The 72,089-nt window shown below is 45.8% G+C and overlaps 1 protein-coding gene across 1 annotated transcript; it reads right to left on the reverse strand.

Annotated features, from left to right (window-relative positions):
• Positions 1 to 2,896: 2,896 nt before the first annotated feature.
• Positions 2,897 to 56,161, reverse strand: SLC5A5 (solute carrier family 5 member 5). The gene is made up of 14 exons (XM_056844674.1): positions 55,790 to 56,161; positions 37,862 to 37,927; positions 30,084 to 30,135; positions 28,060 to 28,127; positions 27,300 to 27,454; positions 25,509 to 25,649; positions 17,679 to 17,808; positions 16,327 to 16,415; positions 14,369 to 14,481; positions 8,052 to 8,122; positions 6,649 to 6,735; positions 5,443 to 5,648; positions 3,911 to 4,014; positions 2,897 to 3,021 (listed from the first exon to the last, which is right to left on the reverse strand). The coding sequence occupies exons 1-14, from the start codon at positions 56,159 to 56,161 to the stop codon at positions 2,897 to 2,899; spliced, it is 1,779 nt and encodes a 592-aa protein (XP_056700652.1).
• Between the last annotated feature and the right edge of the window lie 15,928 nt (positions 56,162 to 72,089).

Here is a 72,089-nt window from a genome sequence, read left to right on the forward strand (position 1 = left end):
GAAGAAGAAGAAGAAGAAGAAGAAGAAGTTGGTTTTTATATGCCAGCTTTCTCCACCACTTAAGGAAGAATCAAGCTGGCTTACAATCACCTTCCCTTCCCCTCCCCACAACAGACTCCCTGTGGGGTAGGTGGGACTGAGAGAGCTCAAAGAGAGCTGTGACTAGCCCAAGGTCATGAGTGTAGGAGCGGGGAAACCAACCCGGTTGACCAGATTAGCATCCGCCGCTCATGTGGAGGAGCAGGGACTCAAACCTGGTTCTCCAGATCAGAGTCCACCGCTCCAAACCACCACTCTTGACCACTACACCACGCTGGCTCTCTTAACAGGAGGGTTCAAATAACTTGGCCAAATCTTGATTTAAAAAAACCACTATCCTCCCCCTCTGTTAAAAAAACCACCCTTCTTCAGAGGTGGTAGCTTGGTTTGGCTGAAGGTACCCCCTTGTCCACATCTCTTGCTTGAAGAAGGGTCTTCTCCAGTGCACAGGGTCCAGGGTGGCCTCTCTCCACCAGAAGCTTTAGCCACCTACACATCAGTCTCTCTAAGCAGGTGCAAACAGCCATGTTCCAGGGAGCTGCACAGACAGAGGGACTCCTCAGAGCTCTTCGAAGATGCATGCTCCACCTTGGCCGTCGGAGCCTTTTCGTCAGCCAAAAACCCAGTCGCCAGGGAAGCTTTCTTTTGCGGACTGGGAGAACCCCCAGAAACCTGTGCAGCAAGTGAGAAATGCCAAGAATAAGACAACCAGTCACCTTCATACCACCCACCAGCAAGGCAATCTCTATGGTAGGATTCTGTGCTCACAGTACACGAGCACAGAATATTGCGTTGGCTAGAGACATTAGCATTTTGTGGGTGTACACAAATGTTTCTTAAGACAGCAGCTGCTATGAACTGGAAGAACATTTCCCATGATCTGGCCAGACCCCTCTCCAGGATTCAGCTTAGGGGAAACAACTCCTGCAGATTTACAGAAACAGTTGACGGTACACTGCACTGATTGGTCAGTAGCCGCGATGTCAAAGGCCATTTATGCAGGGTCGATTTTGATGCTCACTCAAAGCTGCTTTTTAAAATGATGGTTCACGGACCCAGTGCAAGAGGAGAAAGTCAAACAAATTCCACTTCCCCACTCACTTGCTTCTTCGTTCCTTCGTTTGCATAGCCATTAGCAATCGTCGTTTGCATAGCTAAGCCGCGACGGTGATTTTTCATGGTTCCTTCAGTAAATGCTTCCATGCAGGGGCGGAGCAAATACAAAAAGTCGCATTAAAAGGGCTCTTAAGAAATGTAAAGCAGGTATGCGCCGGCTTTGCAATTATGGCTGGAATGACAGTTCAGCGTAAAGAATTCAAAAAAATATGCGGGGCACTTCAGCCTGGAACACGCTGCTAATTACCAAGCATAAACGGCCAAAATCTCTATCCTGACAAATGCTGGATTTAAACGTTTTGCAGTCTTTTTTAAAATGATCCATTTCTTTCCAAGGCTGAGCTCAAGACAAGTTCGTCAGTTCTGTCTGTTAGCACCAGAAGCTGGCTAGGCACGGCAGCTGGGGCAGAATGCCGCAGTTCGGCTATTATCAGGAGCTGGATGGAGCACACATATTACTCCCATCCTGCAGGAACTTCAGTCACAGTTCTCTCAGAACTTTCTCAGCCCCACCCACCTCCCAAGGTGACTGTTGTGGGAAAAGGAAAGGAAGGAGATTGTAAGTTGGTTTGATTCTCCTTAAAAGGTTGAGAAAGTCGGCATATAAAAACCAACTCTTCTTCTTGAACACATGAAGCTGCCTTATACTGAATTAGATCCTTGGTCCATCGAAGTCAGTATTGTCTACTCAGACCAGCAGCGGCTCTCCAAGGTATCATGCAGGGGTCTTTCACATCACCTACCTGCCTAGTCCCTTTAACTAGAGATGCAGGGGATTGAACCGCGGACCTTCAGCATGCCAAGCAGATGCTCTAGCGCTGAGCCACAGTCCCTCCGTCTCCTGCTGCTCACCTGGATGGATTTATGGAGCCTTTATTTTCATTTACACAGTTGTATCCTGCTTTTCTTTACAGAGGTTATTCTTTAACTGGGGCTCCAACCTCTGGAGGCAGTCTCTCTCTCTGGAGTGGCTGAAGGAGGGAGGCTAAGCTGGGGGCACCGGCTCTCTTCGTACCCAAGGTTTCCCCCCACCCTCTTGCCCACCTCCGGCAATGCGGGGGCCAAGAAAAATTCTTCTTCTTCTTCTTCTTCTTCTTCTTCTTCTTCTTCTTCTTCTTCTTCTTCTTCTTCTTCTTCTTCTTCTTCTTCCTAACCCTATTGCATTATGTATTGAATGTCCCATTCATCGATTGTATTGACTCACTCTGTGTAATCCGCTTCGAGTCCCAGTGAGAAAGGCAGACTATAAGTAACGTAAATAAATAAATAAGTAAATAGGCACAAGATCGATCAGCTGGTGACTGTGCCATTGTGAATACACCACTCTGAATTTTTAAAAATCTTTTAATTTTTTTAAAAATGCACCGTCAATTTGTAAAACTTCCAAACGATCTTCATATTGTCTAGGATATACATATGGCGCTGTATGTAGGGTTGCCATGTCCCCCCAATTGGTGAGAAGTTTTTTGGGCAGAGCCTGAAAAGGGTGGGGTTTGGGGAGGGGAGGGACTTCAATGCCATAGAGTCCAATTGCCAAAGTGGCCATTTTATCCAGTTGAACTGATCTCTATCAGCTGGAGAACAGTTGGAGTAGCAGGAGATCTCCAACTAATACCTGGAGGTTGGCAACCCTAGCTGTATGAAATCTTTTAAAAGCCCGCTCAAAGAGAGAGGTCTGTGTTCAAATCACTTGTTGGAACCTTCCCCGACTACTTGTCTCCCCTCACAATATGCCCACACCTTACTTTCCCCCTCCGTTCACCTTGGCAAAAGGTTTCCTTGGCTCCTCTGGTGAGATGGAGGAGGTCTGCTTCATGACATCCCACCACAGGACGCCGGGCAGCTTGGTGCTTCTTTTTGAAGGGCCTGGAATAAAACCGGAGATGTTGAGGGAAGATGTCCACGCAGACCACAAACGGTTGACCTGCCAGAGTTTGAGCTTTGACAGCTGCCCCGCCAGTGGCCTTTCTAACTTGCAAAATGGCTCCATAGCTTCAGCTGTGAAGTTCTTTCAAGCACTCTGTCTCAGCCTGTCCATTTTCATGGGTGTCTCTGATGCAGTAACAGAGAATACAAGATGAGGCTATAGTGGGTGTCAAACATACTGCCTGTGAGCCGGACCCTTGAGAGCTCTTATCCAGCCCACAAGCCATATGAGGCAGCCGCCTCTTCCCCCTCCCGATCTGGGCTGGTGAGGCATGGCCCGGCCCAACCAAGTGACATTTATGCCATATCCAGCTAAGGTTGCCAGCTCTGGGTTGGGAAATACCTGGAGATTTGGGGGGTAGAGCCTGAGGAAGGCAGAGTTTGGAGAGGAGAGGGACTTCAGTGCTATAGAGTCCACTTGCCAAAGTGGCCATTTTCTCCAGGGGAACTGATAGGGTTGACGGTAGGGTTGCCAAGTCCCTTTTCGCCACTGGTGGGGGGCTTCTGGGGCAGAGTCTGAGGAGGGCGGGGTTTGGGGAGGGGAAGGACTTCAATGCCTAAGAGTCCAATTGCCAAAGCGGCCATTTTCTCCTGGTGAACTGATCTCTATCGGCTGGAGATCAGTTGTAATAGCAGATCTCCAGCCACCACCTGGAGGTTAGCAACCCTATATCTGGCCCTCGTAACGAATTAGTTCGACACCCCTGTTATAGATGTTTCCAAAGAGGGGGAAGGGATACTATACAGTTGAAATACGACCTTCTCCTTGAAATTCATTTCTAGCCGTGTTTTTTTTAGAGAAGTCTAACGCCCACACACCACCCAGTACCTGTTAGGCAGCTTGTCAGAATCCCTATGATGACCGTGCTCAGGGTTCCCAAGGCACCATAGTATAGGTATGATATGGCATAGAAGTCATCTGCAATGGCTAGCCTGAAAAGGAAGTGACATCATAAAGCACATGGGAAGTGGCCCAACAAAAGGGTTCCTAAAATTACAGCTGAGACGCTGTGAAGATGATCTCATCAAAAGCCATAATATGTATGAACAACAACAATCAATTATGCATATAGCACCATTTATTTATCAACTGGGCCCAATGGCTCCTCAGGGCTAGAGCAGATCACTGCGGCTTTTGGAAAGGCTGCCATGATGGATAGGGTTGCCAACCTCCAGATACTAGCAGGAGATCTCCTGCTATTACAACAGTTCACCTGGAGAAAATGGCCGCTTTGGCAATTGGACTCTATGGCACTGAAGTCCCTCCCCTCCCCAAACCCCGCTCTCCATGGGCTCCATGCCCAAAAAAACCTCCCGCCGGTGGTGAAGAGGGACCTGGCAACCCTAATGATGGATGCTTCTCTTTCGTTCACCAGGAAATCTACCCACAACCCTAGAAGAGAAAATGACTAAACTGAGGCTAAAATCTACCCACAACAATCTAGAGCCATACTGGTGTTGCTTCTGCCTTTCCCCAAGATCAATCTGTTTAATAGTACATTTCGCTCCCTCCACCCCAGTTTACCCTCACTTTTGGCTAAGAGTGACTGGCCGAAGGTCACCCAGCAAACCTCTATGGCAGACTACAGATTTCAACCTGGGTCTCCCAGATGCTGATAGCTGATAGGAAGAAAGTAAATTCCTTTGAAATGTGGTGTTGGAGGAGAGTGTTACGGGTACCGTGGGCTGCCAAAAAAACAAATCAGTGGGTTATAGATCAAATCAAGCCTGAACTGACCCTAGAAGCTAAAATGACTAAACTGAGGCTGTCATATTTTGGTCACATTATGAGAAGACAAGAGTCACTGGAAAAGACAGTCATGCTAGGAAAAGTTGAAGGCAGCAAGAAAAGAAGAAGACCCAACAAGAGATGGATTGATTCAATAAAGGAAGCCACAGCCCTCAATTTGCAAGATCTGAGCAAGGCTATCAAAGATAGGACATTTTGGAGGACTTTGATTCATAGGGTTGCCATAAGCGTTTAGTCATTTTAGCCTCAGTTTAGTCATCTTCACTTCTAGGGTCAGTTCAGGCTTGATTTGATCTATGACCCACTGATTTGTGTGTGTGTTTTTTTTTTTTTGGCCATCCATGGTATCCGTAACGCTCTCCTCCAACACCACATTTCAAAGGAATCCACTTCCTTCCTATCAGCTTTCTTCAATATCCAGCTTTCACACCCATACATAGGAATAGGATGGCATGAATTAACTTGATCTTGGTTGCCAGTGACACATCCTTACACTTCAGAATCTTTTCTAGCTCCTTCATGGCTGCCCTTCCCAGTCTCAATATTACCACTACCATTTAATAATAACTGAAAGAAATGTCACTTCCATCTCCCCCTTCCCCGTGTCTCACCTTTCCAAGGGTTCTGAGGTGTTTTGCGGGGGCAGCGGCCCAAACCCAATGGTGCCATTCAATCCCTCAGAAGCATTGTAGAGCGGGCAAAAGTCTCCATAGGATGGGAGAACACCCATAGTGGCAGGACTCGGTGGGTAGATGGTGCCCCCCACAGCTACCCAGAAGGAGATCACAAAGCCAACCCCTAGACCAGAGAAAACCCCCTAGAAGGACAAAAGAAACCACAGTTCACAGAGGATTAGAGCAGGGGTACCCAACCTTTTAGAGCCTGTGGGCATCTTTGGAATTCTGACACAGCATGGTGGGCAGAGGCAAAAAAATCGGTGCCACAAAATTGCTGCCACAGGAGGAAGACCCAGGCACAAAACGGCTGCTGCAGCTTATCTTGAGTCAAACAGTGAAGATCCTGCCCCCAAAGCAACATTTTTAAAAATCTGCACAGCCAAATCAAACTCCAATGGCCGATCAGAAGCCTTGCTGGGAAAAAGCCCCATCTAGCTCCACCCACTTACTAAAAACTCTTGGTGGATATCAGGAAAGATGTCAGCAGGTGCCATGGTTCAAAAGGGCACCCTGTTAGGAACCCCTGAATTAGAGAGTACAGCACTGGCTACCACCAATCTGCAGAGGTGTAAATTCATAGTTGCTAAACAACCTCAATTATCATCCACAATCCCAATTGTCCGCTCCATGTCAAATCTCTATCTTTGGATTTGAATGGTACCTAGGGGTCATTTTTTGGTATAAATTTAGGGCCTGATGCCTAAAAAAATACTTTGCAAATGTCTGAGCAGGTTGCTATGGGCACAGGGAGGCCCCAAGTGTCTCCACGGTGCATCCTCTTTAGGTTTGCCAACTTCCAGGTGGTGGCTGGAGATCTCCTGCTATTACAACTGATCTCCAGCTGCTAGAGATCAGTTCCCCTGGAGAAAATGGCCGCTTTGGCAACTGGACTCTATGGCATTGAAGTCCCTCCCCTCTGCAAACCCTCCTCAGGCTCCACCCCCCAAAATCTCCAGATATTTCCCAATCTGGAGCTGGCAGCCCTAATCCTCCTCCTTCCATAGGATTGCCAACCTCCAGGTACTAGCTGGAGAGCTCCTGCTATTACAACTAAGATCAGTTCACCTGGAAATCCTTCCAATACCCTTTTGTTGGACAACGAAGAAGATCATTCAACACACTCAAGTTGCAGGAACTCACCAATGTGTTGCAAGCTGGTATGAACATCCCCAAGATGAACGCTCCAAGCAGAGGGCCACTAATAACTCCCATGACAGTGAAGGAACCCTGTGGAGCAATAGAAAACAAGGCTGTCACCAGGGGTTGCCAACTCTGGGTTGGGAAATTCCTGGAGATTTGGGGGCGGAGCGCGGGGAGGGGATGGTTTGCAGAGGGGAGGGGCCTCGGTGGGGGTACAATGTAGAGTTGCCAACCTCCAGGTACTCTCAACAAATACAGTACCTATGCTGAAAATAACGAGGTTGTGAAAACAGCAGCACGAAGGCTCACAATAATGTAAATATTGTATTAATTGCTAATGAAAACAGTTGCTGAAGAACTTGGCAGTATAATTTTGGCAATATAATTATGAACAAAAAAGAAAAAGCATTACTTCATGCATATAATCAATTCAACACAAGTTAAGTACACCCAAAGCAAAATACATGTAAACGGGCAAGCTGCCCTCAAACAAAGTAAGAAAAATGTTCCACTAACAAGTGGTAAAGAGTTTCTGTGGTGCACTTGATATATCAAGGAAAGGATGAAGGAAGCCGAGACGACACCTCCGGTTTGGTATTCGTTTCGCATGTGCTTCTTCAGTCGGATGTTGCCATCATGTGAAAACTCTCATATGTCTTACAATTGACCCAGAGGGTTCATAGACCACAGGTTCTCATGTCCTTCAGCGAGGTTACCCCGTCCTCTGTCATAACCTTAGCATTCTTAGGGTTGCCAGTTCCAGGTTATGAAATACCTCGAGATTTTGGGGGTGGGGCTTGAGGAGAGCAGGGTTTGGAGCAGGGAGAGGCTTCATTGCCATAAAGTCAAATTGCCAAAGCAGCCATTTTCTCCAGGGGAACTGATCTCTGTCACCTAGAGATCAGTTGTAATAACGGGAGATCTCCATCCAACACCTGGAGGTTGGCAACCCTAAACAATCAGAACCACCCAATGAGAGGGAGTATATTCAAAGGGGAGTATATTCTTCATGCAGTAACTTATCAATTTATGGGATTTTCTGTGACCAGATGCATTCATGGCTACTGGCTTAATGGTGTTAAAAGGGGAGGATAGACCTGTAAAGTGTCTGTGATATAGAGCGGCAAACTCTAATCTGGAGAACCGGGTTCGATCCCCCACTCCTCCACAAGAAGCCTGCTGGGTGACCTTGGGCCAGTCACAGCTCTCTCTGAACTCTCTCAGCCCCACCTCCCTCCCAACATCTCTTGCCTTGAAAACCCTACAGGGCGCCCACAAGTCAGCTGTGACTTGACGGCACACACACACACACACATGCGAACAGGGCACGGTAATGCTTTCCAAAAATAGAAGGCTACCGACAGTGTTAGTGCATTTGCTACCTTTGCATGGGTAATGATTACCTGGAGCACACCACCTCCTAGTAACGAGGACAGCGCGGCGACGGTGATACATGACGTACCATAGATCAGGGCTAGAAATACAGAAGAATAAGAAGAGGTGGTTTTTAGACGCTGCTTTTCTCTACCTTTAAGGAGTCTGAAAGTGGCTTACAATCGCCTTCCCTTCCCCACCCCACAACAGACACCTTGTCAGATAGGTGGGGCTGAGAGAGTTCAGAGAGAACTGTGACTGGCCCAAGGTCATCCAGCAGGCTGCATGTGGAAGAGTGGGAAATCAAACCCAATTCGCCAGATTAGAGTCCACTACTCTTAACCACTACACCATGCTGGCTCTCTGCACCGTTCTACACTGGTTTTGAAACCTACCTTGTGAGGTAGGTGGGTAAGGTTGCCAGCTCCGGGTTGTGAAATACCTGGAGATTTTGGGGGCGAAGCCTGAGGGTGGGTTTTGAAGAGAGGAGGGACTTCAATGCCATGGAGTCCAATTGCCAAAGCGGCCATTTTCTCCAGGTGAACTGATCTCTATCGACTGGAGATCAGTTGTAATAGCAGGTTGAGAAACCTGGAGGCTAAGAAACCTATGCTGAAATAGTGACAACTGTATGAAAAAGGCAGCACGTGGCTCAAAAGATTAAAAAAATCATAAATAATAATAATAAAGATAACTGCAATTTTAATATAGAATTTGTATTAATTAGAATTAATACAAATTCTATATTAAAATTGCAGTTATCATTATCATTATTATTTATGATTTTTTTATCTTTTGAGCCACGTGCTGCCTTTTTCATACAGTTACCACCTGGAGGTTGGCAACCCTATAGGTGGGGCTGAGAGAGTTCGAAAAGAACCATGACTGGCCCAAGGTCACCCAGCAGGCTTCATGTGGAAGGGTGGGGAATCAAACCCAGTTCTCCAGATTAGAGTCCGCCACTCTTAAACACTACACCACGATGGCTATCATAACATAATTTCTTCCATCAAAAATGTGAAAAAAGCTGTGGGAGGGTTTTCATTGCAAAAAAGCCTGAACACTTTCTCCTATCCCCATACAACTGGAACAGTGGGAGGAGCAAATCCAGTGGAACTACATCCGTACCATTCCTGTAATCTCAGAACTGGCCCAGAAAATGTTTCCCGTGGTTATGCTAAGGGTCATAACAAGCCCTTTCGGCTCTGATGTCTGGAGCCACAGAGACATCCCACGGCAAAGAAGCCCAGCCTTAAACCCCCTTAATCAATTCACTCTAGGGTTGCCAGGTCCCTCTTTGCCACTGGCGGGAGGTTTTTGGGGTGATGCCTGAGGAGGGCGGGGTTTGGGGTGGGGAGGGACTTCAATGCCATAGAATCCAATTGCCAAAGCAGCCATTTTCTCCAGGTGAACCTATCTCTATCAGCAGGAGATCTCCAGCTACTACCTGGAGGTTGAGCAACCAAAATAAACACCACTGTACTGTTACCAAAAGTTAGGAAATAAGCACAGAGTATGGCTGAAGAAACTTACAATCACTATATGAAGCAAAGTGTATTAAAGTGCATGAGGTGACTATAAATAAATAAATAAATAAATGCATATATACAATTTCACTAAACAGTCCTTATATGTAGGAAATGGGGCTGAGGAAGAAATGAAACGATTGTCCCCCTGCAACAACAAATAGACATGAAGACATCGTTCCAGCTTCTACTTAAGAACTTTGATACTTGTACCTTTTGGACTGTTTAGTGAAATTGTATGTATGCATTTATTTATTTATTTATAGTCACCTCATGCACTTTAATACACTTTGCTTCATATAGTGCAGGGGTCCTCAAACTTTTTAAACAGGGGGCCAGTTCACTGTCCCTCAAACACTGTTGGGGGCCAGACTATAGTTTGAAAAAAATATGAACAAATTCCTATTCACACTACACATACTTTATTTGTAGTGCACAAAAATAAGAGAAACAATGCAATATTTAAAACGAAGAACAATTTTAATCAACATAAACTTATAATATTTCAATTGGAAGTATGGGCCTTCAAGCAGGGGATTATGCCTGCAATACTGACAAGCCAAAGAGGGCAGCACTCTTTTCTCATAAACGCTCCTGAAGTTGCCTTTACTGAACGAGACCCTTGGTCCATCAAAGTCAGTATTGTCTACTCTGACTGGCAGCAGCTTCTCTTTTACATCACCCACTACCTGACCCTTTTAGCTGGAGATGCGGGGAAATGAACCTGGGTCTTCTGCTTGTCAAGCAGGTGCTCTACCATGGAGCCCCCAAACAGGCTTGTGGACATTTCCCTGCTCAAGTTTGCTACAGTTTTTCCCCGGGATGAAGCCTGCCCCGTTTTAGCCTATCAAGACCCGAAGGCTCCGCTCCGTTGGGGAAACCTCGCCTGGCTGTTGAGCTACTGAGGGGGTGGGAAGGCAACCCCTGGCGGCTTGAGAGCAGGGCCAGACTCGCTCCGGGGCCAGCTCGGTTTCAATCCTGCGCAGGCTTCAATTCGGAAGAAAGTTCCACTGCAAAGTTCGGGGCTTCGCTTTCCAGTGAGGGTTGGCTGGGATCCCGAGGGGTCGTGTGGTGTTCCCTATTCCAACCCCTTCCCATCCAGGCTTTGCTTTCACGTAGGCACGCCTCGGCTCAGCCTCGAAACGGTGGTCCCTTCCATAGCCCAAAGTGTTGCGGTTGTTGGCATTTGCAAATGGGCGCCCCTCAGCTCTCGGGAATGCCTCCGCGCCAGTTTCCTCTCACACTCCCACCCTACCCGGGGCGCAGGCAGGAAGCCCGAACCGGCTGCCTGCGTGTCCTCCGGAGTTGCTGCCTGCTTTGGAGATCGTGCGCCAAGCGAGCCGCGCAGCGCCGGTGGGAGGTTGGACGGGGAGGGCAGCGACCCTCCCGGCCCTCTTCCTCCTCCTCCTCCCCCCCTGCTCCGGGGGGAGGTGGGTGCAGGGCGTCCGAGCTGGGAGCGCTTCGCCGGTCGCCGCCGCCTGCCTGCCCGCCCCCTCCAGCCGACAGCTGCCTGCCTGCCTGCCTGCCTGGCTCCCCCCCCCCCCCGCACCATGCCGGGGCTGCTGCTTGGGTGGCCCTCAGCCACTGCGCTCGGTGCAGCGCTCGGTGGGCTCCTCGGTGCAGCCGGCCGATGCCTGTTCTTCGCGCCCGCTCCGCAGCGATGAGGAGGCAGGGCAAGTGGCTGGAGTGCGGCACCACGGCCGCCCCGGGAGAGGGGCCCTCCCGTGTGTAGGGAGCTGGGAGGAAGTGACCGGTCGTCACTTCCTCCCAGCATTACCTTGCGGCTGCAATTTTTTTAAGGGGCCGGGTTCAGGACCCTGACGGGCCGGATCCGGCCCGCGGGCCGTAGTTTGAGGACCCCTGATATAGTGATTGTAAGTTTCTTCAGCCTTACTCTGTGCTTACTACCTGGAGGTTGGCAACCCTAATTCACTCCATATGGTCAGGTGACTCCCAGCAAGTTTCTGATTGGTCCTTCCCTCTATACATTTTGACATTTGCTTAGTCGGAAGTACCACTCAAAAGCTAGCTGCTGCACACTCCGTTGTAACGACGTTGCTCTTTATTCTGACCTGAACCAATCATTTCAATCATTTATTGATTACAGCCAAAGGCCAGCATAAAATATAAAATATACATCCTATGATAAAATTATACAGCTCCCGCTTATAGCATCTAATCCATCCTAATTAATCTGAAGGTTTGCCCATAAGGTCTTTGTTCTTCATAAATGGCTTCCATTTTCAGAAAACATAAGAGCAAATTTTTGCTACGGTATATGAAATATAAGTCACCCTGTCTTCCAATAGATATTCTACAAGGAGGCCTCAGAGGTGTAAGAGTATACAAATCAATTTGGCAAAGAAGCTCCTATTAGGAGAAGACCCTCAGCTTACGCTCCAAACTGCCAAGTTCTGCGCTGTTGCTATTAAAAAACGCAGAGCTTTATTAGAGAATGATAGTTAGAATATTTTACAATTTTATCAATTTTAATATGATAATTTTAACCAGGGGTTGCTTTTATTGACCTTACACTTTTATATGTACGGGCAGTCTGCAGGGCAAAACTATTGTGTCTGGAAACTTTGATGTGTTGGCACGTGATTGGTCAGTTAACAGTATTAATAAACTTGACTTGATATTCATAGAATCATAGAGTTGGAAGGTACCATCAGGGTCATCAAGTCCAACCCCCTGCACAATGCAGGAAATTCACAACTACCTCCCCCACCCACACCCCTAGTGACCAGAAGATGGTCAAGATGCCCTCCCTCTCATCATCTGCCTAAGGTCACAGAATCAGCATTGCTGACAGATGGCCATCTAACCTCTTCTTAAAAACCTCCAGGGAAGGAGAGCTTACCACCTCCCGAGGAAGCCTGTTCCACTGAGGAACCGCTCTAACTGTTAGAAAATTCTTCCTAATATCTAGATGGAAACTCTTTTGATTTACTTTCAACCCATTGGTTCTGGTCCGACCTTCTTGGGCAACAGAAAACAACTCGGCACTACCCTCTATATGGCACCCCCTCAAGTACTTGAACATGCTTATCACATCCCCTCTCAGTCTTCTCCTCTTCAGGCTAAACATACCCAGCTCCTTCAACCTTTCCTCAGGACTTGGTCTCCAGACCCCTCACCATCTTTGTTACCCTCCTCTGGACACGTTCCAGCTTGTCTACATCTTTCTTAAATTGTGGTGGCCAAAACTGAACACAGTACTCTAGTTGAGGTCTAACCAGAGCAGAGTAAAGCGATACCATCACTTTGCGTGATCTGGACACTATACTTCTGTTGATGCAGCCCAAGACTGCATTTGCCTTTTTAGTTACCGCATCACATTGCTGACTCATGTTCAGTGTTTGGTCTACTAAGACCCCAAAATCCTTTTCTCACACACTACTGCTCAGACAAGTCTCCCCCATCCTATAATTATGCATTTGATTTTTCCTACCTAAATGCAGAACTTTACATTTGTCTTTGTTGAAGCGTATTTTATTAGTTCTAGCCCACTTCTCCAGCCTGTCAAGATCATCCTGCATCTTGGCTCTGTCTTCTACCGTATTTGCTACCCCTCCCAATTTAGTATCATCTGCAAATTTAATAAGCATCCCCTCTATTCCTTCATCCAAATCATTTATAAAGATGTGGAACAACACAGGGCCAAGGAGGCCTCAGAGGTGTAAGAGTGTACAAATTGAGATAGGAGGGGAGTAATTAAACGATTTCTGGCATCATCATAATGTTCACAATGGAGCAAAATATGTGCTAGCGTCTCCACCATATCCATGGAACAAAAGCATTTGCTTGTCTCTCTTGAGCAATGAAGAAACCTTCCTGAAAGCACAGCAGACGGAAGGGCATTCTGACCTTAACAGCGTGCTGATCTACATTGCCTGCTGTTGGAGAAGGCAGGATGAGGAGAAAGAGCTGGGACTTGTAAAACCCAAAAGGGACCACCTGGTGCCAGGATCACTGATGCAAACGTCCCCACAGCGATTGCAATACCAGCTGGCACCAGCGTGTGGTGCAAAATGCACGGTTCACTTGCAAATCGGTGCACAGCCAATCGCATACCAAGTCTTGTGCATTTCATGTTCTATGGCACAGAGCTTTACAGAGACACCACCCTGGACAAAAGACTTCTCTACAAAGCTCGATGCACTGACTGATCCTCTACTAGTGTGCAAATTCTATTGTGCAACACTTTCCACATAGGGTTGCCAGGTCCCTCTGAGCCACCGGCAGGAGGTTGGGGGGAGGAGCCTGAATAGGGCGGGGTTTGGGGAGGGGAGGGACTTCAATTCCCTAGAGTCCAACTGTCAAAATGGCCATTTTCTCCAGGGGAACTGATCTCTATCAGCTGGAGGTCAGTTGTAACAGCAGGAGATCTCCAGCTAGTACCTGGAGGTTGGCAACCGTAGACACTGCCTGTGCCCCCACAAGAGGAGACAATGGTTTTTCTAGTCATTTTGTTAATGGAAAAGCCAAGGATGCATTCAGTGGATACTAATGAGTAGGTGATTTCTTTATGTCTGTGTGTGTGTGGGGGGGGGGGGGTAGGGTTGCCAAAGCAGCCATTTTCTCCAGGCGAACTGATCTCTGGTGATCAGTTGTAATAGCAGGAGATCTCCAGCTAGCACCTGGAGATTGGCAATCCTACTTCCCACCTTTCACATCATCTCGGTTACGTGTTTCATTCGTACAGGTTGTGTCCTGGCACGTCTACACAGAGAGAACAAAGGACAATCCTCAACCTTCCCAAACCCTGCTCCATTTCCAAGGGAAAGGATGACCCCTGCACTCCCGTCTTCACTCACAGAGCCCTTTGGAGATTCGGGTGAGTTTCCGCGGTGACAAGTTTGGCATAGAAGGCTTGATAAGGTCCTCCACGGTAACTGCAGCCATGGCATTGATGCTGGTCGAAGCCGTGCTGCGGGGAGGGGGGGAATCAGGCATGACAACCATCACTTATACTTTAAAGGGCATTTCAGCACCAATTGAGACACACACAACTCCCCTTCCAAGCATCAAATTTGTATCAGATAAGAAAAAGAAGAAGAAGAAGAGTTGGTTTTTATATGCCGACTTTCCCTACCACTTAAGGGAGACTCAAACCAGCTTACAATCACCTTCCCTTCCCCTCCCCACAACAGACACCCTGTGAGGTAGGTGGGGGATTCATGTGGAGGAGTGGGGAAACAAATCCAGTTCACCAGATTAGCCTCCACCGGTCATGTGGAGGAGTGGGGAATCAAACCCGGTTCTCCAGATCAGAGTCCACTGCTCCAAACCACTGCTCTTAACCACTACACCATGCTGGCTCACCATTAGTGGTTAGGGTTGCCAGCTCCGAGGTGGGAAATACCTGGAGAATTTGGAGGTGGAGCCTGAGGAGGACAGGGTTTAGAGAGGGCAAAGACTTCAATGCCATTGACTTCAATTGCCAAAGTGTCCATTTTCTCCAGGGCAACTGATCTCTATTGGTTGGACATCAGTTGTAATAGAGGAAGATCTCCAGCCACCACCTGGAGGTTGGCAACCCTATTAGTGGTGGTGGAAAGTGCCGTTAAATCACAGCCAATATGGCCACCTGGTACAGTTTTCAAGGCAAGAGACCTTCAGAGGTGGTTTGTCTGCCTCTGAATAGCGACCCTGGACTCCCTTGGTGGTCTCCCATCCAAGTACTAACCAGGGATGACCCTGCTTAGTTTCTGAGGTCTGACTAGCACAGGCTAGTCTGGGGGCATCCAGTTTGTCAGCAGAGTCAGAAAGATAAAAAGCTTTTCATCGTGAGCACGCAGAGCCCATATGGGAAACTGGAAAGTTTGGATTGGAAATCCACAGCCCCAAAATTTGATAAAATCCCAAGTGGACGTCCACACAGCCACTAGTGTTTCTGTATGGGGTGCTTTAAACACAACCTGGTTGCATTGCAAGCCTTTCTCCACCTGGAGCTTGCTGAAGATGAAAGTACAGGTTGAGCTTCCCTTATCCGGACTGCTTGGGGCCAGAAGTGGTCCACGTTTCGGATCTTTCCGTATATGGGAATATTTTGGAATTTTTGCATATACGTAATGAGATATCTTGGGGGTAGGACCCAAATCCATTTATGTTTTATGTACACTTTATACACATAGCCTGAATGTAATTTTAAACATTATTCTTAATAAATTTGTGTACATGGAACTATCAGAAAGCAAAGGTGTTAACAATCTCACCAGAATACCTGTATCACCTGTTAAACAAGAGCTACAACAAACAAACAACAAACTAACAACAAACTAACAACATCAGGCTTCCAGTCTCCACCTACAATGTAGTGGACACTGTATTTTATTAGATGAGAGGAAACACTGAAAGCAGGCAGCACGGCTCTGCCCGCATGCCGGTTCGAAGGGTCCAGTTTTCGAATCAGTCCAGCTATGGAACGTCTGGATAAGGGATACTCAATCTGTACAAAATAAGCTCCCAACCTCAGCTTTCTAAAGAAAATATTGTGTCAATTGACCCTGAGTCTTTAAAAAACAACACTCAGTTCGGATGAAGCCACCTTATACTGAGTCAGTCCATCATCCCATTAACGTCAGTATTGTCTTCTCAGACTGGCAGTGGCTGTCCAGGGTCTCAGGCTGAGGTCTTTCACATCACCTACTATCTGATCCTCTCTAACTGGAGATGCAGGGGATTGAACCTGGGACCTTCTGCATGCGAAGCAGAAGCTCTGTCACTGAGCCACAGCCCTTCCCCTTTCATTCCCTTGTTAATCCTGACTTACCTCAACGTCCCACTGTATGCACAGGCCAGGAAAAGGCCAGGAACCCCTGGGTATTTCTCAAAGATGTCCAAGACCAAATAAGGCATGTACTGAAAGAGAAGGAGAAGACAAGTGAATTTTAGAGAAAGGCCAAGATAAAGGAGGAAGGGAGGGTCCTAGAGAAGAAGAGGAGGAGGAGGAGGAGGAGGAGGATTTGGTATTTATATACCAACTTTTTCTCCCTTTCAAGGAGAATCAAACCGGCTTACAATCCTCCTTCCCTTCTCCCCACAACAGACACCTTGTGAGGTAGATGGGGCTCAGAGAGTTCTGAGAGAGAACTGTGACTAGCCCAAGGTCACCCAGCTGGCTTCCTGTGGAGGAGTGGGGAAACCAACTCGGTTCACCAGATTAGCGTCCACTACTCATGTGGAGGAGTGCAGAATCAAACCTGGTTCTCCAGACTAGAGTCCCCCACACTTAACCACGATGCCACACTGGTCATGTGGACAAGTTAATCAGCAGCACCATGCCAATGTAAAATACTACTTGGAATTTGTGCCTAGGAAAAGTATCTAGAGGAATGTCAGGATATGTTTGCATAACCAGGCTGCACATCTGGATATTGCATATCCATTGCGCTACAGCAGTTTATGCACAACTGGATTCTCCTGTGTGGACAAGCCAATCAAGTCACAAATGGGTGCTATTGTGTAAATGCTGCAATGTCGAACGATGGGCGGACCCACCCCTGGTTTGCTCCGTAGAACAGAATGCTGCCAGGTGCACCCCCGACCTTGGGCAAATGTCCACACATCAGGAGTCGCAGGGCTAGGTTCATTGGTGCACGGCACAAATTTAATGGCTTGTTTCTCCAATGGCCAGCTGGAAAGAGTTGATCTTGAAACATAACATCCATCTTGCCACTCTGCCCAACCTCCTTCTAACTTCAGTGGCTCTTCTGGAGCTAGGGTTGCCAACCTCCAGGTGGTGGCTGGTCCTGCTATTACAACTGATCTCCAGGCGACAGAGATCAGTGCTCCTGGAGAAAATGGCCGCTTTGGCAACTGGACTCTATGGCATTGAAATCCCTCCCCTCTCTAAACCCCGCCCTTCTCAGGCTCCGCCCCCAAAATCTCTAGGTATTTTCCGACCTGGAGCTGGCAACCCTATCTGCCATGCTGGCGGAAGGGCAACTTAAGTTGCAGGGATGCTCTTTGGCCTTCAAACTTTGCTGAGCACAATGGCAAGATACATGCTGATGTTTTCCCCCCATACTGCTTTGCAAGCCCTTCTCCACAGTAAGCAGTTTCTTTGGACGCTTCGAACCCCCTGCCCCTATCCCAGGCAGGTTAAACCAACCTGGAGAGTACCTGATCAGGTGCAGAGATGTGTCCTGCCAAGAGAGGATCGCAGTCCTTGTAAAGAGCAAACATCACAATGCCACAGGCCACGGCACTGGAGACTATGAAGAAGAGGCCTATTTGATTGACCAGGAGAGCTCTAGGGGTGGGGAGAGAAAGGGGAAAGAGGCAAAGAGAAGGAGAACGGAAAGGGGAGAGGGATTAATGCAAGGCAAGAAAATATTTTCCCCTTGGCAAACCTGCTCAATATTCTTTACAAGTGGCCTTAAGGTCAGGCCTGAAACACACACAGTAAAAAAAAAGCAAGAGTCCAGAAGCACCTTAAAGAGTAACAAAATTTCTGGCAGGGTATGAGCTTTTGTGAGCCACAGCTCACTTCTTCAAATACACACACACAACACATACTCAGCCACTGAGAGCCAGTGTGGTGTGGTGGTTAAGAGCAGTGGATTCTAATCTGGAGAACCAGGTTTGATTTCCCGTTCCTCCACATGAAGCCTCCTGGATGACCTAGTCACAGGTCTCTCTGAACTCTCTCAGCCTCACCTACCTCACAAGGTGTCTGTTGTGAGGAGGCGAAGGGAAGGTGATTGGAAGAAGAAAAAGAAGAAGACTTGGTTTTTATATGCCAACTTTATTACTTAAGGGAAAATCAAACTGGCTTACTATCCCCTTACCTACCCCTCCCCATGACAGACACCCTGGGAGGTAGGTAGGGCTGAGAAAGTGCTTAATAGAACTGTGACTAGCCCAAGGTCACCCAGCTGGCTTGTGTTGAGGAGTGGGGAAACCAACCCAGTTCACCAGATTAGCAACCCCAAGTAGAGGAGTGGGGAATCAAACCCGGTCCACCGCCCCAAACCACCGCTCTTAACCCAATTGTAAGCCGCTTTGAGACGCCTTCAAGGTAGAGAAAAGCAGCATATAAAAACCAACTCTTCTCCTTCTTCTTCTTCACTGCCTTGTCCCCAAAACACTCTTAGCGGAATCTGAATTCTGCAGTGTGTATTTTTATAAAGTGGTCTTCCCCTTCCCTAAACTACTTTGAATAAAATGGCAGGCAAGTAGTGTGCTGGGGGGAGGGGGGAAAAGAGTGTATAGAGTGTGAAATTTTAAAGTAGGGGTTACTTCCATATAAGAATGATTATGGAAACCCGCAGGGAACGAATTCATTTGTACGCTCTTCATGCGCAACCACATGTAGGTTGCAGATTCATTTCTAGGACAGGAGGTCTTCCAAGATTCCAGACTCCTCATCGGGCCCGTCCTTGCAGCTGGCGGCCCCAGATTACCTTCAACCCGCTTCACGAGGGGGCCTGGACCAGGACCAGCCTAGCCTGCTGCGCTGAGAGCTGAGTGCATGCTCTGGAGCTGGGCGGAGCGCCAGAAAAAACACTGGAGGGAGCTCGAGAGTTATCTGGTTTGGCGAGAAGCACAACCTGAGTGCACGGATTTGTCTAGGGTGGAAAGGCAAAGGAACACATGCGCTGCGGTGTCTGTGGCACGCAGCCCGGAGATGCTACTGTCGTGCCTGCATGAATCACCTTCAGACATACCAGCATCTGACACGCTTACACGTCTGCTGTAAGCAGAAGTGTCACGGTCTCTGACATAATTATGGTATTTTGTGTACATGTGCAGAATTAATTCCATATAGAGCTTGAACATAACATACAAACTGAACCACAAAACTGCAGTAATGAAAAGACTGGCATCAGCTTATAAAATGCAAATGTGTTTAAAATAAGCTGACTGAATCCTTTCAGGAAATAATTATTTTACCCTGGTCTTATCCTTAAAGGGAAAAGAACAGAGTTACCTTTTACCATCTACTAGAAAGATGTATCTGGAATTTCCCTTCCTAACTCAGCTACCAGCTGTCAGCTGTTTATATCTTAAGAACAGAAAAATCCTGCTATCTTATAGCCTCATATCTCAAGAGCAGAAAAATCATTACTTTTTGTAAATCTTGCTGAAGACTATATTTTCTACTAATCAGATGGTTGCATGTTACAATGTAAGCAATAATTGTGTTTTTATGATCTAAAGGTGTTTTATCCCCGACTCCAAAGGTGCAAAAGTGCACCCATATGCCAGATAACACTGAACTGAAGTGTATATAAGACAGAGCAAGATAGCCAGTACTTCAGAGTGTCATTGCTGGCAGACTGCAGCTGTCTGATGTAACATTTCTCCATCTCAGAGGCCTGAGATGTAAAACATTGAGACTCTGATCCTTGCGTGGACAGCAGTTCTCTGAGGTATCTTGAAGTATCAAGATCTGGATAGTTCAACATATCTTACTTACAGTCTTCTTGTGAGACTGCTCTATTCCTAGAAGAGGATAGAGACCCTTAGAATTCCTATCCTTTGAATGGGAATCTAAGTGCAGTGATCTTTCCAGATATTGGAACACTGAGAGTCCATTGGATTTATGGATTCTTACAAACTAAACCTATTTGGCTTACCAATGCTAAAGAGCATTCTGAACACAGGGCTAATAGCTAGACCTCTGAGATAGTGTCAGAAAGTCCTCTACTTAACAGAGGGACTTCTGAACCTCCTCAGAGCAAAAGACCAGAGATGTTCCTGAAGTGAAAGGAGACTCTCTGTACTCTGTGAGACATGCACAATGCTCATACATTGTACAGTGCATACACAGATTTGAACCATAGGTTCACATACAAAACTCTCTACAGCCAGAGAGACTTTAAACAGCTTTAAGCTAACACATAGCATAACAATTTAACACATTTATATACTCAGCATTGCTGTCTAAAACTAAAAAGAACATGCATAGCATGTACATAAACAATGCCTGATCTTAATGATGATCAGAAGTCTTCTTCATAAGTTAAGAATATTAATAGAAGTCTTTAAAGGATTCAAGACTTAGAAAATACAGATACTCTGGGATAACTTCATATGTTCTCATAGAGCTTAGATTCTTAAAGGACTACAGATGACACAGCAAGGTATAGTGTGTCTTCTGTACTGAAATATTATGATGTTTTGAATGATTTAAGTTAGGATGCTTCTAACCAAATCCGCCGCCGCTGCTGCCTCGCAGAAGGCGCGCTGGGATGGGGTGGGGTGGGCGGGAAGAAACCGCCACCGCTGCCACGCAGAAGGCGCGCTGGGATGGGATGGGATGGGGTGGGATGGGGTGCAGTGGGGGGAAAGAAACCGCCGCTGCTGCCGCCACGCAGAAGGTGCGCTGGGATGGGATGGGGTGGGGGGAAAGAAGCCACCGCCACTGCGCAGAAGGCTTGCTGGTGTGAGGTGGGATGGGATGGGATGGGGTGGGGGGGAAGAAACCGCCGCCGCCACCGCGCAGAAGGCGCACTAGGGTGGGATGGGGTGGGGGGTTAAGAAACCGCCGCCGTGCAGAAGGCGCGCTGGGATGGGATGGGGTGGGGTGGAAAGAAACCGCAGCCGTGCAGAAGGCGCGCTGGGGTGGGATGGGGGGGAAGAAACCCCCGCGGGGAAGGCGCGCGGGGAGGCGGCAGCCCCCTCCCTACGCGCAGGAGGCCCCGCAGGCCGTTCCCAGGCCGCAGGGAAGGCGCGCGGGCAGGCGGCGGCGGTAAGTCCCCCCCTCCCTCCACCTACCATATTGACCCGCGTATAAGCCTAGTTGGGCTTTTTCAGCCCTTTTTTGGGCTGAAAAACTCGGCTTATACGCGAGTATATATGGTAATGTAAATAAATGTGTTTTTATTATACTTCTACTCTTGTCCAGTATTATAAATTTATTGGCGTGTTCAAGAGATGTTCTAGGAACCATAACAAGTTTCTAGGAACCGTTGATTCCAGTCTAGTGGTGTCTCACTGAATAAGATAACATATTCCTTCTCAGGAAGGGGTCCTTTCTAAGAGTGTAGGCACTTAATGGCCCGAACTGCGACAGAAGCCTCTGACTTGCAAAAGGTGCTGACAAGCGGGAAAGCCGCTTCCCTCCCCCTTCGCTCCCCCTTCCCGTCTATATTCCAACAGCCAGCTCACCCTCCCTTTCCGTGTCAGTAACTAGTTTGCACCAAAGTACACACACACTCACATTCCAAGGGCTGGTAAAGTTGCTCCTTCCCCCTCCCCTTCACAATAAAGTTTTCGCTTTCAAGGGAACGCTCTGAACTCGATAGAACAGGCTCTATTCATAAATGTTGCAAAGAGAATACACGCATGAGCTTTGGCAAAGCTAGGATTGCCTGCTCAGAAAATGTATCTTCTGCTGTTGGAATGTGAAAAGTCTATATAATCTTTTGCTGTTGCTCTGCCTCAGTGTGAGACTGGATCTTAGTCCCCGTTGGCTTCGGGTCCTGCTTTCACCCAGCTATGGTGTATTGATCAATAAAACTGGCTGTAAGTTCAAACCCACCTCCTTCCCTCATTCTTTTATTGGATTCTATGAGAATTGGGGAGCACATCACTACAAGCCTTGGAAGCAACTGATCAGATAATGCACCAAAACCACAACATGGAGAAATAAATCACGCCAGTGGCACCGTGCATATCCAAGTCACACGAGGCTGTTCTATCAGATGTGTACTCTTACATAACTTAAAGACTCAGGGCGAGAGGTAACCTGTGTTGTCTCACTCATCTTAACAACTATTTCAACCCACCCTTTAGAGGTGGAGGATGAGCAAACACGAGTGATGGGTCAGGACTAGGGTTGCCAGGTGCCCGCTGGAGGCAGGCAAACCCCCGGCCATTTATCCCTCTGCCTGCCGACCACCTGAGGGTCTGCGGGCAAATGTGCATGCGCGCATGCATACCGCGCGCAGCACTTCCAGTGTAGAACCGGAAGTTCCACCTCACAAGGGGCCTTTACCTCTTACTTTGAGAGGTAAAGGGCCGCTTTACCACTCAAACGAAGAGGTAAAGGCCCCTTGCGAGGCGGCACTTCCAGTTCTAAACCGGAAGGGCTGTGTGCGCATTGGGTGCGTGAGCACGCTCACACACATGCTTACAAAGAAAACCCTCCCACCAGAGGAGAGGAGGCACCTGGCAACCCTAGTCAGGACTGGATGTTTCCAGGGCCAAAATGGGATTTTGGACCGGAAACACTATTGAATTTCATAACTGGTTGGATTGGGATATCCTTCTTCAGATCTTGCTGTACGAACTGAACCCGTAGGCCTCTTATTTTCCTCGCGCATAACATTTCCTCTAAAAATGCGCTATTTTCTAGCAATCTTCATGCATCAATAAATCAGCATACATCATGCTTATATATGGCATCGTCCATATATGTCAAGCTAAAATCGCAGTGCAAAAAGAAAACACACAAAGGATGACTACGAAAATGAAAAGACTGAGACCGTTCACTATGAGTAGGGTTGCCAGGTCCCTCTTAACCACGGGTGGGAGGTTTTGTGGCAGAGCCTGAGGAGGGCAGTTTTGGGGGAGGGGAGGGACTTCAATGCCATAGAGTCCAATTGCCAAAGCGGCCATTTTCTCCAGGTGAACTGATTTCTCTCGGCTGGAGATCAGTTGTAATAGCAGGAGATCTCCAGCTACTACCTGGAGGATGGCAACCCTAACTATGACAGTGTATGGAAACAAAGAGAAATTAAATATTCATATTTGCCCCAAACTAATTTAGATCCAAGGATGTGTCTTTTCCATCCAAGTCCAGTCTAGGGCTGGTCCAAGGAACCTTGTCACCTCAAGCAAGGTACACCCATCACCTCCTGGGCCCACACTGCCACCAGCTGGTTCCACCAGTTTTACCATGGGGCTTTTGCTGGGATCCAGCTGGTGGCAGTGCAGGCTCAGGAAGTAGGGTTGCCAGGTTCCTCTTTTCCACTGGTGGGAGGTTTTGGGGGCGAAGCCTGAGGAGGGCAGGTTTTGGGGAGGGGAGGGACTTCATTGCTATAGAGTCCAATTACCAAAGCGGTCATTTTCTCTGGGTGAACTGATCTCTATCAGCTGGAGATCAGTTGTAATTAGGGTGGCCGGGTCCCTCTTCTCCTCTGGCAGGAGGCTTTTGCATGTAAGCGCATGTGCGCGTGCGCGTGTGCGCTAACGTACGCGCGTCATTTCCAGTTTAGAACCGGAAGTGCCGCCTCGCAAAGGGCCTTTACCTCTTAGTTTGAGTGGGAAAGCAACCCTTTACCACTCAAACTAAGAGGAATAAGGCCCCAAACTAAGAGGAATAAGGCCCCCTGGTGGAACCTCCGGTTCTAAACCAGAAGTGGCACTTGCGGTATGCATGCACGCGTGCACATTTGCCAGCCGACCCTCAGGTGGTCGGTGGCAGAGAGGTCAATTGCAGGGGGTTTGCCCGCCACCAGCAGGCACCTGGCAACCCTAGTTGTAATACCAGGAGATCTCCAGCTAGTACCTGGAGGTTAAGAGAGAGGGCAGCACGAGGCTCAAGACTAAAGATGAAAAATATATATATAAGTAATGAAGGACCAAAGTTATACTTTATTCATCAACAAGCAAAAAATAAAGCAAAAAGGAAATTTACTCGAGAGTAATGTGTTACAGCACCTGGAGGTTGGCAACCCTATAAGGAAGGGCTGTCAGTCCCCTCCCGCACCACTGATGGCTTGGAGCGGAATGAGCCCCTGCCGTGCATCAGCACCCTCCTGACTGTGCTGCCTCCCATGCGGCTGCTGGAGGGGTCTGTCTGGAGAATTAGCCCCAGTTCACCATGTGAGTAAGGAGGCTGCAGTAAAATGTTGGTATGCCCAAAGGATGGCCCCACTGAGGGGAAGAAAAGCAGCTGGGAAGGGGGGATTTTGAACAGGAAAACAAGGTAAAGGTTAAAATCCATTCTCCCCACACACACGCACACACATACTGGCCTTCCCTTTTTAAATCACCACCCTGATGGCTTCCACTGCATAAACTGTTTTCAAAAGCGGTGAAAAGGGGAGACGCTGTTTAGCCCTTAGATGGTTTTAAAGGGGGATCAACAAATTCATAGAGGAGGAGAGGTTTATCAATAGCTAGTACCAATGGTAGCTCAATGGAACCTCCATGATCCAAGGCACTCTACCTCTGCATAATAGTTCCTGGAGCAGGCAAACAATAGGGGAAGGCTATTACTGCAGTTTATTATTTAGTGAATTTCCAGACTGCCTCCACTCAAAAGTCCTCACAGTAGTTTACACCAATTTGGTTTATAAAATCAATATTAAATTAATACTGAAGAAGATAGTGGACCAGAGGGATTTTCTCAGTCTAATCCAGCAGGACCCTTTTCTGTTTTACACTTTTATTATACATACTATGCTTTTTAAAAAAAAAATCTTTTATTTTTGTAAATCAACCTCAATGTCATAGTGGGTGTAAGTGAACATAAGACCCTTAAGAAAGGCCATGCTGGATTAGACCAAGGCCCATCTAGTCTGTTCACACAGTGGCCAACCAGGTGCCTCTAGGAAGCCCACAAACAAGATGGCTGCAGAAGCATTATCCTTCCTGTGTTCCAAAGCACCTAATATAATAGGCACGCTCCTCTGATCCTGGAGACAATAGGCATGCATCATGACTAGTATTCATAAGAACATAAGAAAAGCCCTGCTGGATCAGACCAAGGTCCATCAAGTCCAGCAGTCTGTTCACACAGTGGCCAATCAGGGGCTACTAGGAAGCCCACAAACAAGATGACTGGGGCAGCACCGTCCTGCCTGTGTTCCACAGCACCTAATATATTCGGCATGCTCCTCTGATCCTGGAGAGAATAGGTATGCATCATGACTAGAATTCATTTTGACTAGTAGCCATGGATAGCCCTCTCCTCCATGAACTCCCCTTAAAGCATTAAAGTTGGCATTAAGTACAACATTAAAAACATATCCTTCTTCTTCCAGCCTTCTGACTCACAGTTTTGCCTCCTTCTCGGTTTTGCAGGCCACGTAGCGCTGGACTTGGGCTTGATTCACACCATACATGGAAAGCCAAACCATTGTCCCACCGAAAATAAATGTCCAGAAAGTGTAACGGCTCCGGGGATCAGGATTGAAACTACATTTGGGAAAGGGAGGAAGAAAGAGAGACATGAAAAGTGTAATGGAAGGCCCCCAAATCAATCCATATTTATGGTTCCCAGAACAGACCCAGAATTTCATGGGATGGAGCCTGGTAACTCAAGGGCGGGGCAGAACAGGGGCAGAGCATGGGGTAACTGGTGGCTTTAAAAAAAGAAATCTCAAGCTTTTTCTTCCAGCCAGGCTCTAGCAAAGAGTTCAGTCTTCCTCACAAGTAGGCAGAGGCCATTTATGCTTGGTAATTAGCAGCGCGTTCCAGGCTGAAGTGCCCCACATATTTGAGTTTTTCATGCTGAACCATCATTTAGGAAGTGACTACGAAGCCGGCGCATACCTGCTTCGCATTTCTTAAGAACCCCCTTAACGCGACCTTTTGTGTTTGCTCCACCCCTGCCTCGAAGAATCCCCTCAAGGAAGCACGCAAAATGAAAGCCATGCATTAGCTATGGAAACGCTGGTTGACTAATAGAAGGAATGAAGGAGCAGGCGAGTGTGGGGGTGGAATTTCTCCTTTTGCGTTGGGACCATGAATAGGCATTTTAATGGTCGCATTTTTAAAAAGATCTTTGAGCAAGCATCAAAATTGATTCTGCATCAATGGCCAGAGAGAGGGATCGAAAAAACATGGAAACCCCCCCCCTTTGAAAAGGGGGTTGTTATTTAAACCGAGCCACACCTTTGAAAAAATGGGGGAAGAAGGAACCAGGAGACTCTGCCGTATTTCGTCGCTTATCCATATATGAAGGTTGATCCTCTGCATTAGGCGATGTTTAGCATGTTACATATTTGGATCTGATTGCATTGTGAGGAAGAGTTGGCTCAGGAAGAGACATTCCCTGACATGCATCCAGCAGCAGATTAGGAAATAATGGTGGAAAATTGCACACAAACAAGTAGCCACGATGACATAGCGAATGATAATAATGGGGGAGTCAGGTACTAAATATGCAAGACAAACAATTTATCAACTGGTACCCAACTATGGTATGAAATTTCATACCATAAATTGGGTAAAGGTAAAGGTCCCCTGTGAAAGCACCGGGTCATTCCTGACCCATGGGGTGATGTCACAACCCGACATTTATTAGGCAGACTTTGTTTATGGGGTGGTTTGCCAGTGCCTTCCCCAGTCATCTTCCCTTTACCCCCAGCAAGCTGGGTACTCATTTGACCGACCTCGGAAGGATGGAAGGCTGAGTCAACCTTGAGCCGGCTACCTGAAACCAACTTCCGTTGGGATCGAACTCAGGTGATGAGCAGAGCTTGGACTGCAGTACTGCAGCTTACCACTCTGCACCACGGGGCTCTTCCATAAGGTACCAGTGGATAAATTGTTAGTATGACATAGTGGGCAGAGCATTGACTTGGCATCTGGACACCCTGCCTTGAAATCCCCACAAACCCTAGTGGTCACTGCCCTGAGCTCCTTGGGGGAAGGATAGGATAACGGCGCACTACGCAGAAGGGCAGAGAGACATGGAAATGTGCACCAGAAAAGAGAGGGAGCATATTGTGCAGATATATCTGCCCCCAGACACATACAACGCAACATGGCAACTCTGCAGCGAAAATTCCAATTCATGAAAATTCAGGGCAGAATGAATTATGACGGCAGGTAAGAATGTACTCATCAAAGTTGATCCTGGAGTGGTTATACGCGATGCCCAAGACTTGGCCTGGCCCTCCAACCATGAGCGTCCCCTGGATCACGATGGCGATGAAGCCCGAGAGCATGACAAAAACTTGGAAAACATCTGTCCAGATAACAGCTTTCATTCCACCCTGAAAAGCAGAAGGGAGCCTTAGAGAAACTTGAAAGCCAGCGTGGTTTCTCTCACAATAAGCACTACAAGTAAGCCAATTACAAAGCAGCATTTAAGGGGCGGGACTTGATTTGAGCTTGGAGACTGCTGGTGAACAGATTTCCAACAGGAAAGTGTGGGTCCAGCAAGCAACGAACCTCAGGTAAAACTCCCATGCATAAATGACCTATGTTTCCAAGAAAATATCTCCGAGTGACGCTCTTCTGCTTTTAATCAGAGGGGCTGTAGCTCAGGAGCAGAGCACACACTTCACACAAATAAACTCCTACATGCAATGCCAGCCATCTTGAACGAGCATCGCAATCAGAAGGTAGAAGAATCTCTGCTTGACGCCCTGAGAAGCTGCTGCCATTCAGAAAACACTGGGGTTGATAGACTAAAGGACTGACCTAGAAGAAGGCAGCTTCCTATGTTCGTGTGAACCCATCAAGAATGGAAAGGGAATATGTGTTATGGTTTTCAGAACAGATGCCTGATGGAGTGGGGTCAAGCAGAAGACAGTGGAGGCTGTTGGCCAACATCTGGATAAGGGAGCAGATTTTCAAGAATAACCACGATACTCACAACGGTGGTGTAGAATGTACAGATGACTCCAGTAGAGAGGAGGGAGGCCCAGATATCTAGTCCAGTCACTAGAAGAATGAGAAAGGATCTTAATGCAGAAGGTTCTCTAGAACTACCAAAGCTGGTTGCAAACCCATTTGAAGCAGAATGAGTTCATTTATTTTGTATAATAATAGTTATTTGTTTTACATAATGGGCATAGAGAAGATGAAATAAGAGAATATGACAGAATAAATAATACAGATAATACATACCATGTTGAGATTACTACTACAGATATGAATATCTAACAAATCCACATCAAGGACCCAGTTATCTAAAATAGTATTCAAAAATAGCTTATCTAAATATAATATGAAAAACATTGAAATACATACCATAGTCTGATTATTTCTAGAATATCTATAATTAAGGTTCCCGTTCGAGGGAGCCTACCTTTGTTGCCCCTGGGCCGGAGAAACGAAACCAGCTGCGGGGGAGGTGAAGGACGGGTCAGCAGGACTCCTCCCCGGGTCGGAAAAGCAGAACCGGCAGCGGAGGCAGGGGAAGCCGAGACATCGGGTCGCTGGGGCAGGGGGTCAGGTGGCAGCTGCATGCCTAGCCACGGGCTGGGAAGCTGTTCCCCTTTAGGCCATGGAGCCCCCCCCCCCGTGGCTGCGAGCAAGCCAATCAGGGGGCAGCTGGGGCCAGGGGAAGGAGGGGGCAAGATCCAGAGGCAGAGGGAGTGGTTTCCTCCCCTCGGGGGCTTAAATTGAGCGCGGTGCACTCAAACTGAGCATTCCATTCCCGGTTTTGGTCCCCACCCTCCCTCCCAGTGTGGAATTTTCATCAGATAATTTCAATTGTCACAACTTGCGGGCGGTGTAGCATGGGGATTGAGGACAGTTTACTGGGGGAAAGCGGTTTGCAGGCCCCTTTCTTCCATACTGGGGGACCCAGTAAGGGGTTTTGGGTAAGGCTAAAGAAGGATAGGGGCAAGCAGCCTCTTCCCAAGTGGCGAGGGTATACCCAGTGGCTCATGTCTGGGTTTTCACCCCAGAAATTGCCATCCCTGGTTTCCCACAGCAGGACTGCTGTGGGGAGAGTTGTACGTTATGCCGTACTGGGGTCGGCTCACGTACCTGTCTCTGTCCCCATGCGGCGCCAAGGCTATTGCAGCTGTTGCCAATCAAGTTGTGGCCTAATACTTTCCAAAATATCAAAAATTCCAAATCTAGAAATTCTGTATTCAGTTGTTATAAGTGTTGATGTTATATTTGTTAAAATAAAAATGTTAAAGTGATGGAAATGGTTGCTGTCTGAAGTTTCTCCACAATAGGCCTTGGGACGACAATGGATAATATCTATGAATGATTTTATTAATTTGTCTGATAGGCATCTATTCATATCTCATTTCTTTGTAGAGCTTCCATCTTTAAAACTGGCCAGCTGGCCCAGGGCCGGATTTAGGTTTGATGAGGCCCTAAGCTATTGAAGGTAATGGGGCCCTTTATATGTCCAACTGTCCTTTGTCAACAACAAATTGTCGCTGTTTTTTGTGTTGAATATATGCTATATGGTAATTTATATATAGAAATGAGCAAACCAGTGATATTTTAGGGAGCAGGCTAGCAGGCGGGGCCCATTACTTAAATCATAGGAGCCTACACAACACAAAACACTGTTGCTGTATGTAGGTTTTATTTTATTTGTTTTTTATCTTATATTTTGGAAATGTACATCCAGTTTTTTTTAATATATTTTTTTGGGGGGGGGCCAAGAGAGTGGGGCCCTAAGCTATAGCATGTTTAGCTTATACGTAAATCCGGCACTGAGCTGGCCTCAATCGTAGACATATAGCAGGAGAAGACTTCCGTCACTTAAGCCCTATGTCAGGGACAAGTTTTACTTGCAAAGTTTCTATAATTTTCTTGCAAACAAATGTCGTTCAAGAAAGGGGGGATAGTCTAAAGGAGATCCAAACGAAGTGGGGTTTACTTCCAAGTAATACAAATTCAAACTGCATGACGGCTCATGGAGCATACCCTGGTTGAGGATCAAAGCCGGAGCATAGATGACAATTCCGGTGTACAGCATCTGGAAGAGATGGAAGGATGCACACGTCACAGAGGATGGCATATTTATTTACTTACTTCATTTATATTACACCTTTCTCACTGAGACTCAAGGCAGATTAAAATGGAAAACAATGCAATAAGTGCAGTATGATAACATACAACCAACTGAATTAGAGAGCAACAGTCTCAAAAACAAAGCATGACACCGACAACCAAGAAGAATCACGAGACTGGAAAATAGTGCAGTAAAACTGTGTATTACATACAGACTTGCGGTAGGGCAGCTGGACTGAGCGCCACATTTCCCGGGCTTCTCCCAGGGAAATCCAAGAAGTGCTCGATCTTGGGTGCCAAATAGCACCCCAACCCGGTTCTAACAAGTGGACCGGGAAGCAGGAATTTTCCCTGCAGCCAACAAGAGCGGTTTGATCCCTAAACTCTCTGAGGGAACTTCCATAAGTCCCCCGGAGGTTTAGATGCTGGTCCCGCCAGAACGGAGGGATATGCCAATGCCACAAACACTCCTTTGGCACTAGGCTCAGTCCTCCCCTATCTACTACCATCAAAGACTTACTACTACAATCAAAACCTCATCTCCAGAAATCCAAGTGAGTAATTGTTACTCTTTCGCACCTACCTGGAATAAGCAGTAACGGGGGGCTGATAAATATATTTTCAGATTCCGTATCTCTCCACTCAGTGTATAAAATAATTTTTGAATGAAAAATCCATCAGATAATACGGCAGGAACTTTATCAAGTTGATCGGCACATAGACTAAATAAACGGGACTTTTGGATTGGCATGAGCTTTACCAATCAGGCAGCGACACTAGAAGGGGAGGGAGAAATCAAACCCCCTCCCTTACAACCAAGACGTCTTTCCGGTTTAGGAAGGTCCTCCAACCACGTTTTATTGGAAGAGATCTATCTTGGAACCGGAAGACTGCAAGCTACAAACTTCAGTGCTCTACAGGTCAGCAGAACTCACTCATAAGGAAGAAGATTGCAGGACCGGAAGTGCTTCTCCCTAGTGTTACAGCAAAATAGCTTCTATACCTTGAAACCACTGAGAGGAGAAGACAGAAGGTCCGTGTCTCTGAAACTTCCTTTCCTTTCCTTTCGTTCCCCCCCTTTTAATATACAAATCCAATGCCTCTGTGACTGACATAATGCCTTTTTTACTAAGCGACAGGGACCCCAAGGCTACATTGTCAGTGGCAAGATTTGTTTCAGTCCTTATATCCCTCCAACACTAGATATATCCTGCTCAAGATCAATTGATCAAGGAGCTTCTAAGGGATAAAAGGAAAGGAAAGGAAACTTCCTGAATGCTTCCTGTTTCTGCTGACCTAGAGTGTCTCCTGCAACTTGTAGGTATTTTAATTTCAAAAAATCCCGTTTTAAGTTAAAAAGACAATTTTGATGCTGCCTTTTGTGGCGCCCCATGGCGCAGAGTGTTAAGCTGCAGTACTGCAGTCAAAAGCTCTGCTCATGACCTGAGTTCGATCCCAACGGATGTTGGGTTCAGGTAGCCGGCTCAAGGTTAACTCAGCCTTCCATCCTTCCAAGGTCGGTCAAATGAGTACCCAGCTTGCTGGGGGTAAAGGGAAGATGACTGGGGAAGGCACTGGCAAACCGCCCCGTAAACAAAGTCTGCCTTGGAAACGTCAGGATGTGACGTCACCCCATGGGTCAGGAATGACCCGGTGCTTGCACAGGGGACCTTTACCTTTACCTTTTTTTGTGGCAAAAATGTATCTATTCCACTGACAAGTAATTCACCACAGACTCTGGCCTCTGGATACCTGCCAATTTTTTTTTACTTTCTTAATGACACTGTAAATGTCTGGAGCCTGTCAACGCTCTGGTTCCTTACATAGCCCTGCATTTCCTAAACTCAAAGACACTGTGCAAGATACAACTATGGGGGAAAAAGTGCAAGACACACTAGCCAAACAATCTGAAGCCTTTGCAAAACAACATGAACAAATGTCCAGTCAAATGGCACAATTGACTTCTATGATGACTACCCTTAGCCAATCAACTCAAGCTATAAATCAAAAGCTTGATGCTGTCACAGAAGATATAAAGACGTAAAGGCTCAAGTTACACCAATAAAAGCAGATTTGAAGACAATGGATACTTCAGTCAAGAAGGTGATGGAAGAACAAAAAGAAGTGAAAAAGAAGATGGAAGGACATGACAGACAACTTGATGCAATACACTCTCAAGAAGATGTAGTTAAAGACCAGCTTGCTATGATGGACTTGAAGGTGAGAGAAGCTAATCTTCCCTTGCGTAATCTACCTGAAGATCTAGGGGATAATAAAGAGACCTTAATTACAGCACTAGCTGACCTATTTCAAATACAAGAACAAGAATAAGACCATGCAATAAACAGAATATATAGGATACCCTTGCCAGCAAGACTGAAAAAGTCTAAACCAAGAGATATTATGATTTCCTTTTACGACATTAGGATTAAGGATGTCATGATGCAGACTCACTATGAAAAGCCTGTTGTTGTAGGAGAGACACCATTAGTGATCCTTAAAGACATCCCTCGCCACCTCCTGACACAGAGAAATAAATACAAAGACTTCATATTGGTGCTGAGGAATAATGGAATAAGGTATCGATGGATAATGCCACAAGGTCTTACTTTTACCTACAAAGAGATCAGAACAACTGTTACTTCACTGGCAGATGCTGGAAAGTTTCAGAGAAGATACAAGAAAGAATTAGTAGGTCTTACTCCAGAACAAGAGCGACAACAAGAAGAGGAAGAGGAAGCTGAACTACAAGGAGCAGCTGGAGGATTTAAATCATAATTTAATCTGTATAATTCTGACACCATGGCTAAAGCAATCTCATGGAATGTGAATGGATTAAATAAAAAAGTTAAAAGAGCAAGGGTTTTCAAATATCTGCAAAAACAAAAATATTCATTAATTTGCCTACAGGAAACACATATTTCCACAAAAGACAGAAAATATCTGGAAAGACAAGCTTTAGGTCAGGCTTTTATTTCATCATCTAAAACAAAAACTAAAGGAGTAGTCTTATATGCTCATCCTAAATTAAATCCAGAATTTGTTTACAAGAATGAAGAAGGCAGAATCTTAATAATTAGAATAACAATACTGGGACAAAAAACGACAGTAGTGGGGATCTATGCACCAAATGAAGGTAAAGCCAAATTTTATGCACAACTTAATGGTTTAATTTCCCATTACGCTGGAGATCAGATTCTGTTAATGGGAGATTTTAATGGAGTTACTTTGCCTATTCTGGAAAGGAAAACAAGAGCTAAAGATGATAAAGAAGGATGCTTACCAAAATCCTTTTTTTGCATGATGGATGAATTTGAATTACAGGACATTTGGAGGACAATGAATACAACAGCTAAAGAATATATGTTTTATTCAGCAAGACACGATTCACACTCCAGAATTGATATAATATGGGCAAGCAAATCAATTTTTACCCAATTACGTAAAATTCATATAATACCAAGGACTTTTTCTGATCACAATCCAGTTTCATTTGAATTGAATAACTGGCAAGCATTTAGATGGCGATTAAATGATAAACTTTTGAAAGATGAAAAAATCCAGAAGGAATTAATTACCCTCATTAAAGACTTTTTTGAAATCAACTTGAATGGGGAAACCACCTTGAACATTGTTTGGGACACTTTTAAAGCGGTATTGAGAGGTTTTATAATTCAGAAAACACAACTACAACTAACAAATAATATACTTTGGGATTTACAAAACCTAGAATAAAAGCTTATACTGGAATCACAAGAAGACAAGAGAAATGATATTCTACTGAAGATTTCTGCTCATAAACATCAGCTGAACTTGGTGGTTACAGAAGAGATGAATAAAAACTTGAAATTTGCAAAACAAAGATATTTTGAACAAGCAAATCAACCTGGAAAATTTTTAGTTTGCCAATTGAGAGATTCCTTTCAGAAGAAAATTTTAGCAAAATTGCTATCTGCAAAAGGTCCTATTTATACAATGACTGATATACAAAAGGAATTTGTAACATATTATGCCAAATTATATCGTAAAGATGATATTTCTGGAAAAAAATTGAAAAGTTCTTGAACTCTATAAATATGAATAAACTATTTACAGCCCAACAGAAACTTATAGATGCTCCTATCACTATTGAAGAATTACGAGAAGCTATAACAAAACAAAAAACAGATAAAACTCCCGGACCAGATGGAATTACAGCTTTGTTTTATCGAATATTTAAGGAAAATTTATTGAACCCTCTTTTGATGGTCTGTAATACAATTTTGGATACAGGAATACTACCTGAGATGTGGTCACATGCCTTTATCTCATAGATCCATAAGACTGGAAGGGATCCAGAGAAAGTATCAAACTATAGGCCAATCTCTTTATTAAATGTGGATTACAAAATATATGCCTTGATTTTGTCAAATAGAGTTAAACAGTTTATTAAGGATTTAATACATGAAGACCAAGCGGGCTTTGTACCTGGAGGACAAATTAAAGATAATCTTAGAATATTATTAGATGCACTGGAATATTATGATCATAATAACCAGCACAAAGCAGCCTTTGTTTTTTTGGATGCAGAAAAAGCCTTTGACATGGTCACTTGGGATTTCATGAAAAAAGTTTTAGAAAAAATGAACTTTGGTGAACCTTTTAGGAGAGGCATTACAGCTATATATACGACACAAAAAGCGAAAATTTTGGTCAATGAATCTATGACAGACAATTGCACAATACAAAAAGGGACAAGGCAAGGATGCCCGTTATCCCCATTACTGTTCATTTTGGTTTTGGAAACTTTGTGCTGTAAGATAAGAGAAACGGAAGACATCCGCGGACTACAAATTAAAAAAACATGAATTTAAAATGAGAGAATTTGCGGATGACCTCCTGTTAATTTTGGAAGATCCAATTCACTCAATGAATAAATTGATGGAAACTTTGAATGCATTTGGCTGTGTCTCAGGATTTAAGATCAACCAAGACAAAACACAAACGCTATTTAAAAATCTCCCTGAAGCAGAACAGAAGAAATTTGTATCTTATACGGGATGGAAGAAAGCAAATAAAGTGAAATACTTGGGTACCTGGATTTCTACAAAGAATAAAGACTTGATCACTAATAATTATCTTACACTTTGGGAGACAATTAAAAAAGATATGATAATTTGGTACAATAAGAAACTTTCTTTTTTGGGATGTATTTCAACTACTCAATTGAATATTTTACCGAGGTTACTCTTTTTATTTCAGAATTTACCTATTATCTCCCATGTAAGATATTTTGATGTTTGGAGAAAAGACTTATTGAATTTCATCTGGCAAGGGAAAAAACTGAGAATTGCTTATAAATACCTTGTGGACTCTAAAGACAGAGGAGGTTTTGCAATTCCTAATTTTCAGCTATATACTGAAGCGGCTGCTTTAGTATGGCTCAAAGACTGGATTGAATTATCTAATGCACGATTACTTGATTTAGAAGGTTTTGATAATAGAAGTGGGTGGCATGGTTATTTGTGGAATGATAAAATTAAAATACAAACATCATTCCAGCAGCACAGAGTTAAATCTTCTTTATTTAGAACATGGATAAAATATAAACACATTCTTGAACCAAAGACACCGATGTGGATATCATCACAAGAAATGCTGACATTGCGTCCACTTAGGCCTGCACAGTTTGTTACATATCAGGATTTGTTGAAGTGGGATGGAAATAAATGTTTATTAAAGGACTACCAGGAAGTAAAAGATATTTTAACCTGGTTTCAGTATCACCAGATAAACTCTGTCTTCTTACAAGATTTGAAAACAGGATTTTCTAAAAATAAATCGCTATTTCAAAAATCTTTATTAGAGACAAAAGACCACCTTATTTCCAAGATGTACAAATTACTACTAGAAATCCACTGCGAACAAGAATGGATTAAACCAACTATGATTACTTGGGCACAAACTTTGGGTCATGATATACTGTTGGATAAATGGGAAAGGCTTTGGTCCCGTGACCTGAAATGTGTTCTTGCTCAATCTATGAGAGAAAATGTTTATAAAATGATGTATAGGTGGTACTTAACTCCTAAAAAGATGGTGAGGATTTATAATGTAACATCCCCAAAATGTTGAAATGTAACACAGAAATTGGTTAATTTCATCATATGTGGTGGACCTGTGACAAAGCAAAAAACTTTTGGGATATGATTTATAATGAAATAAGGTTGATTATTCAAAATAATATACCTAAATCTCCAGAAATGATGTTACTTAGTATGATACCGAACAATATTATGACTCAAAGATCCTTTTTAATTTATGCCACCACGGCTGCAAGGTTGGTTTATGCAGCTAAATGGAAATCAACGGACACTCCAGAAAAAAAAGACTGGATACTAAAAATGCTGGAACTGGTGGAGATGGCGAAACTTACGGCGCTTATAAATCAAAAGGATAATTCGCATTTTATGGGAGAGTGGGAGGCTTGGAAGAGCTATTGTGAAAATGAATTACACTTGGGGAAATTTGAAGGATATTCTTTGATATGATCTATTATGTATTAAATTTTTTCTTCTTTTATAAAAAAACTTTTGACAGAAAGATGGTTGATAGTTATATTTGAGAATGTACTTATGTGTATAAAACACTATTAGGATCAGAACTGTACTCGAAAGAGTTTACAAATTTATTTTGAGATTGACGGAGATGGAGGGGAAGTCACTTAGTTTAGTTAAATGTATTATTTGTATTTTCAACAACAATTTTACATTTTTCTTTATTTAAATGATTTGTATAAATTGTTGATATATATGTGTATGTGTTTTAAAATATAAAAACCAATAAAAATTATTATAAAAAACCCTGTATATTACATACAACTAAACAAGAGCAAAATTAGAGAACAATGCAAAAATAAGACTGCCTTAAATTCCACAAGCACTATGACATCATTCACTTTATAAAAATGTCCTCCTAAACAGACAAATTTTACACGCTCAGGATGATAGGAGTGCGGGAACATACGCTCCTTGTGTGCCTGGAGACTTTTGGACCTGAGAGGATCATGACTAAGGGGTTGAGCTTCTGGTTTACATGGTTCAATCCCCATCATCTCCAATTAAAAGGATCTTAGGTCACAAGTACTGGGAAAAACCTCTGTCGATCCTTGGAAAGCTGCCGCCAGTCAGAGCACGCGATTCTGAGATTAACAGAAGAGTGGTCTCACTCAACAGAAGGTAGGTTCATGTGCCCATGAACAAAGACCTGCACCTGTGCTCTCTTTAAGCCGTAGCTCAGTAGTAGAACTCTATGCAGAAAGTCCTTTATTCAATCTCCAGTTAAATAACAGGGTCTAGCACAAGACCCTGGAGAACCACATCTGATCAGAGCAGACTGACTGAGCTAGCTAGAGAAATGTTCTGTCTCTGTCCAAAGAAGCTTAGCATAGCTTAAATCAGTGTGCAAGGCAAACAATGCTGCTCACTGTGCAAAGGGCATCCGTGGCTCAGTGGTAGAGCATCTGCTTGGCATGCAGAAGGTTCATTCCCCAGCATCTCCAGTTAAAGGGATTAGGCAAGCAGGTGATGTGAAAGACCTCTGCCTGAGACCTTGGAGAGCAGCTGCCAGTCTGAGTAGACAATACTGACTTTGATGGACCAAGGGTCTGATTCAGTAGAAGGCAGATTCATGTGTGTTCATGTGTGACCTACCGTGGCAATAACGTACTGGATCGTCCCACACAGGCGGACCTTCTTGGAGAACCTCAATTCCAGATACTGCCAAGACAAGAACAGGAAAAGGGTGTTGAAATGTAGTCGGAGTTACATAGTCTCTTCAAAGGATTTCTGTGGAAAGCTTCTGGCCATGGCTCAAGGAAAATGGCAATGTTTCAGATCAAGATGCCAAACATAACAGGAGGGAGAATTTTCAAGCTTTCCTGGGAATGAGTTCTATGGGTTTGGCTGCACCCACAACACCAGGTCTTTTTATAATTGTTTCTTAGCCTTCGTGTCAGGCAAAGTGATGGCCCAGAATTTTTTTTTCTTTGCCCAATGCACATCACATATAATTATAAGAGAGCCAGCGTGGTTAAGAGTGGTAGTTTGGAGAGGTGGACTCTGATCTGGAGAACTGGGTTTGATTCCCCACCCCTCCACATGAGTGGCGGAGGTGGTGGACTCTGATCTGGTGAACTGGATTTGTTTCCCCACTCCTCCATACAAAGCCTGCTGGGTGACCTTGGGCTAGTCACAGCTCTCTTAGAGCTCTCTCAGCCCTACCTACCTCACAGGGTTTCTGTTGTAGGGAGGGGAAGGGAAGGTGATTGTAAGCTGGTTTGAGTCTCCCTTAAGTGGTAGAGAAAGTCGGCATATAAAAACCAACTCTTCTTCTGCTTCTTCTTAAATACTTTTTTAGACGGATCCTTGGATTTTTTAGCAATTTAAAAATGTTTCACGCACATTAAAATGATACATACAAACACGCACAAACACATAGTGCTGTTTTTTTGTTTCTAAAAATGCCGGTATTCATATATAAGGTTGCACCAATTTCCACCAGTTCCCGTCAGGACTTGAGAGAGAGCCAGCCACCCACCCAAAAGGTGCCAGCCACACAAAAAAAAAACCCAAATCAAGTAAAAAAGGCAAATAAACCCAAATTATATTTCAGGATAAATTTGCAGAAGAACGTTGTAATCCCTACAGTTCAGCCAAATCTTACTTTGGAATAAACTCCTCTAGACACAAACAGATTGTCATCCTTGCAACCAAGATAATGAGGGAAATTTCACAAAACCCAAGTCTAGGCATGTGCACAGTTTTGGTCCCACTGAATGCACTTTGCTTCTTCTGTGTATCAGCTTCTAAGTTTCCATGTCCTTTTCTGATAAAATGGCCCCGCTGACCTGCAACAGCCATTCTGTCCGGCCCTGTGAGTCAACTAGGTACAGCTACTGCCACCAACTGGTCATTTTAGGAATTTTCCACCAAGAGGGCCAGTGCTTCCAACCACTTCGAACATTGCCATTCCAGGGCCCCACCTTGTGCATTCCCACTACCCAAGTTCTGGTTGCCCCACGGATGGTTAGAAATACTTGCACACTTCCAAGGAATTATCAACTCAGCAATTGACCACCTTCCATCCCTTGGCACCAGTTTTGAATGCCATATTTGAACAGCAGAGGTCTATATGGCGCAGAGAACAACTACCAGCATTCAAATTAGTATGGAGTTTATTACAAGTAAAATGTTCACACACATACTTTTCAGCACAGCAATGGATTGAGCAAGGATTACAAAAGAAAAGGTGTAAACACACAATTCTTCTGCCCCTCACTCTGTATATGCCCTAGCTGGTCTTATTCTAAAGCAGCCCCTTTAACTGCATTCTAAAACTTCCCATTACTTTGGAGCCTTTGTCTAGACAGACAGTCCTTTGTCGGCTCCACATGGCTATGGTGGTTTTCAGCTGGAACTCAAATGTAAAAGCTCCTTCCCCAAGCATGGACCACCCAAAATGGACCCTTCTCCCTATATGCCAAGGGATTTTATTACCTGTTTTCCCACCCCTCATGGGTCAAACAATCTTTTCCTGAAAACTCCAGGAAGATACAATCTAGCCCTTCACACCCCCAAGTCTCTGTGTTTTTTCTAGGTATCAGATTCCCAGTTAAGGTTTGAGCTGACCATTTTATCGTCTCTGGCCATTTTCAAAGCTTTGATGGTTGGTATTGGGCAAGACTTAGGAGCAACTGATTCCCCCCTTCCTGCCTGTCTACAGCTTGGAGTAAGAAAAACTTTTAAAACTCCAACTAAAAATGCATTTATCCACACCTTTGTTTAGTGCCATAAAGCAGTGGGCTAGTTCGGTATAAACAAGGATGGTGCTGCCTGCATGGAAATATACAGATCGGCCTTGATTTCATTGCTTTGGTGGAAAATTGAGATTTGCCCACAGTGTGCAATCAAACTGGGGTTTCCAGCTAAGTCCCGAAGTCCAACGCGTCAACTATCAGGCCACCACAGGATCAAAATTATTATTTTCCATCAATAGCTCTGCAGAAGCACAACTGTCTTTTTGTTAGAACACAGCGTAGCCTTTGCCCCCGAGTAAAACACAGCTATCTTAATAGACCAACTGACCCTATCTTAAGAGCTTTGGGGGTTTAAAAAAAACCCAACGACCTTCCTTTCACAACGTTGTTGATTTCTGGAATGTCAAGAAGAGCAAAGCTTCAGACCTTTGCTCCACTAGGCTTCTGACTCACGTGTACGGTAGTAGGTCGTGGGGGGGAGGTTACCGTTAGCAAAAGCTCTTCCTTTTCTAAAGGCATATGACATTTGTTACATACAAATATACTTGGAGCCAAAGAAGAAACTCCCAAATCATGGCAGAGTGACTTCACAGTGACACGGAAGCAAAACTTCAGTGACTTCCTTGCTTCAGACTGGGCCATGAGACATGGACCTATGGATGAGGAAGCCCCCAGTTTGAATCTTGCCTTGGCCATGAACTCATTAATAAAGAAACTATTCTCTCAACCTCACTTGCCCATCTGAATTCGAGGGTTCATCCTGACCTGCCTTACAGGGTTGTCATAAAAATTGTCACGAGATTTTTTTCCACCAAGTCACAGCTGACTTATGGTGACCCCGTAGGGTTTTCAAGGCAAGAGATGGTGGTTTGCCATTGCCTGCCTCCGAGAGAACTGTGACTGGCCCAAGGTCACCCGGCAGGAATTTTGGGGAGAATTTGAGCCCCCTGATAATTTTTAACTGATTATATTTGGAAAATTACTTCCATGACTAACAGTGCAATCCTAAACAGAGTTTAGAGTGCAATCCTAAACAGACTTCAAGACCATTGAAGTCCAAGGGGCTTTTGTGTGTGTGCATGTGCGCGTGCCGTCATGTCACAGCTGACTTATGCCGACCCCGTAGGATTTTCAAGGCAAGAGACGTTCTGAGGTGGTTTGCCATTGCCTGCCTCCGCGTGGGTTGAGAGAGTTCTGAGAGAACTGTGAGTGGCCCAAGGTCACCCAGCAGGCTTCACATAAAGGAGCAGGAATCGAACCCAGTTCTCCAGATTAGAGACCGCCATTCTTAACCACTACACCATGCTGGAGGTTCCACTTATTCATCAAGGGTAATAGCCATTGCTGGACCTCTCATCCTCCATAATTCCCCTCTACAGCCAACTATACTAGTGACCATTAGTGCATCAAGTGGCAGTGAGTTCCACAAGTTAATTAATCATGGAAGAAATACTTCTTTTTGTCTGTCCTGGATCCCCTTTCTATGTACTATGTTGGTAGTCTGTGAACTCTTGTACTGGGGGCGGTAGTTTTCTCCATAAGTCCCCATTTTGCTGGAACCCTTCATTAATCTACTTCCTGCTCCCAGATCAAATGTACCTAAATAAATAATATGTCTAGCCTGGTGTGCATGAGTAGGAGGCCTGGACACTTTGAATTCATTGTGCTTCAGAATGTCCTTCCTGGAAAACCTTTTTAGCTTTTCTCTTCGACAGCCGAAACACTTCTGTTCAACTGTGAGGATCAGATGCGAGTCGATCGCCTGGTCAGTTCAACTTGAAACCGAATTACTTGAATGCCTGCTAAAGAGGTCCGCATCAGTTTTAGTCAAACCAGCACATGTTCAAGCATGCTGCCAATCCAAACACAGCACCAGCGATTAATGTTGCTGCTTAGTTGAACACTGAAAGGTAGGATGTCTTTAAACTGTTTTTATTTAGGACTGATTTGTATGATTTGTGACTGACTTAACTATTTCGGGGTCTCCCAGTCTTTCTGAGCCTGTGGGCACCTTTGCAATTCTGACATTGGGTGGTGGGCACAACCACAAAATGGCCACCATGGAAGGTGGAGCCCCCCCACCCACACATACACACACATGTGCGCACACAAAGGAAGCCCAAGCGCTGGGAATAAGAGGGTTAATTTGGAAAAACACTGGGAATGAGGAAGAAGAAGAGTTAGTTTTTATATGCCGACTTTCTTTACCTTTTAAGGAAAATCAAACCGGCTTTCATTCTCCATCCCTTCCTCTCCCCACAACAGACACCTTGTGAGGTAGGTGAGGCTGAGAGAGCTCTGAGAGAACTGTGACTAGCCCAAGGTCACCCAGCTGGCATCATGTGGAGGAGTGGGGAAACCAACCTGGTTCACCAGATTAGTCCGCTGCTCATGTGGAGGAGTGGGGGAATCAAATCCGGTTCTCTAGATAAGAGTCTACCGCTCTTAACCACTACACCACACTGGCTCTCTAAGGACAGTGTGCCAATCCCTGGACTATTTGGGTTATGCCTGTTTGGCTTCTGGTGGTGGTGTCCCAGCTGATTTATGGTGGACCCGTGGGGTTTTCAAGGCAAGAGACGAAAGGGGTGGTTTGCTGTTGCCTGCCTCTGCGTAGTGATCCTGGACTTCCATGGTTGTCTCCCATCTAAGAACTCACCAGGGCTGACCCTTGTTCACTTCTGAGATCTGATGAGATCATCCTCTAGGACATCCTTTTTAAGATAGGGAGCTTAAAACAGAACACAGTTTTCCAAATAAGCCCTCCTCAGGCTCTGTCTCAAAAATCTTCCAGTATTTCCCTGCCTGGAGCTGGTAACCCTAATCTTTCCACACAAACACACACTTCATCAAGATAGACGTTTGACTAATTGTCATTTGTAAGAGGTCTTGTGAGAATATCCTACAAGGGGAGGAGTAGGGTTGCCAGGTCCCTCTTCACCACCAGTGGGAGGTTTTGGGGGGCAGAGCCTGAGGAGGGCAGGGTTTGGGGAGGGGAGGGACTTAAATGCCATAGAGTCCAATTGCCAAAGCGGTCATTTTCTCCAGGTGAACTGACCTATATCGGCTGGAGAACAATTGTAATAGCAGGAGATCTCCAGCTAGTACCTGGCGGCACTAGCTCCTCTGAGGAACTCTTAAGGAACCATTTGATACCACGATTCATGGAACTATTTCTGACTGGAAGCAACTTTGTCAGTCCAACTTCCATTTTGAAATCATGACATGACGATCCTCATCATATATTAAATGCGATTGAAGAAGCTGATTTTCGAAATAGGCAAATCGGATCCTTTCTTATCTTGCCCATTTTCAAAATTCATTCCTTTTTTGAGTCCAGATCACATGAACTGTAAGCAACAACCAGAACTTGTGTAACTGGGAACACGGTCCCTTTAAATCTCGGAAGAAGCAGCGGCAAGGCATCGCACGTCACAATCTTCCCTATGGGACTATAACCTAAAAGTATTTTGCATGTGTTGAAAAGGGTCTCCATCTCTGGTGCTCCAGTTATAGTACATGTTGGTTTGAATTTGTACATTGGAAATGTATTTGTTTTACACTTTGTAAATATTGCAATTGTAGTATATGTGTAGTTAGATAGACCGATTTCTCATGTTGATATCATTTTCATGTTTAGCATCCAGTACCTTGAGTCTTTTTTATATTTGATAGATGCTTTTTTCTAAGTTAAGGTCATAGTGCTGTTTTTTCAGTTTTAGTACCTGGAGGTTGGCAACCCTAGGGAGGGGCAGGAATCTTGAGAAAGTGTTTGGGGCTTCTCACGCAGAAGCCTTAAAGGAATCTGAAGGGGAAGGCGGATTCCTTTCCTTTTATCCCTTAGAAACTCCTTGATCAATTGATCTTGAGCAGCATATATCTAGTGTTGGAGGGATATAAGGATTGAAACAAATCTTGCCACTGACCATGTAGCCTTGGGGTCCCTATCGCTTAGTAAAAAAGGCATTATGTCAGTCACAGAGGCATTGGATTTGTATATTAAAAGGGGGGAAATATAGTGCGATCAAAGTTCCTCGTAAAAGCAGCATTCCAAAAGGGCATGGGCTAATGAGTCAATAGAACCAGAAGAGAAAGGGCAGATCCTGTCTGAGTATGGTATATTCAGAATTCTGCCCTGTATTACCATAGAAGGTAATTCAATCTAGCCAAGCAAAAAGCTCTACAGAGACGAGGAGTTGTCAGATAATATGTATAGGCAGGCAAACCACGTGGAGGGGGTATTCCAAAGAACTGGGATGAACAGACGTGACGAGCATGAAAAGTAGTGCTGTTATAATCGAGCTCTTTAATGCGCTTTTTAATTTTGGTAAAAGCTTCAGTTTTCCCAAGATCTAATAACATATCCTGCGAGAAGCCCAACAACGACAGTTTCTCATCTAAGATTTTTTGCCATGAGGATTTAAAAGGGTCATGCTTCAGAGAAGCTAGGAACCCCTCAGTGCTAAAGCATAATTTAAGGTGTAGTCTAAAGGCGGCCAACCACGCCCTAGCTTCAAGTGACATTTGGCCAAACTCGGAACGAAGAGTAACGCCAGCAACACATCGAGGGGCATTTAGGAGTTTTCGTAAGAACTAAAGCAGTGGACGATCAATAGATTCATTGATGACTGTTATCCAGATGGCAACACCAAAGAGGATACTTGGGGTAATTTTCAGGTTAAAAACCTGAATAGCCCCTGGAATATATTTGCCACCTTTGGTGTGAAAAAAGTTGACAATAGCACCAACTTCAGGTTTAATTTTGTTGGACACTGCTTTTTGATGGGCATTCCAATTTAAGTTATGGGAAAACAGAATGCCAAGGTAAACAAACTCCTTGACTTGGTCAACCTCAAAGCCATCTAATACCCAGCAAAAAAGAGGCATTTTTCTCCTCTTAGTGAAGATCATAATCTTAGATTTATGATGGTTTATTTTAAGACCTTCCCTAGAGCAGTACTCAGAAAAAGTTTGCAAAGACCTTTTCAAACCAATTCTTGTGCGGGACAGGAGAACTGCATCGTCAGCATAGAGTAGAATTGGGATGGGATGACTTGCAAGCTTTGGGGGGTGGCAAAACTCTGAGAAATTGGTTGCCATATCATTCAGGTATAGATTAAACAAGAGAGGAGCAAGGAGGCAACCTTGTCTAATTCCCTTGACCAGTTCAAAGGGCTCGGTTAGTTCTCCTTGGATGCCACAGCGAACCTGAGCTGTGAGGTCAGTATGAAATTGCTGAATAAGCCATAGTAACCTCCTATCCATAGTAGGATGTGATAGTTTCAACCATAGCTTCTCCCTCGGGATGGTATCAAAAGCTCCCTTAAGATCCATAAAACCCGCATAAAGGGTGCCATTTCCGGGGGAGGAATATTTCTCGGCTAGATGGGAGAACACTAAACAGTGGTCCGTGACAAACCAACCGGAAGGTGGATTCAGTGCCTGCACCCTCATCTCTCAGCTCCAGTCAGTTTGCACGGCTCGTTGACATGATGCTGCTGTACGGCTGGTTTCCCCCAAGCCTTCCCAAGAGGGTCCTTCCCACGTCACTGCTGAGCCCATCCTTGCTTCTTCAAAAGCACTCACCAGCCCTTCAGCCCCCTCAGCTGAGCGAGCAAGCAGCAGCCAGGACCCACGGCTGCCAGAAAGGCCGGTGGCAGCCTGCTTGCAGGGTCTGAAGTTTGTAGTAGGCTGAAAGCCTGCCATAAATACAGCTGGTTAGAAGCACGTGAGCTAGGGTTGCCAACCTCCAGGTAGTAGCTGGAGATCTCCTACTATTTAGGGTTGCCAACCTCCAGGTACTAGCTGGAGATCTCCTGCTATTACAACTGATCTCCAGCTGATAGAGATCAGTTCACCTGGAGGAAAGGACCGTTTTGCCAATTAGACTCTATGGGATTGAAGTCCCTCCCCTCCCCAAACTCCACCCTCCTCAGGCTCCACCCCAAAAACCTCCCGCTGGTGGTGAAGAGAGACCTGGCAACCCTATTACTATTACAACTGATCTCCAGCCAACAGTAGGGCTGCAAGCTCCAGGTTGGGAAATACCTGGAGATTTTGGGGGCGGAGCCTGAGGAGGGCGGGGTTTGGAGAGGAGAGGGACTTCAATGCCATAGAGTCCAATTGCCAAAGCGGCTATTTTCTCCAGGAGAACTGATCTCTATCGGCTGGAGATCAGTTGTAATAGCAGATTTCCAGCCACCACTTGGAGGTTGGCAACTCTAGCCAACAGAGATCAGTTCACCTGGAGAAAATGGCCACTTTGGCAATTGGACCCTTTGGCATTGAAGTCCCTCCCCTCCCCAAACCCAGCCCTCCTCAGGCTCCGCCCCAAAAAAACTCTCTCTCCAGTTGTGAAAAGGGACCTGGCAACCCTAACGTGAGCTTTGGTAGGAAAAACGAGCTGGCCACCTTCCTAGCAACGCAAGAAAGACAAAATAAAGATGCCTTTTTTCTTTTTATTCTTGTTTAACATGTATGAAGAGCCAAGGTAGATTTTCCCACGGTCTTACTTAGAAATAAACAGATTGTACCAAAGCCTGGAAAATCTGCTACGGTCTTGTGGACACAGACAGGTTCACAGGTAAATAATATTGGCCGAGACTCCTGAAAAAGAGGACAGAAATGGAGGGGCCAAAATTGCAGCTCCTTCTGTGGGAAACAAAATTGTTTGCTTGCTGGCTTGGTTCCAATTGCTGGCTTGGTTCCAATTTCCCCCTTTTAAAACCTGTTTTCATTGACACCTCTTGTTAAACCATATCTCAGTGACCTTTGACTGACAGCCATAAACTTTACCACTACAGTTAATGTGCTTATAATTATGTGGCAACTCTTGTTGATTTAGTCAGATATCATTGGTCTTGTTCTGCTCCACGGCGCATTGATCTTATGGTAAGGCGGAGATGCAAACCTAAATTAGCCATCAAATTAACATCATGTGAATTACATAGGAATACATTTCCTCCCAAGGTATGCTTCTGCTAATCAGTTCAAGATAAACTTGTCACCTAGAGAACCATCTTGATTTGCCTAAGGAAATCAGACCCAAATTGGCAGCCGATTGCTATTCTTGTTTGACAGATCTCCAGGTATAAATTATAATCTAGCAGATACACGCTTCTTGTTTGCTCTCCCTTCACATCCAAAGTGTTCTACATTTTGGAATCTGGAATACCTGCTTGTATGTTGCGATGTTGTGTTGACTTTCCTCTCATCTTAGAACTTTGATTCCAGCGGTCAGCTGGGATGTAAAAACCGTTCATCAGATGGAAAACAAAAAGATGAGCCAAAGGTTTCACTGAACAGCTGACACCCTGGGCAATTTTTGCGGGGAGTTGCGTACACATCCATGACTCATCCTTGGTGCAGGCTTTGGAAAAGTAGATGCTGTGCCGGCAATCCCAAGCATGCAAAAAATGTGCTCCACCACTGAGCTATGGCTATACAAGCAGAAGGGTATCTTTCTAGATTTTGCTGTTGACCATTTGAAGCTGGTTTATTCCAAATCAGACTATTGGTCCATGTAGTCCTGTATGGTCATTTATGCATTGGAGCTTAACCTAAGGTTCGTTGCTCGCTGAACCCACACTTTCCTGTTGGGAATCTATGCACCAGCAGTCTCCAAGCTCAAATCAAGTCCCTGTCCCTTTAAATGCTACTTTGTAATTGGCTTACTTTGTGGAGAAAATCCCCCCAACCCAACTGCCAGAAGAAAAAGCATGTTAAGAATAACAACAAAAATGGAGCAATCTGAAAGGAAGGGGGCGGGGGAGAAATCCAAGCCTCGGTTTTAAAAAGCTTTTCTTCTGCACAGAAAGAGCTCCAAGGAAGCAAGAAGCAGGAAGCATTTGAAACCCTGCCTCTGGACATGCTGCTTTATAATTGGCTGTGAGAGAAACCAAGCTTGCACGTCCCGCACTTTGCCTTCTGCATGGCAATTTCACCAAGGCTTTGCTCAGGGAAGATGGAAGAGTCGGGTTAACAGAGGAATGGGAAGACCCGGACATTGTGAGGGCTGGCAGCGAGGTCATCTCTAATGGATGGAAAACTCAGGCATAACTCCAAGGAACAAACGAGACAGACCAGGGGCAATCCCTGCCCCTCCCCAAAATCTCCCACCAGAGGAGAGGGGGGACTTGGCAACCCTATGGATGGAATTTTACCTGGAGAAAATGGCCGCTTTGGGATTTGGACTCTATGGCATTGTACCCCATTGAAGTTCCTCTTCAAACCCTGCCCCCTTTAGGCTCCACCCCCAAAATCTCCAGGTATTTTCCAACCCAGAGCTGGCAACCCTAGGCCTGAGCCTTCCTGACGTGCAATGGTCCACATGTTCACTCATGGGTTTCCCCAATAAGCTGAACTGCACACACACCTGGCCTGGACCATTTCAAGTCAGGTAGTGGGAGGCTGAAGCTTCTTCTCCATAGCGAATGGGGTGCTGGAGGCATGGTGAACTGAGGGGGATCTGCGAGTCACATGATTGTGATGCATAGGGTTGCCAACCTCCAGGCGGTGGCTGGAGAACTGCTATTACAGCTGATCTCCAGGCGACAGAGATCAGTTCCCCTGGAGAAAATGGCCGCTTTGGCAATTGGATTCTATGGCATTGAAGTCCCTCCCCTCCCCAAACCCCGCCCTCCTCAGTCTCCCCCCCCCAAAAAAAAGAAAACCTCCTGCCAGTGGTGAAGAAGAGGGACTGGCAATCCTATCTGCAAAGCATAAAGCCACATAGGGCCTAGCCAGCCCATTTCATGGGCAAGCACGGGATCATCCCAAACTGTCGATAAGAAGAGATTGCCAGACAAGGCCATTTCCCTAGCCTAGCCTAAAAGAACAAGCACTTCCTTGGCTTGGAAAGCAGAGCTGTTTGCAGTCATTTGCAGAGCCAAAAAATATATCAGAGAGAGGAGAAGAAGAAGAAGAAGAGTTGGTTTTTATATGCCGACTTTCTCTACCACTTAAAGAAGAATCAAGCCGGCTTACAATCACCTCCCCTTCCTCTCCCCACAACAGACACCTTGTGAGGTAGGTGAGGCTGAGAGAGTGTGACTAGCCCAAGGTCACCCAGCTGTCTTCATGGGTAGGAGTAGGGAAACAAATCCAGTTAACCAGATTAGCCTCCGCCGCTCCTGCGTAGGAGTGGGGAATCAAACTCGGTTCTCCAGATCAGAGTCCACAGCTCCAAACCACCGCTCTTAACCACTACACCACGCTGGCTGGAAGGAGGGCCTTCCACACTGGATAATGGGGAAGAGGACAACTCAGGCAGTCCTGCAAATCCAAAGGCTCTTGCCAGGGTGTACCCCTATTTACATCTGTGAAATGTTATTTTGGAGGAGGGGAGTCAGAATCTCGAGGTTGCTGCCAACTGTTATAACACCAACAAACAGAATGACAGAATTATTTTGCATTCCAGAGACATCCAAAGGACAAACTCCTACCAAGTGTCAATGTTAGTTTGTTCTAGCAAAAACAACCACAAGTCCTACGTGTGCCCAGCAGACCTCCAAATGGGGCCTGGTGATCTCCCAGAATTACAACTGGTCTCCAGATAGGGTTGCCAACCTCCAGGAAGCACCGGGAGCACTCCCGCTCTTACAGTTGATCTCTAGACGATTAAGATTAACCCCAAAACGCCTGGTTGGATTAATCCCATAGAAGCATTTATGCGAAGAGGTGCACATTTAAAGTTGGATTCTAATAACTATAGAGAAATGATACAATACAAAGATGGGTTATGGGTGATGAAATCACGGGAAGAACTTCAGATTAAAGATTGGTTTATGTATTATAAACTAAAGGATGTATTCAGTAAGGATAATAGGCTGTGTTTTAATCAAACCAAATCTAAATTTGAGATTATATTATCTAAGGGTAACAAAGGAATGATAGGAAAGATTTACAAATTATTTATAGAAATGAATTTAGAACAGGAAAGGATTAAACCGGTGATGGTGAAATGGATGAGGGATTTAGGTTATAATATAGATTTGGAGATATGGGGAAACTTATGGAAAAAGGAATTTAAATTCACTGTTACAAACGAAATAAGAGAAAATCTATATAAAATGTTTTATAGATGGTATATAACCCCAGTGTTATTAAATAAAATGAAAAAAGACGAAAAGGCCTTTTGTTGGAAATGCGGAACAGATACTGGAACATTTATGCATGCTTGGTGGTTTTGTAAAAAAATTAAGAGGTTCTGGTGTTTGGTTTTGAACGAAACTAACAATTTGATCAAAACAAAAATTAAAAGAAATCCTGCCTTTTGTTTATTGGGAATTCCAAAAAAAGATTTTGATAAAGGTGATAGAGTCATATGCCAATACAGTTTTGATGCAGCAAGAATTGTTATTGCTAGAAAATGGAAGCAAATAAGTAAACCTTCAATCAAAGAGTGGAGAGAAAAACTATGGTTTTATATGCGGATGGCCAAAATTACAGATTCTTTACATGGTAAAGCTTTGGATGAATTTAAACATACATGGTCAAAAGCCGCCGCATATTGGGACAAATTGGCAAAAACGGATTTTAAAGGTATAATTAACGAATTATAGTCTAATGTGATTTTTAATCAATGAATATAACAACAGGGTTTTTTTTATTTACTGTCATAACACTTCGCTGGAAGTCCAATGGTGAAGGGCACACAGGTGGGTGGTTGGGTATAGGGCACTATAGGCCTTTAAAAAAAAAAAAGAATAGATAGCAAAATCAATGTATTAGTTTAGGTCGTAATAGTGCGCTTTATATGTTGTTGGTTTTTTTATACATATATTTTTGTTTTTATTGTTATTTTTTCCTTTTTTTGTATGTTTTACTATATAAAATCAATAAAAATTAAAAAAAAAGATCAGTTTCCCTGGAGAAAATGGCTGCTTTGAGGGTGAGCTCTATGGCGTTATCCCCTGCTGAGGTCCCTCCCCTCCTCAAACCCCACCTTCTTCAGGTCCCACCTCCGAAATCTCCAGGTATATCGCAACCCAGAGCTGATAACCCTATCTCCAGACCACAGATGACTGGTAGATATCTTAGATGACTGCTTTGGAGAGTGGCCTGTACGGCATTATACTCTGCTGAGGTCCCTCAGCTTTGAGCCAGCGTGGTGTAGTGGTTAAGAGCGGTGGTTTGGAGCGGTGGAGTCTGATCTGGAGAACCGGGTTTGATTCCCCACTCCTCCACATGAGCAGCAGAGGCTAATCTAGTGAACTGGATTTGTTTCCTCACTCCTGCACACAAAGCCAGCTGGGTGACCTTGGGCTAGTCACAACCTTCTTGGCATCCATAGTAAAAAAAATCATAACAAGTGGCTGGAGTGAGCACCCAGTGGGGAAAAGGTCTCTTCATACATGATGCAGGAAAGGGATGGGTTTGCTTGGAAGGGGAAATGAAGACTTAACAAGCCCTTCCTCCCAATGGAAAATGCCATGCCCAGTTACGGTCTATACCCCAAGTTCCCCATCTTGTTTCCCCAACTGGGACTTAAATAGGGTTGACAACTCCAGGTTGGGAAATTTCTGGATATTTGGGGATGAAGCCTGAGGAGGGAGGGTTTTGGGGAGGGGAGGGACCTCAGCAGGGTATACTGCATAAAGTCCACCCTCCAAAGCTGTCATTTTTTCCAGGGGTACTGATACCTGTAGTCTGGAGATCAGTGGTAATTCCAGGAGATCGACACTGTTTTAATAGGTTGATACTTGCACACAACTTATGAGGAGACATATACAGCCCAGCATAAAAACCTAAGACCATCCTACCAGATGGTGTTATAATTGGTAATATATACAACCTATCACATGCCTGGTTTTTTGTATATTGCTTATATATGTAAATATATTTGTAATGTGTGTGCATGTTTTATATATGATTTAAATAGACCACTGAGGAAGGCCATATAGGCTGAAACGCGTTTGGCTTGTGGTGATAGACATCAGCCTTAACAAATGCCTTTGTGCTATTTTAACGGTTTTTAAATAATTTTAATTCTTATATGTGTGTATGTGTGTAAAGTGCCGTCAAGTCACAGCCGACTTATGGTGACCCCTTTGGGGGGTTTTCATGGCAAGAGACTAACAGAGGTGGTTTGCCAGTGCCTTCCTCTGCACAGCAACCCTGGACTTCCTTGGTGGTCTCCCATCCAAATACTAACCGGGGCCGACCCTGCTTAGCTTCTGAGATCTGACGAGATCAGGCTAGCCTGGGCCATCCAGGTCAGGGCAATTCTTATATAGCTCTTCTAATAAATTATATTTTCATTATATTGTTGAAGGCTTTCAAGGTCAGAGTTCATCAGTTCTCGTAGGTTATCCGGGCTTTGTGACCGTGGTCTTGGTATTTTCTTTCCTGACGTTTCACCAGCTGCTGGCGAAACGTCAGGAAAGAAAATACCAAGACCACGGTCACACAACCCCTATATTTTCATTATTTATTTTAAAAAAATCATCTCACCCAACCTTGAGAACCAACTTCCGTTTTCTAGGTTGGGTTCTATTCCCCTCTTTTTTCTTCTACAATTCCAGGAGCTCTCCAGAACCCCACCTGGAAGTTGACAATCTTAGACTGAAAAGCAGATGCAGGGGGGCATTTTCAATCTGGGAAACTGTGCAATGGGGGGGGGGGTTATTTGTTTAGGGAATTTGTGTGCCGCCTCATCAGAGTCCTGCTCGAGGTGACTTACCATTAAAAGAATAAGTTCTCACTATGAAAACCACCAACCATTAACGCAAGCCGAAGGTCCCAAGTTCAATCCCTGGCATCTCCAGTTTAAAGGGTGAGGTAGAAGGTGGTGTGAAAGACTTCTACCAGAGACTCCGGAGGGCCGCTGCCGGTCTGAGTAGACAATACTGACCTTGATGGACCATTGGTCTGATTCAGTATAAGGCAGCTTCATATGTTCATAAGTTAACTCATAGGGTTGCCAGGTCCCTCTTCACCATCAGCGGGAGGTTTTTGGGACGGAGCCTGAGGAGGGTGAGGTTTGGGGAGGGGAGGGACGTCAATGCCATAGAGTCCAATTGCCAACGCGGCCATTTTCTCCAGGTGAACTGATCTCTATCAGCTGGAGATCAGTTGTAATAGCAGGAGATCTCCAGCTACTACCTGGAGGTTTCTATCCAAGTGGCCATTTGTAAATACTATAAACTGGAGGTGTACTGATATATGGCTAGTAATTCCCTAAGGAAATAATCTCAGTACACAGCCACCAATCGTTTCAACATATGCAACTTTACTTAAATACTATTCTAATATGCACGTTGTGTATGCGTAACACTCTATTCAATAAAGTTCTGAACTGACAATAGTCTAAACGTGATGTTAACAATAGGCTTTAACCTTCTACATATATACACACTTATTCTCCTTATCTTACAAACATTCCAGAACATAAACCCCCGGGGGAATATTTCTTACGACCAGCAGTAAGGTCCACAAAGTCCCCAAGGTCCTTGCAGGTATTAAACTCCGCCACGAATCAGGCAGTACAAATCAACTTCGTTCTCAGTTGCGGTCAGCTGATCATGCGTAGCCCAATCAAGCAATTCAATTCTCGTTACTGCTGGTTGAGCCGGTTGTAAACGCTAGCATCCACAGCTATGCGTTAGTTGTTGTTATGATGTTTTATGGCACATAGAAAAGTAACAAGTTCCCGGTTTTTTATCCTTGTTTCGCATAAAAGTGCAATTTGCTTCTTCAGACTGTGCAATATCTCTGACTGCAGACTTGCAGTTCATAAGAATGACCCATAGTCTCAGTCATTCTTATGACCTTCTTATGCAAGGACCTTGGGGACTTTGTGGACCTTACTGCTGGTCGTAAGAAATATTCCCCCGGGGGTTTATGTTCTGGAATGTTTGTAAGATAAGGAGAATAAGTGTGTATATATGTAGAAGGTTAAAGCCTATTGTTAACATCACGTTTAGACTATTGTCAGTTCAGAACTTTATTGAATAGAGTGTTACGCATACACAACGTGCATATTAGAATAGTATTTAAGTAAAGTTGCATATGTTGAAACGATTGGTGGCTGTGTACTGAGATTATTTCCTTAGGGAATTACTACCTGGAGGTTGGCAACCCTATTAACCCAGCACCACAGGCCTGATCCATACGGACCTTCCTTCAGCGGCCTTTTAGAGCTAAATTACATGTAGGGAGACCCAATCATGGCCTTTGAGCCTCATGCATAACTTTACCCTAGAGTGCACACTCTAGGAACAGTCATGGACTATGGTGGATCTGCAGGCCTTATCATAGAATCATAGACTTGGAAGGTACCACCAGGGTCATCTAGTCCAACCCCCTGCACAATGCAGGAAACTCGCAACTACCTCCCCCACACACACACAGTGCCCAGAAGATGGCCAAGATGCCCCCCCTCCCATGAACGGTCCAGGTTCATAGAATCAGCATTGCTGACAGATCACAGATGGCCATCTAGCCTCTGCTTAAAAACCTCCAGGGAAGGAGAGCTTACCACCTCCCAAGGAAGCCTATTCCACTGAGGAACCGCTCTAACTATTAGAAAATTCTTCCTAATGTCCAGATGGAAATTTTTCTGATTTAATTTCAACCCGTTGATTCTGGTCCAACCTTCTGGGGCAACAGAAAACAACTCGGCACCATCCTCTCCATGACAGCCCTTCAAGTACTTGAAGGTGGTTATCATATCCCCTCTCAGTCTTCTCCTCTTCAGGCTAAACATACCCAGCTCGTTCAACCTTTCCTCACAGGACTTGGTCTCCAGACCCCTCAAACCCCTTATGTTTTTAACTTTACTGGGCACCATATTAAAATTTATATATTTGTAATTTTAGAATTTTTTAGCTCAACCTTTTCGGTTTGGATTCAACATTTTCGTTGAGTTCCCCCCCCCCCTTTGGTTGTTGTTCCGGATCTGCAGCAAGAACAAACTCACCATAGATAGATGTGGGGGAAAAGACAGTTATCTTAAGTTGCTAACATTTTGCATTTTCATGATGATTCAAGGTGTATATCTTTAAAAACTAACACTGTGGTTTGTGAATCCAGCCCGCGTTGTCCCAGATTCCATCTTAGCATGACAGTGACAATTAGGTCACCAGGCTAAAGAAGAAATGTCATTGGGCACAGTGCAGAGGCTAAAAGAGGGAGGTACAAATCAGGAAGTCCCTGGTTCGAATTGTGCTTCTGCCTCAAACTCATTCTCTCTCAATCTCAGTTCCCCTGTCATCAGAATGGGGATAAGACTGGCCTACCTTGCAGGGATGTGCAAAGATGACTACGATAACGTTTTTTAACATTGAAATTGCTATTTGGAAAATGTCAGTAATAACCTTACAACACGTAAACCAGAGGCTCACTTCATATGCAGAACCTTTTTTGAGGTCCGGGTTCTCGACATGGTAATGCTGGGTTAGATCATTGGGGACAATTCTCATATCTCAATGCATTGATGTTCAAGGTCACCAAATCTCAAGGCCAGCCTAGTTCATAGCATTCTCAACTCCACAATAAGGCTACATAGCCTGACTAGGGTTGCCAACCTCCAGGTAGTAGCTGGAGACCTCCTCCTATTACAATGGATCTCTAGCCGATAGAGATCAGTTCACCTGGAGAAAATGGCCACTTTGGTAATTGGACTCTATGGCATTGAAGTCTATCCCCTCCCAAACCCCGTCCTCCTCAGGCTCTGCCCCAAAAATCTTCTGCCGGTAGCGAAGAGGGACCTGGTAACCCTAAGCCCAACAAGGGTGTTTGTTACAGGGGAATGAAAGAAGGTCACGAGAACAAATTCCTGCCCATCCCTTTCCAAATCCTTCCCCAGTCACGGCTCTCTTACCTCATAAGTGCTGGTGAGCCGCAGACGATAAAACACCGGCAGGAACAGGTAGGCCGTCAAAAGGGTGTTCAGGACTTGCCCCAGGCACATCCACAAGAACTTCATGCCATACCGGTACGCTTCCGCCGGGACCCCCAGCACCTGGATGGCTGACATGAAGCTGGCCGAGAGCGAGAGGCCCACGGGGACTGCCGACATCTGCCGTCCCCCCGTGAAGAAGTCGTCTGAGGTCTTCTGCCCGCCTTTTTTGAGGGCGTGGAAGAGGCCAATGCTGGTCGAGATCAACAGCATGAGGCCAAAGACCCCGTAGTCCCATAAACTGAAGGTCATCATCTCTCCCCTGAAAACTTCCAACTGACCTTCTTGGGACATCTTGCAAGGGGTTCTTCTGTTTCGCCCCAAGTCAAAGCCCTACAAATATGCACCTCTTTGCAAGATAAGCGAGCTGGAAGGAAAAGGAGGTGACCCACCAGCCAATTGTCAAACTGGTCACACTTAACACTGATAGGGGGAATTAACTGGGGAAAGAACCAGTTGATGATTCACAAATAATAAGAGGACAAGACAAGTGTTAAACCCAATACCTTCTCACTCTAGACTGCAGAAATGTTATCCTTTGTGACAGACTCAGAAAAGCCACAGTGAATTACAATTTACAAATAGCAGAGCCAAGTTTGGAGGGGCATAAACTGATGGGGATACGCAGGCTGCTCTCAGACAAACAACATAGTAGTAAAACTAGCAAACCCCACCCCCCAGGGGAGAAGAGACAGAGGCTCAGAGAAAACACACGATTTAATCAAAGAGAAATCAAAATATTTCACAGGCTGAAGTTCCAAGCCTGGAAAGTGGCAATGAAATGAACCCTTCCCCAGTTTCTATGCGGCAGGCAGAAAAAATACAAACACCAATGTGAAGCAAATAATGAAAAAAGAATCGCTCGGCATCAATTCCAGAGATTAAAAACGCAATCAAGACCAAGACAGTTTGGAAACCGAAACCAAATTGCCCACCAGGTAGCTTACAAAGGTACCCAAAGCCAACGCTACTTCTGTCTACCCCAACAACTGGGGCAGATAGTAAAAAGGAAATCCCCAAGGTTATGCCAATTTTTTTCTGCTGCAGCAAGAGAAGATTCTGATGGAAAAGGTTTTCTGTAAAAATCAGCTAAAGGACCAGTGAGAAATTAAGGAACAGGTTGATAACTGCTCTGAGCTCACACAAACCCCTTATCTTGCCCCACTAACAGAATGCAGAGAGAGAGGGAGAGAGAGGAGAAAGCTCAGCTGCTTGCAAAGCTGGCAGAGACCAGTTCTCCACCTGTACAAGTTTAATGCCTCCTTATGAAGCCGGCCACCCCTAGAAGTGGAAGAAGGCGGTGCCTGATTCTCAGAGGGGCGTATGTCTTTGGGATGGTAAGTCAAGCCTGCCTCCGGTTATCTCTTCCGTAGGCTGTGTGTGTGTCTCGGGCCAAACAGCCTTTCAGCTCTGAGATGAGGAAGCAGCTAGAAGAATATGGGTTTTTGTCAGGAGGGGAATTGGCCCAGGAGAAGGGAGTGGTAGACAGTGATGGACCAGGTCAGCAGTGGTATCTTGAAGGAGGAGCATTTTAAGATACAAGTTTCCTGGTTTCACCATTGGGGATGGGGAAGGGGGGCATTGCACTTTATCCTGCAGGGGGGACAGGAGAGGAGGGAATGAATGCAGGTGCCAGGGGCCCAGACTCCTTGGCACCCTGAGCTGGCACCGGACCACAGTCATGCTCCCGCTGTTGGCACACTGAGAACATCATGTGTCCTCTTTCAGGGGTTGCCAATGCCGCCGTGGAATGCCAGGCAAAGCACCGTCTCTCCTGCAAGTGTGTGCCTACCGATGCCAACTTAGGTCGTTTATGCATGGGAGTTTTACCAGAGGTTCATTGCTGGCTGGACCCACATTTTCTTGTTGGGAATCTATGCACTAGCAGTCTCCAAGCTCAAATCAAGTCCCCGCCCCTTGAGTGCTGCTTTGAATTGGCTTACTTTGTAGAGCTTACTGTGAGAGAAAATCCCCCCCCCCCAAATCCAATTGCCGCATTAAAAAAGCATTTTAAGGACAAAACAAAAACAAAAAACGAAGCAATCTGAAAGGAGGGGGGGAGAATCCAAGCCTCGGTTTTAAAAAAAGCTACAAGGAAGCAGGAAGCATTTGAATCCCTACCTCTTTACATGCTGCTTTGTAATAGGCTGTGAGAGAAACCAAGCTTGTGTGTCCCGTGCTTTGCCTTATGCACAGGGATTTCACCCAGGCTGAGCTCAGGGGAGAGGGAAGAATCGGGTTAACAGAGGCACAGGAAGTCCCGTAATTTGTGAGAGTTGGCAGTGAGGTCATCTCTAATGGACAGAAAACTCATGCATGACTCCAAGGAACAACTGAGACAGACAGGGGGTGAACTTGAGTGGAAGTACCCATGCATAAATGACCTTAGTGGCATGCTCAGTGCCAGTGGCATTCTCAGCCACTCGTATGGCCAAAGATGCCCTCACTTTTGCTCCAATGTAAATCCGGGGCTTCCCCAGTGTGCACATACATCTCAAGCGGGCCAGCTATTGCCCTAAATCTAGAATCTGGTCTGCTGTATTTTGTTCCAGTTACAGTTATAGAATGTACGCAAAGAACGGAACTGCCTGTAGTGGGAAAGGCTCAGCTTTGCACGCAGAAGGACTCGGGTTCATTCTCGACCTCAAAGGACCTCAGACAGCAGACATTCAGCTCAGAGATGGAGACCTTGGTCTGCATGTGAAAGATCCCATATGATCAATTTCTGGGGAACCCCCAGAGCAAGGATCTCAGGGCTGGGAAGCAGCTGTCCCAGGCCTGACACTTTGAAAGACATCTGTCAGTCAGAGGAGACAAGGCAGAGCAAGATGGACTGACTCCTCATAAAGCAGCTAGAGATAGACATGCATAATTCCTTGCTTGCATTCATTTGCCAGCTTCGAAGAAGAAGAAGAAGAAGAAAGTTCAAATCAAGTTCACCAGATTAGCCTCCGCCCTCATGTGGAGGAGTGGGGAACCAAACCCGGTTCTCCAGATCAGAGTCCACTGCTCCAAACCACCTCTCTTACCACTACACCACTCTGGCTCTTAGAAAGTATACCCCCCTCGCTCCCTGCCCAAGAGGATTGTGTCATTGTAGACTCTTGCTGGATATAAATAGCCCAGTGGCAACAAAGATTAGATGCTCCTGGGCTTAACAATTGATTTCCAAAACTATCTGGAAGAAGATGGAGGGGAGAGCTTACCATGCAAAACACTGGCTCTTCCTGTGTCCTTTTCATTTAAACAGCAACTGGTTATCTGAAAAGCAGTATTCCTCTTCCTGATTTGCAGTGTAGCAAAAATGCCATAAAGCTGCCATAAAGCTGCAAAACACATTTCACAGGCAGCCCTGAATCAGATAGAGAACATGCTTGCTTGCGTATTCCCTTTGGGGCAGGCAGCAGAAATGAGAAAATAAGCATGAGGGCTGTGCTCATACCATAAAACGTGATTTTTGCCCACAGTGGTTCAGGCAGAGCAAGGGACTCCTCTTCAGTCGTGCCTAGGCTGCAGAGAAGATTTCAAAAATCAAACATTAATCCCCTCCCCTCACTTTACTGTAAATTTTTAATATGATGCATGATGATAGGTCTATCTAGTTCAGCATCCCCCCTTCCCCAAACAGCCAGTCACAGAAGTGCAGAATCAAAGACAGCTTATTCATTGAATCACAGAATCATAGAGTTGGAAGGGACCACCAGGGCCATCTAGTCCAACCCCCTGCACAAGACAGGAAATTCACCGCTACCTCCCCCCACACACACACCCAGTAACTCCCTACTCCATGCCCAGAAAATGGCCAAGATGCCCTCCCTCTCATGAACTGCCTAAGGCAGGGGTGGGGAACATCAGGCCCAGGGGCCGTTTAAGGCCCATGAAAGCATTTGGTCTAGCCCTTTGTGGGTCCTGGCAGATCTCTAGTTCAGAAGGATCTAAGACTGGCAATCCGCCCTCTCCTACGGACAGGAATAGCCTCTATTCAAGGCAGATGTGAGTTTGTTTTGCCCAGAAAAGGAACCTTTTCCCCCCCTCGCAGAAAAGAGTCATTAGCTATGGAGCTGCTAGGATAGCCCAAGAAATTGTGTTAACCCTTTCCCACCCCAGCCATGGAGAAACGTATTCCCTCTGTACTACAAGAGGGCTGGGGGCGGAAGTGGCGACAATGGAGGGGTTAAAGGGGGCAGGGGCAGAATGCACGGGGGGGGGCAGTTCTTAGCCAGTGTGTCCTCATTTCATTCCTGCAGGCAGAGGTAGCAGGAGCCGGCAGTAGGATCCGGCCCCGACCATGCAGAACAGGAGCAACTCCGGCGTGTGGCTGGATGGCTACGCCCGGCTGGTGCAGCAGTCCATCCTGTGCCACCAGGTGGGCGAGTGCGCCACCGGTTGGCTGCCTGCCTGCTTGCCCATGTGTGGGGTGGGCAGTGTCATCTGGGGCAGCTGCCTGCTCTGGGCTTGGTCGGCTAATTTTTAAACTGATAATTTTGTATGGCCCGCGAATGATGTTATAAATATCCAAATGGCCCTCGGTGGAAAAAAGGTTTCCCACCCCTGGCCTAAGGTCATAGAATCAGCATTGCTGACAGATGGCTATCTAGCCTCTGCTTAAAACCCTCCAGGGAAGGAGAGCTTACCACCTCCCGAGGAAGCCTGTTTCACTGAGGATCCCCTCTGTTAGAAAATTCTTCCTAATGTCTAGATGGAAACTCTTTTGATTTAATTTCAACCCATTGGTTCTGGTCCGACCTTCTTGGGCAACAGAAAACAACTCAGCACCCTCCTCTATGTGACAGCCTTTCAACTATTTGAAGATGGTTATCATGTCCCCTCTCAGTCTTCTCCTCTTCAGGCTAAACATACCCAGCTCCTTCAACCTTTCCTCATAGGACATAGGTCATTTCAGTGACACCCCCCCCCCCAGCTACTGGCATTGAGGGACACTGCCTCTGAACATGGAGGTTCCATTTAGCCATGGTGCCTATCAGCCATTAATGGGCTGTACATTTGTGCAGTCATCCAATAAAGCAAAAAATCATAGAGATGGAAGGGACCACCAGGGTCATCTAGTCCAACCCCCTGCATAATGCAGGAAATTCACAACTACCTTTCCCTCCACACCCCCAGTGACCCCTTCTCCATGTCCAGAAGATGGCCAAAAAACCTCCTCCAGGATCCTTGGCCAATCTGGTCTGGAGGGAAAAAAATTCCTGACCCCAAAGTGGCAATTAGCATTTCCCTGGGCATGTAAGAAAGGGCCACGAGAGCCAAACACTGATGCAACCCTTCCTGCCCTCCCTTTCATGATCAGTCTAAGTTCACAGAATCAGCATTGCTGTCAGATGGCCATCTAGCCTCTGCCTAAAACCTCCAAAGGAGGAGAGCCCACCACCTCCCAAGGAAGCCTGTTCCTGTGGCTGTTGTACAAGTTAATTACGAATTATGTGAAGGAGTACTTTTTTTGCCTCTCCTGAATTTACCACCCATCCTTTACATTGATGCCCCCAAGATCCTGCAGCTTCACTCTCAGCCTTTATCAGCTGCACCAGGACACCTTTCCAATCTCCCCCACAGGACAATGTCCAAAATGCATCCTCAGGCTGAACACAGGAACACATGAAGCTGCCTTCTACTGAATCAGACCCTTCATCCATCAAAGTCAGTATTTACTCAGACCGGCAGCGGCTCTCCAGGGTCTCAGGCTGAGGTCTTTCACATCACCTAGGGATTGAACCTGGGACCTTCTGCATGCCAAGCAGAGGCTCTACCACTGAGCCACAGCCCCTCCCTTGTTCCACCCCCATTTTGGTCCAGCTCCCCCATCATCAGGTAGCTTCTTTTGTCCTTGAGCAAACATCTTCCAAACCATCAGACATCCCCCCCCAAAAAAAACCCTAATTGACATAATTTATTTTGGTCAGGATACTTTCCGCATTATGAGCTTGCTAGGAGGACTTCTTGGAAAGCTCTGCCGCTGTGCCCACTGATATACCCACAGATCATTTGTTGGGCAGACTGAGTCAGTGCCAACAGGACATACTTTGCTGCAGCATAGAGGAGATTGGGTAAACCCCAGTGCAAGACATGCAATATGACCTTGCGCAAAGGTCATATCAACAGAAGTATAGTATCCAGATCACGCGAAGTGCTGGTATCACTTTACTCTGCTCTGGTTAGACCTCAACGAGAGTACTGTGTTTAGTTTGGGGCACCACCATTTAAGAAAGATGTAGACAAGCTGGAATGTGTCCAGAGGAGGGCAACAAAGATGGTGAGGGGTCTGGAGACCAAATCTTATGAGGAAAGGTTGAAGGAGCTGGGTATGTTAGCCTGAAGAGAAGAAGACTGAGAGGGGATATGATAACCATCTCCAAGGGCTGTCACATAGAGAAGGGTGCTGAGTTGCTTTCTGTTGCCCCAGAAGGTTGGACCAGAAATAACGGGTTGAAATTAAATCAAAAGGGTTTTCGTCTAGACGTTAGGACGAATTTTCTAACAGAGCAGTTCCTCAGTGGAACAGGCTTCCTCAGGAGGTGGTAAGCTCTCCTTCCCTGGATGTTTTTAAGAAGAGGTTAGATGGCTATCTGTCAGCAATGCTGATTCTATAAGCTTAAGCAGATGATGAGAGGGAGGGCATCTTGGCCATCTTCTGGGCATATCGTGGGGGTCACTGGGGGTGTGGGGGGGTAGTTGTGAATTTCCTGCCTTGTGCAGGGGGTTGGACTAGATGACCCTGGTGGTCCCTTCCAACTCTATGTTTCTAAAGAACTATCATTGGAAGTACCGGTTGCAAAATACGGATCATTTTTCCTGCTCACGTAAACAAGGACTGGAGAGTTCTCATGGACTCCTTGCACATGACCGGGCTGACAGAAACCCATTTCTGGAAGGGATCACTGTCACAACCAAGAGACTCTCTGATGTGCTCAGAGGCACTGGGTTTTAAGTCCCAAAATGGGGAGGGGGGAGATCAAATCACTATTTTTTTTATGTTGTGGCAGATCCCAGACAAAAAATGTACCATTCCCTACCCTTTTGATAGTTAACACCCAGGCAGATGAATTGACTGCTGTCACAGCCCAAAGACACTCTGTGCATGCTCACAGGAATTGTTTCCTGAACCCTGGCGGTTGTGAGCTTCTAATGGAAAGTGTAATGTTTTTGTTTTTAAGCTGGCTATGAGAAAAATCAGAAGGAGATTGAGACTGGGAAGGGCAGCCATGAAAGAGTTAGAAAAGATTCTTAGTGTAAGGATGTGTCACCGGCCACCAAGATTAGATTAATTCATGCCATCGTATTCCCTATTTCTATCTATGGGTGTGAAAACTGGACAATGAAGAAAGCGGATAAGAAGAAAGTAGATTCCTTTGAAATGTGGTGTTGGAGGAGAGTGTTACGGATACCCTGGACCACCAAAAAAAAACCAAATCAGTGGGTTATAGATCAAATCAAGCCTGAACTCTCTCTAGAAGCTAAAATGGCTAAACTGAGGCTATCATACTTTGGTCACATTATGAGAAGACAAGAGTCACTAGAAAAGACAATAGTTGAAGGCACCAGGAGAAGAGGAAGACCCGAAAAGAGATGAGTTGACTCTATAAAGGAAGCCACGGCCCTCAGTTTGCAAGACCTGAGCAAGGCTGTTAACGAGAGGGTGTTTTGGAGGATGTTGATTTGAAAAGCAGTAAGCATCATGGCTAGGTGGGGGTTTGAGCTCTAACCACTGCTCCACACAGCTGTTCCTGCACACAGTGATTTACAAAAATAACCTAGTGTGGAAATGCCCAAGAGGATTGTGTCATTGTAGACTCTTACTGGAAATAACGTACATTCTATACCTTGCAGGGCAGGGAAAGACTGCAGAGGCCACATCCAGAGTGTTCAAAGAGGTTCTGAACGTGGCTCTTTTGTGCGCACCGATCTACAGACCGACCTGGCTAACAGGCCAATTCTAGTTCATGAGGCCTTGGCGGATGGAGGGTGCCCCAAGTTTATCTGTGTTTAGACTCCAAGAGCCAGAGCCGGTTGCATTAGCCTTGAGTCTCTGTTACAAACTCCGCATCGGCCCAAAGAGAGTGCAGAGCAGTTCTGTCAGCGTTTCAGCACCAGTGTCAAACACAGAGAGGTGCTCCAGAAATTCTGACAGCGCTGGCACTGGCCAAAGGTCTTTTGCTATCAGCTCCCCTCCCTGCTCCATTAGACCCACCTCTAGGGTCACAGACATATTCTGCATGATCCAACCCACCAAGGGTTACCATGGCTCATGCCTCCTGGTGCTCTGCTTATTTTTGCTTTAAAATGAGGAGGTCCTTGAAAATTTACAGGCCTAACAACGCTTGTGATGTTTCTGAGGGCCCAACTAGATGTTCATCTTCATGGCTTCTGTGTAACCCCATACAGTCCCACTAGAGTTGCCAACTTCCAGGAACTAGCTGGAGATCTCCTGGGATTACACCTAGGGTTCCCAGGTCCCTCTTTGCAACCGGCAAGAGATTTTTGGGGCGGAGGCTGAGGAGGGTGGGGTTTGGGAGGGGGGACTTAAATGCCATACACTCCAATTGCCAAAGCGGCCATTTTCTCCCGCTGAACTGATCTCTATCGGCTGGAGATCAGTTGTAACAGCAGGAGATCTGCTATTACTTGGAGGTTGGCAACCCTAATTACAACTGATCTCCAGCCGACAGAGATCAGTTCACCTGGAGAAAAATGGCCGCTTTGGCAGTTGGACTCTATGGCATTGAAGTCCCTCCCCTCCCCAAACCCCGCCCTCCTCAGGCTCCACCCTCAAAAACCTCCCGCCAGTGGCAAAGAGGGACCTGGCAACCCTAAGTCTCACGTACGTGCCCACACACAAGACCACTCAATGAACAACACTACATCAGTGCAACACTGTTTAAGTGGGACAGGAGTCAGGGGTGCTACAGAACTCTGCAAGGGGATAGGGTTGCCAACTCCAGGTTGGGAATTGGTTCTTGTAGATTATCCGGGCTGTGTAACCGTGGTCTTGGAATTTTCTTTCCTGACGTTTCGCCAGCAACTGTGGCAGGCATCTTCAGAGTAGTAACACTTCAGTGTTACTACTCTGAAGATGCCTGCCACAGTTGCTGGCGAAACGTCAGGAAAGAAAATTCCAAGACCACGGTTACACAGCCCGGATAATCTACAAGAACCAATGAACTCTGACCGTGAAAGCCTTCGACAATATCCAGGTTGGGAAGTTTCTAGAAATTGGGGTGGAGGAAGCCTGGGGAGGGCAGGGTTTAGGGAGAGGGTTGATCTCAGGGGGATATAATGCCATAATGCCCTGTAATAATACAAAAAGAACATTTCTATGCTCAATAGACAATGTCACCAAAATCAGCATAGGCAGCCAAAAATGTAATTGGAAACAATATCCAACTTATACAAAAACACAGCAGGAATTGGTCTTGCAAGATGTAATAACTGAAACAATTCAAAGTCCCAAACATTACATAAATCAAAATGAATAGATATATGTCTCAATTCAGATTTGGCAAAGCAACAAATCTGAATTGACACGAATATCTATTCATTTTGTTTCATGTAACATTTGGAAGTTTGCATTGTTTCAGTTATTACATCTTGCAAGACCACTTCCTGGTTTGTTTTTGTATAAGTGGGATATTGTTTCCATTTTTGGCTTCCATTTTTGGCTTCCTATGCTGATTTTGGTGACATAATGCCCTGTAAAGCAGCCATTTTCTCCCAGGGAACTGATCTCTGTAGTCTGGAGATCGTTTGTAATTGCAGGAGATCTCCAGGCCCCACATGGAGTTTGGCAACTGTAGCGAGGGGAGGAGAGGCTTCAGGCAAAAATGATGTGGTGAGGAGGCCTGAAGCAAGGGTTGCCAACCCCCAGGTACTAGCTGGAGATATCGTGCTATTACTACTGATCTCCAGTCGATAGAGATCAGTTCACCTGGAGAAAATGGCCGCTTTGGCAATTGGACTCTATGGCATTGAAGACCCTCCCCTCCCCAACCCCGCCCTCCTCAGGCTCTGTCCCAAAAACCTCCAGGCATTTCTGAACTCAGAGCTGGCAACACTCCCTGAAGCCCCCACCCCGCAGCAATGAAGCGCTTTTAAGGCAAACTTCACAGTTCATACGTGTGACTACAACTAGTGTTGGCCACCCTCAACCTGATTCATGTCACATGTAACGTCTAGTCTGGCCCTAATTCTCATGAACAAGAAGAAAGCACATCATACCGGTTGCAACCCAAAATGGTCTGAGCCCTCTGGAGATCTAGTACTAGGGCTTCCCCCCTCCGGGTGGTGGCTGGAGATCTCCCAGTATTACAGCTGATCTCCAGGTGACCGAGATCCGTTCTCCTGGAGAAAATGGCCGCTTTGGAAGGTAGACTTTATGGGGTTGTACTGCACAGAAATCCTTCCCCAAACCTGCCCCCCTTAGGCTCCACTTCCCAAATTTCCAGGTATCTTTCAACCCGGAGCTGGCAACCCTATCTAGTACTCCAGGTCTTTGGGGAGGGGGCTGAGTCTTCATCTCTCTGCAAACATTTTTGTACCCCCTTGAATGCCAGTTGGAAACACACTCCTCCCCCTGTACACACACACACACACACCGAAAAAAGATTTTGTCACCTTTTGAAACTTGTGCGAAACTTCCCTCCTCCGCTTCTGCTCCATCTTTCCATCCAACCCTTCTGGTCCCCACAAAAGCCTTTCTTGGGAAGCAACATTGCCATAGGTACACTGTTCCTCTGGTCCGCAGAAGAATTTTTATAAGTTTCTCCCCCTCTAAATTCCTGTCTGGATTCTTGGGTTGCCGTTCACCAGGTCTTGATTTCATGGAGGTGCAGATGCCTTAGGGACTCGGCATAAGCCCCTTCGGATTGTGTGGCAGATTTCATTCCCTTCCCTTGGTTTCCGTCTTTCCCACGCACACCTTACCGATCCCCTCAAAAGCATGTGACCGTTGAGAAAGCACGGAGCAAAAAAAAAAAAAAAAAGCAATTCCTTATTTATTTACATTTCTTATAGGCCACCTTTATCACTGGGAATAATCAGATTACACGGAGAAAGTCAATACAGTCAACCAGATGGGACATCCAATAAACAAGGTGTGCTGGGCTCCCCCAGTAAATGGAGAAATAAAAGAACCACACCAGTCACTAGGAGATTAAAAAAAATAAGGCCAAGGCCTTCTTTTTTTGTCTTCCCCATGCCAGGAGACCTCAGCGATATTCCCTGAACCTTACTAAGTCAGACGGAAGAGGAGGAGGAGGAGGAGGAGGAGGAGGAAGAAGAAGAAGAAGAGTTGGTTTTTATATGCCAACTTTCTCTACCACTTATATTCCCTGAACCTTACTAAGTCAGACAGGAGAGGAGGAGGAGGAGGAGGAGGAGGAGGAAGAAGAGTTGGTTTTTATATGCCAACTTTCTCTACCACTTATATTCCCTGAACCTTACTAAGTCAGACAGGAGAGGAGGAGGAGGAGGAGGAGGAGGAGGAGGAGGAGGAAGAAGAAGAAGAAGAAGAAGAAGAAGAAGAAGAAGAAGAAGAAGAAGAAGAAGAAGAAGAAGAATGGCATGTACCTATGCCACAGCTACTATTTTCATGGAGTCTGAAGAACTGCGTCAGATTGAAGTGATGAGAGATGAAGTTCTAGACCTATTTGTGGAAATTAAAAAACAATGGCCATTTATGCTTGGTAATTAGCAGCGCGTTCCAGGCTGAATTGCCTCGCATATTTTTTTGAGTTTTTCACGCTAAACCATCATTCAGGAAGTGACTGCAAAGCCGGCACATACTTGCTTCACATTTCTTAAGGGCCCCTTTAACGTGACCTTTGCTGTTTGCTCCACCCCCACCATAAAGAATCCCCTCAAGGAAGCATGCAAAATCAGGGAAAATTAGCATAGCTGGGCAACCATTTGTTGGGAATGTTCTCGAGCTATGGATTTCCTGAGTGGGGAGTTGGACTAGCTGGCCCATAAAGTCCCTCCAGTTCTAGGACCAAGACTGTTTTACTGATGTGCATGAGTGAAACACCACACAAAAAGAATCTTCATGCAGTAATATTTACAAGCATATCCAGAGGGCTTTTTTGCAGGGCTTTATCAGTGCGCATCTCTCCACGTGACATCTGAAGCGGGGGAGAGGATGACTCCTGGGCCTGAATTTTGTGCCAAACAGCACAAGTGTGATGCCTGCAGAATAGTTCAGAAATACAAGACAGAGTAGCAGAGGATTCCTAATATTTTGATTCCACTTCGGAGGGGAAAATCCAGATCTACAAAATTCAGGGGGGGAATTTGGATAGGGAGAATTTTGGAAGCAGTTCTAGAAGCAGGGTTGCCAGGTCCCTCTTCACCACAGGCAGGAGGTTTTTAGGGCGGAGCCTGAGGAGGACGGGTTTGGTGGAGGGACTTCAATGCCATAGAGTCCAATTGCCAAAGCAGCCCTTTTCTCCAAGGGAACTGATCTCTATCGGCTGGAGATCAGTGGTAATAGCAGATCTCCAGCTAGTACCTGGAGGTTAGCAACCCTATCTAGAGGCCACACCAAAATCCAATACACTTCCTTGCTCAGCTCGCAAGCACACAGGTAACAAAAAGGTGAGGCTTAGAGCAGAACCACAAGGCTCAGATTGGCTGCATCCCCTTGCCAGCCACAGAAGTTCCTCACAGATGTCTCAGCTTTCACACAAAACAATGAAGCCTCTCTCCAGGCAGCCAGAACCATCACTCTTCAACCAGGGATGAGATTTTCCCAAATATGTCTTTCTCTCCCCCTCCAGGCTGAGGTAATTAATAACTATTGAAAGAAACGAACAGGCCGATGGGTTTGCTTTTGGTACGGTGGCACTCCAGCTGGACGGGAGGAATCTGCCCTCTTCTCCTTCCCCAACACACACTGTGAGGGAAATCCAACTGGTCAAAAATGCAGTCTTGGCACACACACACACACACACACACACACACAATTGGCTTCAAATTGCTCTTTGACAGATGAGGAGCATTCTCTTTGGTTGCAGAACACAAAACACATAGGGTTGCCAACTGCCAGGTAGTAGCAGGAGATCTCCTGCTAATTCAACTGATCTCCAGCCAATAGAGATCAGTTCACCTGGAGAAAAATGGCCGCTTTGGCAATTGGACTCTATGGCATTGAAGTCCCTCCCCTCCTCAAACCCTGCCCTCGTCAGGCTCCACCCCAAAAACCTCCCGCCGGTGGTGAAGAGGGACCTGATAACCCTAAAAACACAGTATATGGGGTCCAAATGTTTTTGTGTTTCCTCTAGGGTTGCCAGGTCCCTCTTCACCACTGGTGGGAGGTTTTTGGGGCGCAGCCTGAGGAGGGTGGGGTTTGAGGAGGGGAGGGACTTCAATGCCATAGAGTCCAATGGCCAAAGCGGCCATTTTCTCCAGGTGAACTGATCTCTATCGGCTGGAGATCAGTTGTAATAGCAGGAGATCTCCAGCTAGTACCTGGAGGTGGGCAACCTTAGTTTCCTCAGTTTTTGAGGCCCAGAAGGGTTTTAATGGGGTGGTTGTAAGGAGGGGAGTGAGCTGCAGAGGCCCGGCCTACTCTGGGATCTTCCAGGTCACTCGGTTGAGTTTTTCAAGCTTTCACTCTAAAACAAAAGGTTAAGTTGGGGGTTCTCTAGCATGTCCCCTGCCCAAAACTCTATGATTTCCATAGAGTTGGGGGGGGGAGTGCTAGAGTGTCCAGTGCGATGTGGCGCTTCCGGGATAAATCCAGAAGTGTTGTAATAATGTCGCGCGTGTCCATGTGTGCGGGATCACTGCCCCCCGCCCCGCCCCAGAAAGTTCCCACCAGTGGAAAAGGGGGACCTGGTAACCCTACTAATGTTATGACTTGTACAGAAATCATTACTTTCATTAATGATAAACATTTGAACCAAAATATTAAAAGGCTATAATAAATGATGGGGTGATGGAAATTGCCATCAAGTCCCATCCCTAACATGGCATCCCCATAAGGTTTTCAAGGTAAGAGACTTACAGCGGTGGTTTGCCATTGCCTGCTTCTGCGCAGTGACCCTGGACTTCCTTGATGGTCTCTAGGCTTGCCAGGTCACTCTTTGCCACCAGCGGGAAGTGAAGGGACTTCAATGCCATATGAGTCCAATTTCCAAAGCAGCCATTTTCTCCAGGTGAAACCATCTCTTTCGGCTGGAGATCAGTTGTAATAGCAGGAGATCCCCAGCCAGCACCTGGAGGTTGGCAACCCTAATGGTCTCCCATCCAAATACGGATCAGGGGCAACCTTGCTTAGCTTCCAAGATCTGACAAAATTAAGCTAGCCTGGGCTATTAATAGAATCATAAAATCATATAGTTGGAAGGTACCACCAGGGTCATCTAGTCCAACCCTCTGCACAATGCAGGAAACTCACAACTATCTCCCCCCTACACCCCCAGTGACCCCTACTCCATGTCCAGAAGATGGCCAAGATGCCCTCCCTCTCATCATCTGCCTAAGGTCATAGAATCAGCATTGCTGACAGATGGCCATCTAACCTCTTCTTAAAAACCTCCAGGGAAGGAGCGCTCACCACCTCCCGAGGAAGCCTGTTCCACTGAGGAACCGCTCTAATGGTTAGAAAATACTTCCTAATGTCTAGATGGAAACTCTTTTGATTTAATTTCAACCCCTTGGTTCTGGTCCGACCTTCTGGGGCAACAGAAAACAACTCAGCACCCTCCTCAGGTCAGGCATAAAGAAAAAAAGCGGGGGAAACAGTATTTCTCTCCAGGTCTATGGTGTAAACGTTTATATGCTATTTTTCAACAATTATGTGCAATTCCCCCCCCCCCCCACAACACCCAGGATAAGGAACATAATAAGTGATGCAATCCAGCACGGAGCACATAGCGTCCCACCTCTCACCTTTCACACACTGTACACAAAGATTCCAGTACAGATGCACCCTATGGGAGGCACCCCTCGCCCAGTTAAATTAATATTGGAAGGTGGCGCAAAGGTTATGATTAGAAAGAGGGAAAATTACAGTGACGTGATGCGCAGAACACCTTCTCGGGACTCCAGTGCAATGTCCCTGAGATCTGAATAGAAGGAAGTCCTCTGAAGATATACAAATGGTTCAGCAAAGTGCACTCTTTCCTAAGACCCTAGGGGCAGTGGCTGAGAAAGAAGGCCAGAATTGTGTCCTGCTGTTGGATCAGACCAAGGGTCTTTATAGCCCAGTTTCCTGTTTCCAACTGTGGCCAGTTTGGAAGCTCACAAGCAGGATCAAGAAAGCAGTCCTTGTCCTTAAATCGGGGGGAGCCAGCATGGCGTAGTGGTTAAGAGTGGTGGTTAACAGCAGTGCACTCTAATCTGTAGAACCAGGTTTGATTCCCCACTCCTCCACTTCAGCGGCGGACTCTAATCTGGAGAACCGGGTTTGATCCCCCTCTCCTCCACATGAGCGGCAAACTCTAATCTGGAGAACCGGGTTTGATTCCCCACTGCTCCATTTGAGCAGCGGACTCTAATCTGGTGAACCGCCAGTCCTCTTAGAGCTCTCTCAGCCCAACCTACGTCACAAGGTGTATGTTGTAGGCAGGGGAGGGGAAGGTGATTGTAAGCTGGTTTGAGTCTTCCTTAAGTGGTAGAGAAAGTCGGCATATAAAAACCAACTCTTCTTCGCCCCCTAGTATGTGGTATTTAGAGGTATACAGCTACTGTATATGGAAGTTCTTTTAACCACCATGACAAACTTGGTCAGTCTTCCCTTTAGGCCTGTGTTGGCGAATCTATGGCACACGTGCAAAGTCCGGTACGCGGAGCCCTCTCTGTGGGCATGTGCAGGGGCAGAAGGGGCTTTGAAGGGAGCGCGGAGCTGTTCAAAGCCCCCCTTCCCTGGACTCCCGTGCTGCCTGCAGCTGGTTTTCATAGAGTTTCACCAGAGATTGCTAGAGCATCCACATCAATTACAAATAAACACGGAAGCAACAACAGAGCGTCTTGAGCATTGCGCACCTCCTCCTCTATCTGGCTCTTTTTTGCCCACTGACCTGCAATTGGTCGGCTGGCAACCCAGTGGATTGGCTGGCTTTTGCCCACCTCCATAGGGCAATTGGCAAGCCTAAGATCTGTCAGATAGGGCTTCTGACAGCTCTTTTCCAAAACAAGATGGTTTCCCAGCAAACAAGATGGAGTTCTCCATGCACTCCTTCCCCCCCCCCCGTTTTGTACACGAGCTCCGGCT

This window comes from Euleptes europaea, chromosome 2 (genome assembly GCF_029931775.1).
Source record: "Euleptes europaea isolate rEulEur1 chromosome 2, rEulEur1.hap1, whole genome shotgun sequence".
Taxonomy (NCBI): Eukaryota; Metazoa; Chordata; class Lepidosauria; order Squamata; family Sphaerodactylidae; genus Euleptes; species Euleptes europaea.

Excerpts from the sequence above, each read along its gene's own strand:
- SLC5A5 (XM_056844674.1), bottom strand. The coding sequence starts at position 56,161 with ATGTCCCAAGAAGGTCAGTTGGAAGTTTTCAGGGGAGAGATGATGACC. Across the intron at positions 5,649-6,648 it reads TACCAGCTTGCAACACATTG|GGGGTTTTCTCTGGTCTAGG; the intron begins GTGAGTTCCTGC and ends TTGTCCTTCTAG. Across the intron at positions 4,015-5,442 it reads ACCTCAGAACCCTTGGAAAG|GCTAGCCATTGCAGATGACT; the intron begins GTGAGACACGGG and ends CTTCCTTTTCAG.